Here is a 56,317-nt window from a genome sequence, read left to right as displayed (position 1 = left end):
ACCAGTGCTCACACAGCGAACGGGAGGAGAGGTGGCATGAGGAAGACAAGCAGGCGATTGAAACGCTGCTTGGACTAATGAGGGAGCAAACGGAGACGGTCCGGCGCCTTGTGGATGTTCTGCAGGACCGCAGCCAGGAGGACAGAGCCCCCCTGCAGTGTATCTGCAACCGACCTCCCCCGCCACAAAGTCCCATACCTCCCGTCACCCAAAGTAACCAGAAGGAGTGGCGCCAGGGGCCGTGAAAACTGTCACTGCACCACAGCAGAGTGCTCAAGTACCCAAAAGCTCTCATACCCTAATTTTTGAGAATTCCTTCCCTTCCTGACTCACCCAAGCCCCAATCCCAGTTTCATCCCCTGACTGTCTGGTTAATTATTAAAAATACTTTGCTGTTAATTACTGTTTCCGTCATGCTTTTTTACACAACACTGTGTTTGAAGGGGTGGGTGGGTGGGTGGGGAAGGGGGTAGGGTATTGCATAGGACAGTCACCTTTAGCAGGGTACAGAGACGGGGGCAGGATCAGCAGCAGGTCACACACACAGTGCAGTCAGTAGGCACCCTGATCGGTATGGCAGGTGGTTTGCAGGTTCTGTGTGGGTGTGGGGGTACGTGACTTTGTAGCGGGGGAGGGGGGTAACAGTTCTCATGCAACGGTCCCTGTCCTGGACCACAGAGCCATGCAGCAGAGGAATCTGTATCCATCTTCCCCCGCCACAAGGCCACATAGCCCCCGCACACAGAGTCCCAAAAAGGAGGGATGGCAGGCTCCGTTGAAACAACCAGTCCGGCACTGCAGACCGCTCTGGGAGCAGGAGCCTGTCATTCCTGGAGTTTAGAGGCAGTCTTTACATCACCGCACACCCTACCCAGCACAGTCTGCGTCCCAGTTTCAACCCTTTAACGCAAAGTCATCAATAAAGAAACCTTTGTAAAGTCACAGTGGAACATGTGTTTTATTTTTAAACGTGTGTTGGAAGTGGGGGAAGCGGGGTGGACGGGGTATGTAACTGCAGATGCTAGTCAACAGTAACTTGGTAAAGAAACAGGGGCAGGTTCAGCTTCTCTGTAAAGAAACTGAACAGTCACAGGTCACGCTGCTCGCTGCTCGCTGGTACTTGAAGAGTTCCTTGTCACTGTGCAAGGCGCCTGCACAGAGCTTCACGAGCCAGGGCATTAGCGGGTAGGCTGGGTCCCCAAGGATCACTATAGGCATCTGCACATCCCCAAGAGTTATTTTGTGGTCCGGGAAGAAACTACCTTCCTGCAGGCGTCTCAACAGACCAGAGTTCCTGAAAACACGCGCGTCATGAACCTTGTCCGGCCACCCGCCGTTGATGTTGGTAAAACGTCCCCCATGGTCCACCAGTGCTCGCAGCACCATTGAAAAGTAGCCCGATTTCTCAGCAGCTGACTGTGGAAGAGGTGGACGATAAGGTGCGAGGAGTTGACCTTGGCCATAACTGCAGCGGGCTCCGTGCTCGCAGTGCTGTGGCGCCCACACTGTCACTGAGCAGAAAAGTGCACGAACAGATTGCCCGCAGGCGCTTTCAGGGAGGGAGGGAGGGCGTGACTGATGGTTCAATGATGACAGTTACCCAAAACCACTCTCGACACATTTTCCCCCCAGCATGCACTGGGGGGAAATCCCAGAATTCCAATGGGAGTGCGGGAACTGTGGGATAGCTTCCCACAGTGCACCGCTTTCAAAGTCGACGCTTGCCCCGTTACTGTGGACTCACACAGTCGAATTAGTGTATTTAGTGTGGATACACAAATTCGACTTCATAAGGTCGATTCCACAAATTCGACTTAAGTTGATTCGAAATAGTCTTGTAGTGTAGACATACCCTGAGATTCCCCCTCCCATGGCCCAGAGCCAATTCTCCACCCAGAGTTCCTGACTCAGCTTCCTCAGAGAGGTAACTGGTCCTAACCTTTTTCTGCCTATCTGTTACTATCTACTGCTTTAACAGTGGCTGTTAACCTCAAGAAATGCTTTTGGTTCAAATAAACGTTTGACCCGACCCAAGTGTGTTGGCCACAATGTGCTATAGAAAACACAACAGTTCTCCCCGTACCTCATGTGGAGAAGATCTGTGAAGCTGGGTCTTCCACGCTACAAAAGAGAGCCCTAATCATTGGATTATGGGATGGTCTGGTGTAGGACTCTCTCTCAGTCTTTTGCCTCAGGCTTTAATGAGGCTAATGAAGGGCTTAGGAATAGTGGCAGAGTGACTGATGGGAATGAAGGTGCGGGGTTGGAAATTACAGTATCCGAGGTAGAAGCCAAACTTGAACAGCTGAACGGTAGTAAATCCGGCGGCCCGGATAATCTTCATCCTAGAATATTAAAGGAATTGGCGAGTGAAATTACAAGCCCGTTAGCGATAATTTTTAACAAATCTCTAAACTCGGGGGTTGTACCGTTTGACTGGAGATTAGCTAATATAGTTCCTATTTTCAAGCAGGGGAAAAAAAGTGACCCGGGTAACTACAGGCCTGTTAGTTTAACATCTGTAGTATGTAAAGTCATGGAAATAATATTAAAGGAGAGAGTAGTTACGGACCTTGAGGTCAATGGCAATTGGGACAAATTACAACATGGTTTTACGAAAGGTAGATCGTGCCAAACCAACCTGATCTCCTTCTTGAGAAAGTAACAGATTTTTTAGACAAGGGAAATGCGGTGGATCTAATATATCTTGATTTCAGTAAGGCGTTTGATACAGTACCACATGAAGAATTGCTGGTTAAATTGGAAAAGATGGGGATCAAAATTAAAATCCAGAGGTGGATAAGGAACTGGTTAAAGGGGAGACTGCAGCGGGTCATATTGAAAGGTGATCTGTCGGGTTGGAGGGAGGTTACCAGTGGAGATCCTCAAGGTTCGGTTTTGAGATCAAGTTCCCCAGGAGAAAGAAGTGCAGCAATGCCTATGTTCACCTGGTTTGAGGATCCGGCTGGGACTCAGACTTGAGAGAGGCAACCAGGCACCTCAAGGGAGGCAGCAGTGTGCATGCCTAGAGGCAGAAACGTAAGCACTTAGGGGACTTTTGCAGCAAAACTTTAGGCATTGAGTGAATTAAGGCACTTACAGAGTTAGGCAACAGCTAAGTGAGGCCTTTGAGGATCTCAGTGCTGCCTAAATTTTGAATGTAGGTGTCTAAAGTACTAGTGTTGTTTTAATTAAGATGGAATACGTGGGCCCAAAAAGTCAAAGGTGTTACCATAACCATGTCACTGTCCAATATCAAACAATGTTAAAGAAAGTTCAGGGTTTGATACACACAGGCCTCAGCCTGCTTAATCCCATGGCAAACACACCATTAAAATCCTTTTAACCTTTTATTAAAGATAAAGAAAAGAAGAAAGCACAGTTAAAGCATTTGAAATGTAAGGTATTAAATAAGGTTTTCATTTTAACAGCGTCCCTCGCTCCCTGTCCCTTTAGCTGAAGAGAGTTTTAGAAGGGAAAAAAAACCAACCACCCTCATCTGTCAGTCTCTTTGATGGCATCAAAGACAGTAATAACTGTCCTTTGGAGGGAAAGTGAAGAAATTAGTTGAGATGGGCTGGAGCTGTTATTGTTAAAGTCCTTCCAATCACATTTCATTTGAAGCAGTAGTTGGGACTTAACCTGTTTATAACATTTATTTAGTGAACTTTCCATAGTTAATTCCCAAGCAGGCAAAAATGATGGGCCCAATTGTCACAGCAGTAGTTAGGCACCTAAATGCTTTTCTGGATCTGGGTCTTAGTGCTAAAGAATCTGCCCAGAGCAAATGGAATAGATATAATTAGAAGTGAGCATCTCCTGTTGCCCAGACCAGTGCATAACCCACTGGACCATGCCGCATACCAAAGAAGTGTAAGGAACACAATAATTATAAGGTAGGAGGCACATGAAATGAATTAAATGGCACATTAAAGGTCTCTGCCATCACAAGTGAGTCTATGACATATGGGCAAAGGCTAAAACATTCTGAAATGTACAGTAGTTGGGTTCACAGATGGTAACCTAGTTAAAATTTCTTGGAAAGTGTCATGATTTTTTATCTTTCCATGTACATCTCAAAAAGTGGCTCTGGGATTCTCCAGTGAGTGGATCCCCTGGGGTACCTGTGATCATTAAAACTAATCAGCCTCACCCAGTTGAGGCAGACCTACTTCACAGAGAACGGCAAATAGATTGTGAGACCAGAAGAACTAGAGTCAACATATGAAAGTACAATTTGCTTAGACGTGACAATACCCGCTGGACAAGTCAAAAGACCCTGATGTTGCAGGTGCTGTTTGAGGGCTTCTCACGGCTTGACATGAAGGGAAAAATCAGAATGATTACTACTTTTCAGTCTTTGAAGAAGTTCAGAATAAACTACTTTAGTATTTAATCCAAAAGAGCAGGGACTAGAATTTAAAAGATTACCCTACAAGAATTTGTTTTAAAATAGTTGGTGATGACTGAGGCACAAGACTCAATCTGTGTGTAGCCGGCTTGGCCTTATGGTATCTTCCTAACATCACAGACATAGACTAACGTGAGTAGCTGTTCTGCCCCCCTTTCTGTTTATCTATTTCCTTTTCTTGTTTTTCTTTTCCCTCTTCTCTTTCTGTTTTTAAATATCTTTTAACTCCATTTTGATAACTTTTTTTCTTATATTTTCATTTTCCCTTTCTCCTTGCTCTCCTTTTTTTTCTTTCACTCCTTTTTTTTCTTCTTTTTTCTTTCCTTCCTTTTTTTTTGGTTCCTACATTTTTCTCCTTTCTTTTTTATTCTCTTTCTTCAGTTCTCTCCTTTCATTTTCACCGTCTCCTTTCCTTTATTGCTTTTCTCTGTTCCTTTATTTTAATTTTACTTCTCCTTTCTTTTAGACTCATAGACTTAAGGTCAGAAGGGATCATTATGGTCATCTAGTCTGACCTCCTGCACAAGGGAGGCCACAGAATCTCAGCCACCCACTCCTGTTATTACTTTTTTTTTCTTTCCTTATTTTTAAGGCTAGTCCAAATATTTCTATCAAAACTGTTTTTGACAAAAAATAAATGGGTTTTCAAATAAACTAAAGCTTTTGTGGTAAGTGTCTGCATTCTGTGGACAATTTTTGACTTTTCATTAAGAAAATAAAAACCAGAAATTTTGAAGAGTTTTCAGCTGAAAACTTTTCTTTTTTCTTCCCCTCTCGCCCCCACACCTAAAAAAAGTAAAAAATTTGCTTAGGGAAACAATTCCACCCAGCTCTGCTCTTCTTTATTTTGGGGGCTTTTCTCTCCTCCACTTTTCTTTCCTCTTCTGTTTGCCTTTTGTTTTCTCTTCTCGTTTTCTTCACTTCCCTGCTCACATTGACTTGTTGTTATTTCCATCCCACCCATTGCCCACAGGGTAATTTTTTATTTGATGTATTGTTCTTTTGTCTTCTTCACTTTTCTTATTTCACCCTTGCTTTCCTCATCTAGAGTTTATAATTTTTTCCTCCGTATCTCTCTTCCTTTTCCTTTTATGTTCTCTTCTGATCTTTTCTTTCCTCTTCTCTACTCTTCTGTTTTTCTACTTTTCTTTCCTCCTGTTCATCTGACACATTATTCCCTATTCCCTCCATTCTCCCTCTACCCCTCACAGATAGATCCAATGTAGCCATGCGGAACCAAACCACCGTGACCGAATTCATCCTCATTGGCTTCCTCTACCCCCGCCATCTGGAATGCCTCATTGCTGTTGGCTTCCTGGCCTCTTATTTGCTGATCTTGTCTGGCAATATCATGATCATCACCATCATCCTCTTAGACCATCACCTCCACAGCCCCATGCACTTCTTCCTCTGGAACCTCTCCTGTCTGGAGATCCTTATTACATCTTCTTTCCTACCCAAGGTGATTGCCAGCTTTCTGACGGGTGACAGGTCCATCTCCTACCTGGCTTGTATCACTCAGTGCTATTTCTACTTCCTTCTGGGCTGCAGTGAGTTTGTCCTGCTGGCCGTTATGTCCTATGACCGCTATGTGGCCATCTGCAACCCACTGCACTACAGCATGGTCATGAATGCTCAGTTCTGCTTCCAGCTTGTGGTGGGGTCATGGGCAACGGGGTTCCTGGCCACCATCATCCCCACCATCCTGGTCATCACCCTGCCCTTCTGCAATGCCAACCAGATTGACCACTTCTTCTGCGACGGCTTGGCCTTGGTCAAGCTGTCCTGTGTGGACACGAGCTTTGTGGAGCTGCTGAGTTTCATGACCTCCTCCGCCATTCTGCTGGGCTCCTTGATCCTGACAGTGGTGTCCTACACTTATATTGTTGCCACCATCTTCAAAATAACATCCCACTCAGGACGCAACAAGGCTTTCTCCACCTGCTCCTCCCACTTCATCATCATCACCATGGGCTATGGCAGCTGCATCTTCATGTATGTCCGGCCTTCGGGCAGCGACATCTCACTCAACAAGCTGGTGGCCCTGCTCAGCACAGTGGTGACCCCTCTCATGAGCCCCTTCATCTTCAGCATGAGGAACCAGCAGATGAAAGATTCCCTGAGGGCAGCCTTGAAGAGAAGCATGAACTTCTCAAGGAAGCATATTAACTTCTGAATTGGTTTTGTGAGGGGAAAAGAAAGGGAAATTAAGCACGAATAATAGTTATAGTACTCTTCTAAGTTATAGTACTGACCTAAGAAGTGGTAGTTCCCTGTTCAAATCCCTTTTCTCCTAAGGCAGAGGGGGAAATTGAAGCTGGATCTTTCACCTCCTAGTTGAGAACCCAAATGGCTGAGCTAAGGCCTGGTCTACACTAGGAGTTTATGTCGAATTTAGCAGCATTAATTCGACTTAACCGTGCACCCGTCCACACCAGGAAGCTAATTAGTTCGACCTAGAGGGCTCTTTAGTTCGAATTCTGTACTCCTCCCCGACGAGGGGAAGTAGCGCTAAATTCGACATGGCTATGTCGAATTAGGCTATGTGTGGACGGAAATCGACCTTAGTAGCTCTGGAAGCTATCCCATAGTGCACCACTCTGTTGACGCTCTGGACAGCAGTCCGAGCTTGGATGTTCTGACCAGCCACACAGGAAATGCCCAGGGAAAATTTGACATGCTCCGGCGCCTTGTGGATGTTCTGCAGGACCGCAGGCAGGAGGACAGAGCCCCCCCTGCACTGTATCTGCAACCGCCCTCCCCCGCCACAAAGTCCCAAACCCTCCTCACCCAAAGTAACAAGAAGGAGGGGCGACAGGGGCCGTGAAAACTGTCACTGCACCCCTGCAGAGTGCACAAATACAAGAAGGCTCTCATTCCCTAAATGTTGAGAAGTCCTTCCCTTCCTGGCTCACCGAAGCCCCAATCCCAGTTTCATCCCCTAACTGTGTAGTTGATTATTAAAAATAGTTTGCTGTTAATTACTATTTCTGTCAAGTTTTTCTACAGAAGACTGTCTGTGAAGGGGGGAGAAGGGGGTTGTTAATTGCATAGGACAGTCACCTTTACCAGGGTACAGACACGGGGGCAGGATCAACAGCAGGTCACACAAACAGTGCAGTCAGTAGGCACCCTGGTCGTTCTGGGAGGTGTTTTCCATGTTCTGTGTGTGTGTGGGGGGGAGGTACGTGACTTTGTGGCATGGGAGGGCGGTTACAGAACTTATGCAGTGGTCCTTGTCCCGGACCACAGAGCCACACAGCAGGGGAATCTGTAACCATCTTCCCCCGCCACAAGGTCACGTAGCCCCCGCACACAGAGTCCCGAAAAGGAGGGATGGCAGGTTCCATTGAAACAACCAGTCCGGCACTGCAGACTGCTCTAGGAGCTGGAGCCTATCGTTCCTCGAGTGTAGAAGCGGTGTTTAACATCACTGCACACCCTACCAACCACAGTCTGTGTCCCTGTTTCAACCCTTTAACGCGACTTCATTAATAAAGAAAACATTGTTAATTAACAATGTTCCATTAACTTTATTTTTAAACGTGTGTTGGAAGGGGGGAAACGTGGTGAACGGGGTATGTAACCGTGGAAGAAAGTCAACAGTAGCTGAAGCAGGGGCAGGTTCAGCTTCTCTGTAAAGAAACTGAACAGTCACAGGTTACCCTGCTCCCTGAGGAACCTAGCTTTCAAAGCCTCCAGGATGAACAGCGCTTCCCGCTGGGCCCTTCTAATTGCACGGCTATCTGGCTGAGCGTAATCAGCAGCCAGGCGATTTGCCTCAACCTCCCATCCCACCATAAAGGTCTCCCCCTTGCTCTCACAGAGATTGTGGAGCACACAGCAAGCTGCAATAACAATGGGGATAATGGTTTCGCTGAGATCCGAGTGAGTCAGTAAGCTCCTCCATCTCCCCTTGAGACGTCTGAAAGCACGTTGAATGATGACAGTTACCAAAGACCACCCTCGACACATTTTTCCCCCCAGCATGCATTGTGGGGAAATCCCAGAATTCAAATGGGCAGCGGGGACTGCAGAAAATGTGGGGTAGCTTTCTTGAGAGGAGCAAAAAAGCTAATGTAGTGCCTATCTTTAAAAAAGGGAAGAAGGAAGATCCAGGGAACTACAGGCCAGTCAGTCTCACCTCGGTCCCTGGAAAAATCATGGAACAGGTCCTCAAGGAATCAATTCTGAACCACTTAAAGGAGGGGAAAGTGATCAGGAACAGTCAGCATGGATTCACCAAGGGCACGTCATGCCTGACTAACCTAATTGCCTTCTATGATGAGATAACCGGCTCTGTGGATGAGGGGAAAGCAGTGGATGTGCTATTTCTGGACTTTAGCAAAGCTTTTGATACAGTCTCCCACAGTATTCTTGCCAGCAAGTTAAAGAAGTCTGGGCTGGATTTATGGACGGTAAGGTAGATAGAAAACTGGCTAGATGGTCGGGCTCAACGGGTAGTGATCAATGGTTCCATGTCTAGTTGGCAGCCGGTATCAAGTGGAGTGCCCCAAGGGTCGGTGCTGGGGCCGGTTTTGTTCAATATCTTCATTAACGATCTGGAGGATGGTGTGGACTGCACCCTTAGCAAGTTTGCAGATGACACTAAACTGGGAGGAGTGGTTGATACACTGGAGGGTAGGGATAGGATACAGAGGGACCTAGACAAATTAGAGGATTGGGCCAAAAGAAATATGATGAGGTTCAACAAGGACAAGTGCAGAGTCCTGCATTTAGGACTGAAGAATCCCATGCACTACTATAGACTAGGGACCGAATGGCTGGGCAGCAGTTCTGCAGAAAGGGACCTAGGGGTTACAGTGGATGAAAAGCTGAATATGAGTCAACAGTGTGCCCTTGTTGCCAAGAAGGCTAATGGCATTTTGGGTTGTATAAGTAGGGGCATTTCCAGCAGATTGAGGGATTTGATCATTTCCCTCTATTCAGCATTTGTGAGGCCTCATTTGGAGTACTGTGTCCAGTTTTGGGCCCCATACTACAAGAAGGATGTGGATAAATTGGAGAGAGTCCAGCGGAGGGCAACAAAAATGATTAGGGGGCTGGAGCACATGACTTATGAGGAGAGGCTGAGGGAACTGAGATTGTTTAGCTTGCAGAAGAGAAGATTGAAGGGGGATTTGATAGCTGCTTTCAACTACCTGAAAGGGGGTTCCAAAGAGGATGGATCTAGACTGTTCTCAGTGGTAGAAGATGACAGAACAAGGAGTAATGGTCTCAAGTTGCAGAGGGGGAGGTTTAGGTTGGACATTAGGAAAAACTTTTTCACTAGTAGGGTGGTGAAGCACTGGAATGGGTTACCTAGGGAGGTGGTGGAATCTCCTTCCTTGGAGGTTTTTACGGTCAGGCTTGACAAAGCCCTGGCTGGGATGATTTAGTTGGGTTTGGTCCTGCTTTGAGCAGGGGGTTGGACTAGATGACCTCCTGAGGTCCCTTCCAACCCTGAGATTCTATGATTTCTGTGATTTCTATGGTGAAATGGACTGTGTATCATTATCTCTCTCAAGCTTACTCATCAAAATATGCAACAAAGAGTCCTGTGGCACCTTATAGACTAACAGAAATACTGGAGCATAAGCTTTCATGGGTGAAAACTCACTTTGTTAGATGCATGTGAGTATTCACCCATGAAAGCTTATGATCCAATAGGTCTGTTAATCTATAAAATGCCACAGAACTCTTTGTCGCTTTTTACAGATCCAGACTAACATGGCTACCTCTCTGATACTTGTTATTGAAATAAATGACTCCTCTATTTACCTATTGACTCTATCTATTCAGGTGGTGATTTTCAAAATAGATTGGGGATGCAAAACTTGTCAACACTTGACTGATTAGAGGTCAGGATTCTGACCTAGATACCTTCTCGGTTTAGTCTGGGGTTTGAGGGCCCCACTGACCACAAGGCCCCACCCAATTGGCTCACGCTCCCATGGGACCTGCATGGAGCCCTAGATTGAGACCGACAGACAGATGGGAGTGTGGGCAGGATGCAGAAGGTGTCATGGGCGCTGGAGATAAAACCAAACACTCATAACGCATGCCCTGGGAAGCGTGGTTTCAGGAGATATTGACAATTGTGATTTCTGGATTTCAGTGCTGATTGGTTAAGGGGAGAGGAGGAACTATCACCAAAAGTTCCTGCCTGTGCCCCAGAGCAGATGCTCATTGGGTGCAGGACCTACATCATGCCCCCCTTAGCACTGCCCCGAACAAGTCTCTTAGCACTGTCCCTTGACCAACCAGCACTGAGGGGCGAGTACCAATTTTGACATCTGGAGTGTAAAAAGTTTGACGGGATGGGTGTGAAGAAATTTGTCAAGGTGTGCAAGATTTGTATTCCATAACTACATTGACAGCCCACTTGGAATTTCACAAAATTCTAATTGAGGAAGCTCTCAAATGCTATTCAAAGTCAATAGGAGTTGGATGATTGTGAGTCTTCGCCTTCATGTTTTAATGGAATCATGTCCCAGAATAAGAATCCCTTTCCTTAGTCCTTCCCAGTCTGTTGAAAACTGAGACTTTCTTCAGGGGAATGAAACCAGTCACAGACTCTGTCCACCAGTCTATGGTCATTTGGTCATTTTTATAGACCTTGATGATATGGCTAAAATATTAAAGGCTGAGACTGTCAGTCACCCAACTCCCCTTGGTTTTGAATTGCATTTTGGAGCCTAAATCCACTAGGATCCTTTGAAAATCCAAGTCTACAACCATGTAGGGAGTGATATACATGCTCAGATGATCCAAACAGGACAGGGGATCTATTGATCTGCCCATAATAAGGGTATAATTGAAAATTTGGTCCCTTCTCTGAAGAGCTGTCAATTAAAGAAGACAGTTGGCCTCCACAGGAAGGAGGAGAGAGATTATGAAATACATACATACTCAGAATCAACTCCCTGATGTTCCCTGTTCTCTAAAAATCTTGACTCCCATCTGCCCCCAAGCCACCCACCCAACACACTTTAATTGTTACACTCACTCCTCTCCCAGAGCTAGGAATTGAACTCAGAAAAGCTGATGCTCAGCTACCTGCTATAAACAGTCAATCTTCTTCTAACAGACTTCTTTCAGGCCATTGGAGAAGTGTCCTTACCGTGTTATTCACAAATATATTTATAAAATCAGAAGTTTTTTTATTCATATACCACCTCTTCTTAATAATCATGATTGGCGAAAATCACAGGCAAGAAAAGATTGTCTCTAAAGCCTGAGACTGTTGCCATCAGTGTCATAACTTTGTCAATTGCAAAGATCTGATGTCTCAGAGGAAGGTGAAGAAAACCCTTATAAAACAAGGCATTAATTCAACTCTGCAGAGGAGGACAGAGTTCCTCCAGTGACTCATCAAACAGCTCAGGCTAAGGCTGAAGTACTGACAGTTCCAGCACACTGTCCCACTAACCTGCTTCAGCCCTGCCTTGGGGAGCCTGCAGCCAGGTGTCCCAGGCTAGTTCAATGTCCATGATACTTCCATGTCAAATACACTCAAGACCTGTGCACCACTCAAAGACTTTGCAGGTTTAGGCCAGGATTTTCAAACGAGCATAAGGGAGATGATTTTCCAGTTCACACTGAAAGTTACCCCCAATGGGAATGGCTTGGGAATGACACTGGAGTGAATTTCGCCACTAGCCCTTGGCTGCTGAGATGAATTTACCAAGAAGTTTGCAAATTATTTCCAAGGCTGTTGGTGAATACATTTTAGACATGGAGACTTGTCTGCTGAGAGCTGGTCTGAGAATCACTGCATACATTTCACATGAGACAAGCAGCCATCATGTGGTAACAAATTGGAGTCATGTCTGCCAGGGGATAGATCTGAACTGGAGATTTAGAAATTAATGGTGGGAAGAGCTGACATCCCTGGAGGATGCTGTCCTTGGCTTTCTGTAGATCTATCACAGCAAGGAAACGGCACTGTGAATTTCCCTACACACACTCTTGACCAGAGTGCCTCAACTCTGTCTTTAAGAAGTCACTGTAGGGATGCGAGGGGAGTTAATAACTACCCATGGTCCAGTGAGTTCTCAGCTCCATCCTGAGAGTGCCAACAATGGGGAGCAATGTGTTCCCAGTTGGATGTTGAGATCATGATGAAGTGAACACCATGTCTCTTAAAAGACTAGTCAGACCTCACACCAGTTCCACCAAGATCTATGCTGTTGAGATCACTGGCAATTAGTGCTAAAAGCTTTTGGCCTACCTATCAGTTATATTTGTTCTTGACATTTGTAGATACAATTTATACATTCTTATTACATGTTCTTCAGGAGCCTGTTCCTGAGAAGCTTATATAAATTGTCTAGGCTTTAAGGTCTCAGACCCTTATTGCAACAAACACATCTTAATCATGATGAAGAATATGTCTACAGTAAGTGCTTGGAGAACTGAGAGTAAACTAATATTCTGACCTTGATCAACAAGTACAGTTGACATTGCAATTTGGATTGGACCATCTCTGTATTTAATGGTAGCTTCTTTATTACTGAGTTGATTGCATTGATCAAAGTGTTTACAAACAGAATACAATTACTAATTCTCCCAGGCACCCATAGTCAGTAGAACCCTGGGGATTTTATCCCAGTAGTCACTGAACAGTACAGAAAGGATTGATGTCTCAGATTCACTAGCAGAGAAACTTCTCTGTCAAGATAAGTCAGTTTCAGAAATGATGGAACTGCTTAGAAGTGGGAAGGTTTGACTGCTCAGAGTAAGGTATTTGTGGGACAGTCTGAGGCATTTTCCTTCTTTACTATTATGACCCCAAGTTCATTTTCTGGAGTCATCAACACCTAAATTATCTCCCGAATTGAAGGAAAAATAGAAAACCTCTCTCTCTCTCCTTCTCTGTCATCTAATCACTCAATCTAATTTACTCTTATGTATCTAATCTACAGAATTGTTCTTAATTTCTTTCTCTCTGTCTTATCAAAGGTATTCTGCATAATGTCTTTCTATCAAGATAAGTAATAGTAATGAATGATTCATCTATCTGCCTATCGACGCTATCTATTTGCAATGTCATTTTCAATGACACCTAAAATATATTCATCTACAGGATTCTCTCATCTCACCCAGATTTCAGAGTCCCACAGACACAATGGAGAATCTTATCTGTCAAGAAGAACAGAAATTGGTCCAGCTGTGTTCCAGTAACGTCAGAGGTAAATCTAACCACATTAGCTGGCAGTGAAGTGTAAGATTAGACGAGACCAGCCATGTGTCTGGGCTGTTTGTTGTTGGTTTGTCTAGTGCTTTTTCTCTCAACACTTATTCTCATTAATGGGATGGCACTGTGTGAGGTAGGGAAATGGGAACAAATGTGGGGGTGCTCTTTAATAATCATTCATAGGGCTGCATGTCGGTCACAATGGGAAAGAAGTCACAGACACTGTGATTTTCCCATTTGTTCATGACTTTTTGTGTGTGTCCATGACTCACCCTGCAGTGGAGGCTCCTGCACTGCCTGTCCTGCAGGGCTGTGCCCAGCCCCCCACTCCAGGCATTGTGACCAAGTGCACGGGGTCGCAGCGCTGCTCAGGTGTGGCCCAACTGCCCCTCTGGATTGGACACAGCAGCTACCAATGTCCATTCCTGAGGTGAGTGTGGGATAGGGTGTCAGAATCGCCAACCAGAGATGAGTAAGATCCAAGGGATAGAACACCTGAGCTGTGTGAACATAGAGAGATGAGAAAGGGGAGGGGGTGAAGCTGATTGTGTAACTGTGATTCTATCTAATCTGTATTTCTATCTATTATGAGATACCATGCAAACCCCTGAGAGGGATCTAAATACCTATGTGGTCTCAACAGGACCGAGCTATGGAAGAAAACCTAACAGCAGTGACAGGGTTTATCTTTCTGGGCTTCTCAGGCCTCCAGCATCTGCAGCCCCTTCTTTTTGTCCTCATCTTACTCATCTACCTCTTCACACTGATAGGAAATGGCCTCATTATCGCTGTCACGGTTGCTGACCTGGCCCTCCACACCCCCATGTATTTCTTCCTCAGGAACTTGTCAGTCTTGGAGATCTGCTACACTTCAGTGGTCGTCCCTAAGACCTTGACCAACCTCCTGTCAGAGAAGCAGGCTATCTCTTTCCTGGGCTGTGCAGTCCAGATGTACTTCTACCTTTTCTTTGGCAGCACAGAGTGTGGCCTGCTGACTGTTATGTCCTATGACTGGTACGTTGCCATATGCAACCCCATGCGTTACTCACTCATCATGAGCAGAAAGGTCACCCTAAACTTGGCAGCTATGGTGTGGATCGTGGGTAAGTTGGTGGCATGTGAGCAAACGGGAGCCATATTCACGTTACCCTTCCATGGGCCGAATAAAATCAACCACTTCTTCTGCGACGTCCTCCCAGTGCTTAGGCTGGTGAGCACGGACACATCGCTCATCAATGCCATTCTTTCCTTTCTCACTATAGCATTCACAATAGTCCCCTTAATCTTAATTATCACCTCCTATGCAAGCATCATCTGCACCATTCTGAAGATGCACTCAGGCGAGGGGAGACACAAAGCTTTCTCCGCTTGCGCTTCACACCTAATCACGGTCATCTTATTCTACTGCAGCGCCTTTATCACCTACATGAGGCCCAGTTCCAATGTCTCTGTGGACACCGATCGAGCCCTCGCCCTGTTGTATACGGTCATTATTCCAACATTCAACCCAATCATATACAGTCTGAGGAACAAAGAAGTCAAGGAGGCTCTGAGGAAATTCTTGACCAGGAGTAACATTTCTTTGTTCTCGTAAATACAGTTGTTTTTTTCTGATCATTGAGACCCATTGAAGTGTCTCAACTTGGGAGGTGTCACAAAATCGGAAAATGTCTGTACTATTGCTTAACAATACGATGTATAATTTGGTTTCCCTTTTTAGTTTTATATTGGCATCTGACTTGAGGGGGAGATAGCTCAGTGGTCTGAGGAGGAGCTTGCTAAACCCACAGTTGTGAGTTCAATCCTTTAGGGAGGCATTCAGGGATCTTGGGCAAAAATCTGTCTAGGAATTGGTCCTACTTTGAGCAGGGGGGTGGACTAGATGACCTTCTGAGGTCTCTTCTCACTCTGTGATTCTCTGACTGTGTAATGTTAAAGCAAAGGAGGTTGTAAAGTGTGCTGTTAAGGAACCCATGAAGGGTAATTCAGCCTCTGAGGTACCCACTTCAGAGGGTTAAGACAACAATGGACTGGGTCATCAACTGAGGGAAGAACCAACCTGGCTGGCACCATCCATGTTAGGATGTTTTACTCTTCCTAAGGCTAGGGCTGAGATCAAAAGACCCTGAAGGATTAAAAAGGAAGTGGTTGGCTCTGCTGGAACCTAACAAAAAGACCCAGAGCCAACAGGGTGAAGAAAGACAGACAGACAGAGTGAGAGGCAGGAACTGCTGTGGTCAAGCTGTAACTTGGTGCCCAGAGAGAACAGGAGACACCAAGGGTAGGTCATGTCTACCAAGGGGCTGGAGGGGAATGTCAAACATAAGGAAGACAATGGGTCCTGTAGGTCTTTTTGTTATTTTAAAAATCTGCTTCTCTAAGCACTGTGCACGTTTTGGACAAATACTCCTGTTTCTGTGTCACTGCAAATTATTCCTGACCACAGGGTCCCAACGGGGAACTTTGGCAGAGTCCAAGAACATCTGGACCTGAAAGGTAATGGGGTTGGCACCCATGAAGGGGGAAACTGGCAACCCCATTGGAGTGTGGCTGGATTTCTGGATCCCACCCCAGAGAGAAGTAGAGGCATGAGCTGGAAGGGGTTCATTCCTGGGGCTGGAGAAGGGTCTTAGAAAGGGGCAGCTTACTCAGGAGAAATCCAGAAGGGCAGGTCACATTTAAAGGTTGGTCTGTATTTTATTACATCCATGTTTTAGGAAAGATGTGAACAAATTGGAGAGAGTCTGGAGCAGTGCCACCCAGAGGTTTCAGGGGGCCTGGGACAAAGCAATTTTAGGGGCCCCTTGCATAAAAAAAGTTGCAATACTATAGAATACTATATTCTCGTGTCGGCCCCTGTGGGGCCTGGGGCCTGGGGCAAATTGCCCCACTTGCCCCCCGAGCAGCCCTGGTATGGAGGAGAGCAACAAAAATGGTCAAAGGGTTCAAAAACCTGAGAGGAAGAAAGGTTAAAGAAACTGGGCCTGTTTAGTCTTAAAAAAAGAAGGCTGAGGTGGGACCTGACAACAGTCTTCAAGTATGTTAAGGGCTGATATAAAGAGGGCGTTGATAAATTGTTCTCCATGTCCATTGAAGATAAAACAAGAAGCAATGGGCTTAATCTGTAGCAGGGGAGATGTAGGTTATAGATTAGGAAAATCTTTCTAACTAGAAGGGCAGTTAAATTCTGTGTCTTAGCACAGGGGACTGGACTTGATGACCTCTTGAGGTCCCTCTCACCCCTACATTTCTATGAATGTCTGACAACTACAACTGCCTAAATGACTTCTAATCTCCTACCAATAGAATAAAAAAATAAACAAAAATAAAAACACCTGGGAAATTCACTCACAAAGAATTTGTGAACGCAGAGTTAGGTTTGTACAGGGCTGATGACATAGCATTCCTATGTGCTTTAGCAATTTTGAGATTGTTACCTTCATTAAGACATTTGTTTTCCATTGTAACCTCCTTGTTGGTTTAGAGCATCCAGATGCTAGTGAAAAAGTGGCCCATCCTGACAGCATCAGTCTTTCTGAGCACTGCTGCCCCTGCTAGAGTGCAGGATGCCTTGGAAATCAGTCACAGGGAGAGATCCATCACTGGCCATCAACACGTACTGATTCTTCTATCCTGGAACAATGGGTTTTCTGCCGGCAGGACCGCAGAGTTTGATTGACTCTCTACACAACAGCAAACAGGGGTAGGATTTGGAGCTGGGAAATTCCCTCAGCAAAAGCACCTGGAAACAGGATGTGGCTGTGAGACTCAGCATCACCTAAGGATGCTGACCAGAACCAGGGGTGATGAAATCAGACTGAGAGGGGTGCCATGAGGATGTTGTTCTCCTAAGTTTTGTACCTCTGGCGTTGTGTTGTAAAGTGTTTGCGTCTCTTGCTTTCCTGCTGCATTGTCCCTGAAGGATTTGTCTGGGCTCCCACTGCCAGGTGAGGGGGAATGGGTATAAGTAACTGGTGGATGGGAGAAATAAGTCAGTTGTTTTGTGGTCTAAGTCAGGTGGACTACAGACTCCCACTGCCCAAGAAGGGTGTCATACAGGGGGTCCTCACCTGGCAATATGCCTAAAAGAGACCCAGAGCTAGGGACAGTGACCAGTCACTATCTAGACCAAGAGGGGTTAGAATCACATGGGAACTATAGTTTGGGTCTGAGTACAACAGACTGATGCCTGACAAGGGCGAGGGCAGGGCCAGGTTGTAAGAGCACCCATTGAAATAAATGAGTCAGTTCACATTTCCGAGCTATTGTTTACTCAGACATTGCCATAGGGGTTTCACTCAGGTCATAGTTGCTAGGTTTTCTTTGTAACCACACCCTCTAAAGACTTAGGGCTAGATTCACAAGAGGGATTTAGGTGCCTTACTGCCTAACTTAGATTCCTAAGGCCAACATTTAGACACTATTAACAGTAATGAAACCCCTGCTACCTTGCCCTATAGTTGCCTAGTGTCCTCAGGTAACTAAGTTTCCACCAGTAAAGTCCCAGAGGTGCCTACATTTTTGCCAGTGGGCTTGTGGGAAGCCATCAAATTACTGATACCATTGAGCAGCTCAGCTCATGCCATACTGGCATGCCATACTGGCATACTGACTCATGCCAACTCCCCAGTGGCATTTACAAACTTGTTGCTCCCTCAGGTATCTCACTTGTGGGGGTCTAATCTGGTAGGTGTGCTCAGACGTGTCTCCCAATCTCCTCTGTTGAAGCTTTTCTACTCTGTGTATGTACTGAAATCTTCATTGGAGCAGGGAGTGGAATGTGGGTATCCCAGGAGAATGTTCTAGAAATTAGTGTGTAGAGTCCTAGAAGGTATAGAGAGAGTGGGAATAACTCTATACCCTAGTGACTAATGCATTCTCTGGAGACCAAGGTTTCACTCCCTGCTCCAATGAAGATTTGCACATGTCAATACTACAGCCACACAGCTACAGTGTTGCAGCTGTGTCACTTACTTTGTCGGTGGAATGAGTTTATCCATTGATGTAGTGAATCCACCTCTCTGAGAAACAGTAGCTAGGCCAACAGAAGAATTCGTCCTTTTACAAACTGCCCCCCCTGCTCAAGACCTCATGGCCCTGCCACACCCTGCCCCTGAAAAAGGCAGTGGAGAGGATCCTCCAAGCTATCTAGAAGGGCTATGTGGGACACAGCCAATCAGGGCCCAGCAGGCTTGTAAAAGAAGAGCTGCAGGGCCAGAATGAGTCCATTCATTGCTGGAACTGGTGGAGTGTGGCTGGTGTGTGGCTGGCCAAGGGAGTGAGAAGGAGCTCTAGGCTGGTAGCTGGGACACTATTCAGACAAGGTCCTGAGGTAGGGGTGAAGAAGGCGCGGGGCTGAAGGGAAGTGGCCCAAGGAATTAAAGCAGCGATATGACATAGATAAAGGGACACAGTGAATGGTTGCTATCAACAGGGTCCCTGGGCTGGAGTTTGTGCTTCTGGGCTTCTCACTGTCACAGCCCATGGAGCTCCTGGTTTTCATGCTGCTACTGGCCATCTTTGCCTTGACACTAATGGGGAACATGGCCATCATCACCGTTGTGTATGTGGATCTCCGCCTCCACACCCCCATGTACTTCTTCCTCTGCAACCTCTCCCTCTTGGAGATACTTTTTGTCCTCTCCATCACTCCAAAGATGCTGGAGAACCTGCTCTCCCAGGCCAAAGCCATCTCCTTCTGGGGCTGCATCACCCAGTGTTACTTCTACTTCTTCCTGGGCACTGTGGATTTCATACTCCTCGCCATCATGTCCTTTGACCGCTACGTAGCCATCTGCCACCCTCTCCACTACCCTTGTAATCATGAGTGGGCATGTTTGTGGCTTCCTGGTCATGGGTTGTTGGTTGGTTGGGTTTCTTTCCACCCTTTACCCACTTATTTTGCTGTGCCAGCTTCCTTTCTGTGGCCCCAATGTGATAAACCATTTCTTCTGTAACTATGCCCCACTAGTGAGACTATCCTGCGTCGACACACATTTCCTCCTCATGATCGAGTATGTCTTCTCCTCGGTGGTTCTGCTCACATCCTTGTCTTTTACTGCAGTGCCCTATCTTTACATCATCACCACAGTCTTGCACATCCCCTCAGCCACAGGCAGGCGAAAAGCTTTTTCCACCTGCACCTCCCACATCACGGTAGCCTCTATCTACTACGGCAGTGCCATCTTCATGTATGCTAGGCCCATCCAGGGCCGCTCCCTGGACCTCCAGAAGGTGGTGGTTGTGTTCAACTTCATAGTGAGCCCTTTATTGAATCCTTTCATTTACACCTTAAGAAACGAGAAGGTCAAAGAGGCCCTCAAGGAATACTTGACTAGAAAGAGCTCTGTTCTGCAACCAGAGCCTTGATACAGATACTTCTTCATCTCAATAATGAATTGCTGCTTTTATCCATTGAGTGTCATTGTTATTTAGAGGGGTGGAAGCTTGACTTAGGCTCGGGATTCCTGGGTTCTATTCCTGGACCTACTGTGTGACCTTAGCAGAGTCTGTTTCCCCTCCCACCCTTTTTTCATTTAGATTAGGATTTTCCAAACATCTAAGAAATTTAAAAGCTCAAGTCCCAACTCCTCAATCAATCCATTGCTTTTGACATCCCCACTCCTAGACTATAAGCTCTCCAGGGCAAGAATTGTCTCCCGTTACCATCTGTTTATACAGTGCCTAGCACAATGGGGTCCCAATCTCTGTTTACAGGCATTCATGTAGCATAAATAAAAAGAGTTCCTGGGAATTTCAAAGGGGTCTAAGGGAGTTATACACCCACCTTACATTAAATTGCCATGAGATTTGATGGTGAGGGGCCATTGATTTCAATGGGTGCAAGGCATTTAGATGCTTTTGAAAATCCCACTGCCTAAATACCTTTGAAAATATGGCCCTTGGTGCCCAACTCTCAATGATTTCAATGGAAGATAGGCAACTAGGCACTTTTCAAAATCCCACTAAGTGTCCATCTGCATGTTTAAGTGCCTAAATACCATTAAAAATCTGGCCCAACTCTTTTATGCTCCATTGCAAATCCCAAATACTCAGTGTCTCAGTATTAATAGTCAGAATGAGCTCTTTATCATAGATTCATAGATACTAAAAGGACAATTGTAATACTCTTCTCTGACCACCTGTATAACACAGGTCACAGCACTTCCCGACAATAATTCCTAAACCAGATCTTTTAGAAAAACATTCAATCTTGATTAAAAATGGTCAGTGATGGAGAATCCACCACGACCCTTGGTAAATTGTTCCAATGGTTAATTACTCTCCCCGTTAAGAATTTATATCTTATTTCCAGTCTGAGTTTGTCTAGCTTCAACTTCCAGCCATTTGATCATGGTATACCTTCCTCCCGTAGATTGAAGAGCCCATTATTAAATATTTGTTTCCCATGTAGCTACTTATAGACTGTGATCAAGTCATCTCTTAACCTTCTTTTTGTTAAACTAAATAGATTCAACTCCTTGAGTCTATCACTATAAGGCTTTTTTTCTAGTAGTTTTTAATCATTCTTGTGACTCTTCCCTGAATCCTCTCCAACTTAGCAGCACCCGTCTTGAATTCTGGGCACCAGAACTGGACACGGTATTCCAACTGCAGTCGCATCAGCACCAAATACAGAGGTAAAATAGTATCAGAGGGGTAGCTGTGTTAGTCTGGAACTGCAAAAGCAGCAAAGAATCCTGTGACACCTTATAGACTAACAGACGTTTTGCAGCATGAGCTTTCGTGGGTGAATACCCACTTCGTCGGATGCAAGAAACTCCATTCTCTGGCCAGCTCTAGTAAAGATCTATTGGCCTGTACAATACCCTATGTGAAAATGAGGATGCATTTTCAAAGGAACCTAAGGGAGTTAGTTACATAGATCCAAATGATATTCAAAGGGAGTTGCTGGTGGATTTTCAAAAAAGCCTAGCAGGTTTTAGCCTGTGCTTTAACACATTCTACAGCCTCATACCAATATTCGAATTGTTCCTTCAATTGAAAAAGAATGTTGCTAAATTGGAGAGGGTTCAGAGAAGAGCCATGAGAATGATTAAAGGATGAGAAAAACATGCCTTATAGCAGAGGTGGGCAAACTACGGCCCACGGGCCACATCCGGCCCGTGGGACCATCCTGCCTGGCCCTTGAGCTCCCGACCAGTGAGCCTAGCCCCTGCCCCCCCACCCACACTGTTCCCCCTCCCCTGCAGCCACGCTGCCGCTTGGGCAGCATTCTGGGTGACGGGATTGCATGCTCCTGCCGAGCAGCATGGCAGCGTGTCTGGCTCCGGACAGGTGGCTCAGCTGCCAGACATGCTGCTTTGAGTGTCATGGTAAGGGAGCTGGGTCTGGGGGATTGGATAAGTGGTGGGAATTCCAGGGGGCAGTCAAGGGAACAGGGAGAAGGGTGCAGTTGGATGGAGTGGAGGTTCTGGCGGGTGGTCAGGTGATGGGGGATTGGATAAGTGTGGGAGTCACGGGGGGCCTGCCAGGGGGAGGAGGTGTGGATAGGGGTCAGAGCAGTCAGGGGACTGGAAGCGAGGGGGTTGGATTGGGGGTGGGGTTCTGGGGTGGTTAGGGGCGAGAGGTCCCAGGAGAGGGCAGTTAAGGGACAAGGAGCGGGGTGGGTTGGATGGATGGGGTTTCTGAGGGGGGCTGTGAGGGGGTGGGAATTGGGAGGGGTTACATAGGGGGCAGAGGGCAGGCTGTTTGGGAAGGCACAGCCTTCTCTACCTGGTCTTCCATATAGTTTTGCAACTCCAATGTGGCCCTCGGGCGAAAAAGTTTTCCCACCCCTGCCTTATAGTGATAGACTCAAAGAGCTTTATCTATTTAAATTAACCAAGAGATCGTTAAGGGGTGACTTGATTACAATGTATAAGTACCTACATGGTACATGTAGCAGAGAAAGGTCTTTAATGATTCAATGGCTAGAAGTTGAAGCTAGACAAATTCAGACTGAAAATAAGGCTTAAATTTTTAACAGCAAAAGTAATTAACCATTAGAACAATTTACCAAGGGTCATAGTGGATTCTCCATGACAGACAATTTTTAAATCAAGACTGGGTGTTTTTCCAAAAGATCAGCTCTAGGAATTATATTGGGGAAGTTCTCTCACTTGTGTTATACAGGAGGTCAGACTAGATGATTACAATGGTCCCTTCTGGCCTTGGAATCTGTGAAAAAGAACCCAGGACATTTTGGAAACTATGAATGAATCTCATAAGTCACATTTTTAAAATGTTTAGACACCTAGCACAATTTTTGAAAAACAACTAGGTACCTAAAGCCCATTGAAATCAATGGGAGTTGGACACTTAGTTGCCTTTGAAAATCCAACCAGGACACTAAGTAGCTTTTAGTGTATCCCAACTCTTGAAATCATCTCTCGTGAACGACTTCAGCAGAGCTACATCAAGGATTAATTTGGACCTTTTAAACAATCCTTAATTCAAACTAAAATTAAAAGAAAAAAGTTTCAGGTGAGAGAAAGTTATAGAAAGGTCAAATAAAAAGGATCATCAAAAGCATATTTTGTAGGAAACTTTAGTTTAGTCAATGCCCCTTAATGGTGACCTACAGCCCCCTATCCCAGCTCTGCCATTGTCCCTGCATACCAACCCAGAGTCCACTACAGTCCCAGTTCTGGGCTTTCCCCACACGTTTGCCAAAGCCCTTCAGTCCCAACACATAATAGAGTTAATTACATTCACTAATCATTTTTAATCACTTTGTGATCCTGAAATAGAAGATATAAAAATGTAAAAAGAAGTTTCTGAATAAAGAAAATCCAATAATAATAACAATAACATTCCATTTTATTCTGCTCTTTGACTATTTCTCTACATTTAGTCCTCTGAGAATCTGTGTGAGACATATTCATCTTTAGGGATCTTAGGTGTTTTTACCTGCAAGCACTGACTTGATCACACAAGCTCAATATCCATTAGTTCCTGGCAATAGAAGCAGAGGTTTTGTGTAAGAGAAACACTAATGCTGAGTAGGTCTCTCCCTCTGTTTCTATCCTGGCTCTCTCTCTCTCTTTCCTCGCCTATCTATCTATCTATCTATCTATCTATCTATCTATCTATCTATCTATCTATCTATCACAAGGTAACCATCAAAAATATCCAACACTACCCTGCTAATATTGCAAAGTATATGTCTGTAGGAACATAGGAATTGCCAGCCTGGATGAGGCCATAGTTCCGCATAGCCCAGTTTCCTGTCTCTAGCAGTGGAGAGCATCAGCTGCTTCAGAAGAAAGTGCAAGAAACCCTGAACTTGGAGATTATGGACTAATCTTCCATAGTGTATGTATCTCCCTTACGTCCTTCAGGTAGGGGTTATTTCATACCTAGATAGATAGATAGATAGATAGATAGATAGATAGATAGATAGATAGATAGATAGATAGATAGATAGATAGATAGTGATCATGGTGTAATGAGCATCCCTATTATTTAGAGGGCTGTGTATAGTTACACTTGGTTATCATAACGACCACAATATATTAATGGTTCTTTCACATGCTCTCCCCCTCCCCCCAAACTCTCCATTTCTTCTTGATCTTAAGGATTCCTGTCTTGTGCTTAGTTGCCGCAGCCCTTTGGTGACAGACCACACTGGCACAGGACATCTCTGTCCATGCCTTTGACTGACTCCTGGAGAGGGGGCTGAATGTGCAGAAACTCCCTACACTTCAGCACGTCTTCTAGGAGGTTGATGATTTCTCATCTCATTGGTGCTGCCTGCATGTATATACCTGTATAATAGTCACCTTCTTAAAAGTGAATCTTGGACAACTGTTAAAACCAATACCTTCTCTGACTAGATCCTGTCCATCCTAACAACCTCCAATCTTTTTTTCAAGTCTTTGGTTTTGGTCTGCCTCCGAGTGTTCTAGTTCATTCATTCTGATATCAAGGTGAGTCTACATCAACATTTCCACAAAGGGATGTTATCTGGAGGAAATGCAACAGTCTTGGCTCTCTAGGCATTGTGGTAACTGAATTCTGATTTGCATGTTCACTCTTCTTTGGTTTAGGTTTTAAGATTATGCCTTCAGTCTAACTTGATGCAGTTTAAGCAGTAGCCTTCCAGATCGATGCTGCATTACCCCTAAGCATAACTCCCTCTTTCTCATCTTCTCGCTCTTATCTATAGTTGACAGGCTTCATTCATTTTCTTTCTTTGTAGTACTCTGAAACATGTGGATGACAGTCTGCCTAGGTAAAATATTAGCCTATTTAATTTTTGACAGTACTGAATTTGAATTCATTTTCTTCCCAGTCTAGTTGAAACAGCAGATCTGACACGCTGATGGGCAACCACAGCACCAAGGTCAATGAGTTCATCCTGTTGGGTTTTTCTGTGATCTGGGAGCTGGAGATCATCTTCTTCATGGTGCTGCTGTAGATTACTAAATCTACATAGTGACAATCACTGAGAATGTGGCCATCATCACACACGCCTGGGCTGTCCACCACTTCCATAGTCCCATGTACTATTTCCTCTCCAACCTCTCCTTCCTTGACATCATGGTTGCAACATCTATTGCTCCAAAGATGATGAGGGACTTCCTTTCACAGCAAAAGACCATCTCAGTCTCTGGCTGCATTGCCCAGTGCTACTTCTAATTCTTTTTCGGCACCACTGAATTTATCCTCTTGGCCGTCATGTCAGTGGACTGCTACGTGGCCATCTGCACCCCGCTGCGCTACTCCACCATCACGAGCCCACGGATATCTGTTCAGCTGGTTGTGGTGTCTTGGGTTGCAGGCTTCTTTTCTGTCCTCTCCCGCATCATCATCATCATCTCTCAGTTGCCCTTCTGTGGCCCTCACATCATTGATCACTTCTTCTGTGACACTGAGCCATTGATCAAGCTCTCCTGGGCCGACACCAGCCTGCTAGAGCTTATAGAGTTTTCCCTCTCCTCCGTGGTACTGCTGAGCTTGCTGATGCTCACTGTGGTATCCTACCTATACATCATTGCCACTATCTTCCGCATCCCCTCCACCACAGGTAGGAAAAAGACCTCCACCTGTGCATCCCATATCACAGTGGCCTCCATCTTCTACGTCAGTGCCATCTTCATGTATGTGGTGCCCAACAAAGGGTTCTCCTTCGGCCTCAAGAAGGTGGTGACTCTACAGACTGCCTTTGTCACCCACTTGTTGAACCCTTTCATCTACACCCCGAGGAACCAGATGGTCAAAGAGGTGCCGAGGGACACTGTGTCCTATTTTCTGAGTGGTGAGAAGAACTTCAGGATGAATTGTAATTAGAATTGTGGCAGGACATTTGCGGGAGCTGGGAGAACACTACAGAATTAACCCTGACCCATAACACTAATCATAGCCAGTCTCCAACACAGTGGAAGGAAACTCGGGATTAATTGTGAATACAATTTCAGGCATAAAATTGGTGGGAATTCAGGCTAGACTAAGGAACTGACTCTAACTCTAACTCTAAAATCAAATCCTAACACATAACTCTAACCCTTACCCTAACCCTATAATACCTAATCAATAACCCTTATCTTGACCTCTACTCTTTACCTTTACCTTTTTCCTAACTCTGATCTTAACTGCTCATTTTAGCCCTAACCCTAGTCCTTTATCCTAATTAATAACCCTTACCTTGATAACTCTTTCTTAACTTTTACCCGTAATTTAACCCTTTCACTCTAACTCTTAACTCCTAATTCTAACTCTAATATCAATCCTATACTGTCATCTAAATCCTACCCCATCTCAAATGTTTAAATCAAACTATAACCTTAACACTAAACCATAAATCTGATATTAACCATAACCCTCACCCTAACTGTGACCCTAAGCTCATTTCTTGAATAGCATGAAGAATCTCAGGGTCAGTTGTAAATATTGTTTCAGACAGAGCATTCATTGGACTCTGACCAAGATTATGGAACTAACCTGTCCTTTAAATCTAATTCTAACCCTTAGTGCTAGCCCTAACTCTGATCCTAACATTAATAATGGGTTATTGATTAATCAATAACCCATGTGAAGTCAACTGGCAACAGTGAAAATAATAGCACTTTGTCTACCTCTTGCCAGCAGATAAGGAAGAGAAAGAGAATATTGTCAAACACTTTGTTGCAGATTAGACTTGTCATTTTCTCCATTTAACTAACTAACTTTCTTTCTTTCTTTTTCTTGACCCACTGCATTTCTCAGTGTGTATTAATTACAAGCATAGGTCCAGGTCCCAAACTAGTGTAAATTGACCTCACTCCACTAATTTAATGGTACTCCAGTAAATTATACCTGTTAAGAATCTGGCCTCTATGATGATTTTAAATTAAAAAAAGACACAACATAATATATAAAACATATGGTATTGCAGAACTATATTAACAGGTCAGTATCACACCAGATGTTAGCCTATTTCACCCCCACTTTATCATCAGATTAACTGTAGTTTTCCTAATAAAATTTGTGGTGTTCACATTTCTGTAAATGATTCTGATTAAACCACAAATACTTTGTGATGAATGGAACAGATCAGGAGGGCAGTCTCTCAGCTCCTGTACATTGGAGCAGCTCTGTTGACTTCACTGGTGGTCTGCCAATGTATCCCAACTGGCCTCACATTTCCAATTACTTAGTACTTCACATTATGCTACCAACACAATATCCATTTCTTTGTGATTGCTGGAAGGTTTTGTTCATCTCTCAGTTACAGCACAGAGATGTTTGAATGGAGGGAGTATGTATTTGATATTTTAATAATAATACTTAGGAGCAATACTGGTTCTATATGAATATATAAACACTTCCATCAACCTAGATCGAGGTTCCCTTGATCTAGACACTTTACAAACACATAGTGAGAGATACTTCCTGCCCTACAGAACTTAAATTTACGTAAGCAAGAGACACACCTATGGGAAGAAGGGAGTATAATCTTCCCTATTTTGCAAATGGGCTGCTAAAACTCAGTGAGATTAAAGCTGGAAGTTTCAGAGGGACTTCAGTGCCCAAATCCTATTGAAAATCAATGGGATTTTGGCACAGAATATATCCTATGGAACCATAGCCAACAGAGACAGAATAGCTGCTTAGAAGTTGGGATATCTGGGATCTATTTCTGGGTGTCATAGGAGAGTGAGGTATATTGGGTTAGAGCATGGGAATAGGTAGATAGATATGGAAAGAGAGGGATGTGCTGAATATGTTGTTTTTCACAAAAGTCCTGAAGCCAATTAATGATCACCTGTGCTTGTTAGGATAACAACCCCACTATATAAGGATAACAAGACCATCACAAATAAAACTTTTTGATGAAAATATCCATTTTTTTAAATCAAAAATTGCCTTTTGATGACAGTTTTCATGGAGAATTTCATGCACTTTTTCAGATTTTTGTTACTGAAAGTCTTATCAAACTGGTTATTTACATTCTTGTTTACCAAAAAATGACAACATTTTTTATATTTTTTTTAATCTACAACTATTTGCACAAATGAAAAATGGGCTAATTTCAAACACAGAAATAAAAACAACATTAGCATTTCTTATTTTTTTCAAAAACCAGTGCTCATTTTTCATCATCTCTAATAAACATTTCAACAACGTCAACATTTTTTGGGGGAAAAACCCATTTTTGAGGAAAGGCGGTGTATTTTATTAAATGTAATAAAGTTTATAGAATGAAATTTTAGAATCTACAAAATTGATTTAATAAACGGTTTCCATAAGAAATTATTTAATTGATCTTTAGAAGGATTTGAAAGTATCAGACTTAATTGTTTACCATTATAGCTGGACAAAAATGTTTTTTTCCTTTTTTCCAAAAAAAAAAAAAAGATTTTTTTATAGAAACTCAAATGTTGCAAAAATCCTGAAAAAAAAGTCCAAAAGGTTATTTTTTTTTGCCCAAAACACTTTGAAAATGATCAATGAAATTATGTTTTAACCAGTCCTATTTACTGTAGTTTCACTCCACAATACCAGAGTCTGGACCTTCATTTATTTATTTCTATCTACTATATATGCAAAATTATTTACATACAAATGTGATGCCCAACTCCTACATCACATACTCCATCACATTTTATATAACAACAGGAGGAAAAATCCCTGAATGATCTCAGAGTTTTTAGGTGGCCTCTTCTTCCACTGTACATTGTTTAAATACATTTTCCTAATAAATATTATTGTATTGTATTTTGAGTATCCCAAATGAGAACACAGCCTCCACTGTGCTGAGCAATAACAAGACAAACAAATGTTTTGAGAAAACTTTATTATTATCATCCACGTTTTACAGATGGGAAATTGAGGCACAGAGAAGTTAACCGACTTAACCTAAGGTCATACAGGGCGTGTGCAGCAAAGTGTAAAATTGAACCTAGCTCTCCTTAGTTCTGGTGCAGTGCCTTAGCCTCAAGACCAAGTTTGATTTATACAGTCTAAGGCCAGAATGTACCCACTTGGATCATGTCATCTGATGGGCATAACAGGCCGCTGCTTTCTATTCTCCTTCAAATGCTGTTTGGCCATGTCATAATTATCAGTGTAAGAAAATGTTATTTTCAAATCAGTTCAACTACTTCAAATTTCATTTTCCCACTTGGTTCAAAAGGAAAATCACATATTTCAACATTCAGATGCGACACATGGAAAGCATGAAGCCTTCTGTCTTTGTGATAGACACTTTTTTTGATGTCAGCGGTCTTGGATCAGTTCCTTGTCAGCAGAGGGAGGTGAAAAGGGTTCTATAGCATAGATATTTTTAAGACGGTTTGGTTTTCAATGGGAGACTAAGGGAGATACATGTCCAAATCCCACTGGCTGTTCTGGGACTTGAGCACCCATTTCACTTAAGTGCTTTTGAAAATTCCCCTCAAGGGGCTAGATTTTTATGTGTACTTAGGTGCCTACAGAATGATAGAGGCACCTAATAATATTTTTCAAAAGTGCCTAGTCACCTAACTCTCAAAAGTTTTAATGGGAGTTAGGCACCTGTGTTCTTTCACAAATCCCACAAGACATCTTGCTGCCCATTTAGGTGCTTAAACACCTCTAAAATTCTGTCCCTTGTCCCTGCCTGCAGGTATATGGGATTTTGGGGAGCACTTACCTCACAGGTGGGATGCCAATTAATTTCTTTATTAAAGGAAAAAGGAAGTGGTGGGAATTTAACAATGAAATACAATGGGATGGGGTATAGGGTGTTTACAATAGACAGTGATGGTGGGGGGGTTCTTATTGAACAGTGTAGGGAGTTCTAACAGTGGGGTACAGTAAGTGGGGTTTGGCACAATGGGATACAGTACAGTTAATAAGCAACTCAACTTTATATAGGAACAACTCTAGATATAGTGTGGAATGTAAAACATACCAAAAGGAGATGCAAGACAAACTGGTAGCTTCTATATAGAATGGTCAACAATCTTAGATAGAATGTATTAAGTGGTTAGTGGCCTTATACACAATGTAACACAATAGTATCAATGCAAATACAAAGTATATCAGAAAGGTGGAGGCAACCAATGGGGTGTTATAATTACAAGTAAAATGTGAATCACAGTGTAATAATACAATATGGGTGATAAGTGAAATTATGCAATGTAGAAAATTACTGACTTAATTTGTGAGGCTGTGATAGCAAGAGTGTACCCAAAGGCTGGGTCAAGAAACAGGAATGGGGGGGTGAATGATTAGTGGCAACTGATGAGAGGTGCAGCTGCAAGCAGCGAGAGACTCTGAAGCCCTGCAGGGTAAGGACAACGGAGCAATGTTGTGGAGGGGGGGAAGCAGCAAGGGGTTTTGGAAGTTCGGAGTGTGATGCAGACGCGGTGGAAAAAGCAGCAAGGGGTTTGGGAAGTTTGGAGGGTGATGCAGACGCGGGGGAAAAAGCAGCAAAGGGTTTGAGAAGTTCAGAGGGTGATGCAGGCGCGGGAGAAAAAGCAGCAAGGGGTTTGAGAAGTTCAGAGGGTGATGCAGACGTGGGGGAAAAAGCAGCAAGGGGTTTGGGAAGTTCAGAGGGTGATGCAGACGCGGGGGAAAAAGCAGCAAGGGGTTTGAGAAGTTCAGAGGGTGATGGAGACGTGGGGGAAAAAGCAGCAAGGGGTTTGGGAAGTTCAGAGGGTGATGAAGATGCAGGGGAAAAGCAGCAAGGGGTTTGGGAAGTTCAGAGGGTGATGCAGGAACGGGGGAAAAAGCAGCAAAGGGTTTGAGAAGTTCAGAGGGTGATGCAGACGCGGGGGAAAAAGCAGCAAGGGGTTTACAACTGGGAGACACGGAGAAGTACACAGAAGGGGGGATTGGAGCAGGGGAAAAACAGACATGGGTAAGTTCAGGGAGAGATCGGGACAGCGGGAAGATGAATTCAAGCAGCAAAAACCTTATCTATCCTCTAACTTAATCAAACTTATATACAATGACAAGCAGCTTATACAAAGTAACAAAACAGGTACAGAATACAACCAGGCAATGGCTTTTTAAATCTATCTTAACCAACGACTAGGCAAGACAACAAATATCACAATTCTAAGCAAAACTATAACAAGCAACTATATGGAGCAACAAAACAACGAACTATAGCAAGGCAGATGAGACTTACAAGCTTTACAATCTTAACAAACTATGACTTATTAAACTAAAAAAAACCCAAAACCTATGGTGCACCTTATGCTATGGGGAAGTTACAGAGGGCAGAGTGGTATGTGCCCAGGATACAGCTCCTAAGGCAGCCCCCAAGGAAACCAAGGGATGGTGGCTGCCGCAGTGGATACAGCTGAAAGCAGTGAGCCCGAGGCAAAGCCCACAGGAGCAGAGCTTAGCAGCGGCACAGACTTATTTTTTAGAGTTTAAGAGAGGTTTTAAGACACAGACCAAGGTTTAGCTTGAGTCTGTGTGCTGGGGAGACAGAGCCAGCAGCTAAAACAATAAAATAAAAATATAGAAAGTTTCACAGAGGGATTCTTACCAGTCCCCAAGGCAGCAGCAAAGGCAGAAGCAGCAAGAACATCAGAAGGCTTGGTACAGTCTTGATAATCAGGAGATCTCTCAGGCAGCAATTCATTCTTCGTGGGGGGTTCAAAAACGGGGGTACGCTCAAAAATAAAACGAGAGCGGAGAAAGGACCCTCAGAACCCCTGGCTGATCAGACCAGGCAGCAATGCAGGAACCTTTCTGAGCTCTGATCAGAAAATATCTGGTTATAAAGGCTAACTCAGGCAGCTTCCCGCCAGTAACTCTCCTTCTTACAGGGAGGAGAGAAGGCAGGGAAAAAACTGCAGGTAGGCATGGAACATCTCTGGGCAAGTTCTGAGCCCCCAGGTATGACTCATTTGCTCAGCTATTTTGCCTTTAGGTCTTGTAGCTCTGGACATTGCCTACCCTACACCAAGCCCACTTTTAACAAGGTGATAACAGGACTAACCCTTTGAACAGGGCAGTGGTCCCACTTAGCACACAGCACAAGTGGCCATCCCTTTGAGAAGGGCAATGGCTCTTGTTAAACAACTTAAGGGGCCCTCCCTTTGAGAAGGGCAGTGGCACTGGTAAACAACTTAACAGCCAGGGAGGGGCGGCCACAGGAGGAGAACAAAAACAAAATGGAGTAGGGGGACAGCTGTAAGAAACAAAATGGAATAGGGGGATAGCTGTAACAGACATCCCTTAGCAACTCATTTGACTTTCAACACCCTTGTACTTTAGAATGACCTAGACACTTCTGAAAATTCCACCTGCAGATATGTTTGAAAAATTACTCTACGTCTGTAGTGCTGGAATCACAAGTGGTAAACTCTGTAATCAGGACATGTGCAAAGCTTTTAAAGGATAATGATGATTCACTCTTCGACAGCATTTTCCACGTATAGATTTCAGAGGAAAGTATCGCTATTCCATAATTTTAAATATTTATATGCTAATTAATAATTATGGTTGGGATTTCCAAAGGCACATAGGGGAGTTAGGCACCCAGGGCTAGATGCACAAAAAAACTTCTTATTTACTTCACCATATTTAACTTTTAGGTTCAGAGAAAAATCACTGTGAATCACAAAGCCTGAGTTAGGCATCTAGGTCCCCATGCAATGAATGGGGAGAGATGGGAACTTCAGAAGGGGATCCACAAATACCAACCCCCTAGGCAGCTCATGGACTAAGCAGATGACAAACTGAGGGTGTGTCCCTCTTGGAGAGATTGGTGTCTAAGTCCTGGAGGTGCTTCCCTGTGTTTGAGAGTCTCAGCTGCAAACCTTGTCTCCGCACCAGTCGTCTATACTGTTTTTGCAAGAAGCCAGGGGAATGGGGGAAAAAGGCCTTCCGTCATAACTTTTAGACCAGTGGTTAAAGTTCTCACCTGAGATGTGGAATGCCCCTGGTTCAAACCCCACCTCTGCCCAAGCAGGGGCAGGGATTTCCTACCTCTCAGGTGAGTGCCCTAACTCCTGGACTATAGAATCATAGAAATGTAGGGCTGGAAGGGACATCAAGAGGTCATCAAGTCCAGCCCCTTGCACTCAGGCAGGACCACATAAACTTAGATCATCATTGACAAGTATTGGTCCAACCTGTTCCTAAAAACCTCCAGTGCTGGGAATTCCACAACCTGTCTTGGAAGCCTATTCCAGAACTTAACTACCCTTTGAGTTAGAAATATTTTTCCAAATATCTAATTTGACCGAATCCTTGCTGCAGATTAAGCTCACTGCTTCTTGTCCAATCTTCAGTGGAGTGTGGGATATTCCGACAGATGGCTCCCTTGGTCTCTCACACTGAAGCTGTTCCACTAACTTAGATTATGAAATAATCATTGGGCCAAAGAAAGAGAAAGAGCAAATGTGAGAATCACTCTGTAGCCCAACGATTAGAACACTCACCTGACAAATGGGAGACCTAGGCTTCCCCATACCAATGACTTTTTTAGTTTTTAATCCAAAGTACAACAGCTTCAACAGGAGAGAAAGAAGGAGCCCTGCATCAGACTATCCCATATCCCAGTGGTTAGGGCATTCAGCTGAGATATAGAAGAGCCATGTCTAAATCCCTGCTCCCCCTCAATCAGAGTGGGACTTGAATCAGCGGTCTTCCTCCTCCCAGGCAAGTAACCTAACCCCTGGGCTAAAAGTCATGGGTACATCCTCCTCCTTCTGGCCATTCTGTGCAACACCACCTAAAGGATGGGAGGGATAGCTCAGTGGTTTGAGCATTAGCCTGCTAAACCGAGGGTTATGAGTTCAATCCTTGAGGTAGCCGCTTAGGTATCTGGAACAAAAATTGGTCCTGCTAGTGAAGGCAGGGGGCTGGACTCAATGACCTTGCAAGGTCCCTTCCAGCTTGAGGAGATTGATATATCTCCAATTATTACCTTTAAGGGACCCAATCCAGTAGGCAAGCTCTGAGCACACTTGCTGGATCAGGCCCTGCAGGTGAGTTAAGTCAAGGAATGCCTATCTTTCCCTGGTTTATCAGTTCCCTGTGGACTGATTCTGGGATTTAGGTGCCTAAAGTGAATCTAGCCCCCAAATCCAATTGACAGTTAATAAGTTTTGGGCATCTCACTCCCTTAAACTGCACTGAAAACCCCACCCAAGAGCATTCAGACAATGTAAGTAAGCTTGGCAGAATTTGATTTTTTTTAACTTTGATGGATAATATCAAAGTTTATTTTAAAGCATGTTTTAGATTTTTAGTAATTTTAATTTTCAAAGTTGTGGAAAATTATGGGGGTGTGTCAGTCAATTATTTAATGACAGTAGACAATGAGATTCAAGGTGCTGACGCTTTATAAACCATTAACAACATCATATGTCAAGATATGCACAATGAATAGCCTTAAATCAACAAATCATACCTGTTTCTACTGCTCATTTGCTAGTCCATTTGTAACTGCCCTAATTCAAAAGTCTAAATCACTGGATTTTTATTCTAAAAAGTTCTCAAGCAGCATTTTTCTCACTTTTTTTTTCTGAAAATTTTGATTATCAACAATGGAAATATTTTCTCAGCAGTTGTGTGTATACAGTGAAATCAACATTTACTGATAAAAATCCAATCAAAATCCAAGCCTAAATATAAGATTGAGTAACTGGCTGATGGAGACTGACACCACAAAAGGAATCTTTCCACTGATATGGTATGAAAAATTACTGTGGAGCGTCATGAAATATTCTGGCCTAGAATCCCATACATAAATCATCCCACTTTCTCATGGATGGTGGGATCTTTAGATGAGGTGAATTAATGTAGCACTATTGGAGTCAATGGAGCTACACTCAGTTCATACCACCTTAGCATATGGAGTAGATGATGGAATAGAATGGGGTTCTGGCAAGTACCATAAGTAAAAAAGGGCCACTGGAATTGTAAGGGTTGAATCTTTGAGTAAGAAGAGGAGAGTCCTTTATATGGTCTCAACAAGATCCCACCTGAGATTCTGACCCCTCAGACCCTGCAACACATAGTAAGTCAGTGATGTGAGTACAAGTCTAATAATTTATTATCTGTATTTTAGGAGCACATTGATTTTTCCATCCTAGAGAAGTGAGGAGATATCTAGTTCTAGATCCCCACTAGCTGAGGAGTGTCCCATAAAGTGAATCTCAGACCATAGAATTTCCCTGTTCCTTCTGGAGGAGATTATGACAGGGTAGTGAGGCATCTAGTTCCCATTGACATGGGCACCCAAATCCCTTAGGCCCCTTTGAAAATCCCAGGCTCTACCTAGTGACCAAAGTCAGGCCTCTATCCTTATCCAACACCCTGTTGAATACATCTCTCAGGGCTTGCTTTACTTGCTTATTCCTCAGGGTGTATATGAAGGGGTTGACCAAGGATCTCACCACAGTGTTGAGAATGGCCACTGCTTTGTTGAGGTCTAGACTGTCACTTTGCTTGGGTCTCAAGTGCATGAAAATTCAGCTGCAGTGATATGTGATGAGCAGGTCGAGAAGACTTTTGTCTTCGCCTTGACAGATGGGATGCACAGTATAGTGGAGATGATGTTGATGTAGGAGATAGTGGTTATCATTTAGGTACCTATTAAATTCACAGTCACTGCAGTGAAACCTATAAACTCCAGGAAATGTGTGCTGCACAGCAAAGTTTAATCAGTGATGAACTATCACAAAATAAATTGTTAATGACCTTTGGGCCACAGAAGGGCAAGGGGAACAGTATAATGGGTGGGCTGATAATTAATGTGATGCCCCAACCCAAGACAATAGACCCAACATGGCACATACAGGACTGTTCATAATGGTAGCATAGTGCAACAGTTTGCAAATAGCAATATAGCAATCTAAGGACATCATAGATGGGAGGAAGAACTCTGTGAACCCCAAGATTGAAGAAGAGGAAAGGTGGGTGAAACACCTCACTAATTAGATAGTCTTTCTCTCTGTCAAGAGGTTGGCCAGTGTTTTGGGGCTTATGATGATTTCCAAGATGGAGAAGTTCCTGAGAAAGAAATGCATGGAGGTTTGGAGGTGATGATCCACCAGAGCTATTGAGATGATGACTACATTCCCAGCTATGGTCAAGATGAAGATTCCAAGAAGCACCACAAAAACCTTACCTTTGCCATGTTTCCTGAGATATTTCAGGGCTCCGGAGGAATAAGACAGTCCTGATGATGTGGTCCCCATCCCTGTACCAGCTGGGATAGGCATGGCGCTGCTCCAGGGGGCACTGCAGTTTCATGTCCTCTTCCAGGGCATGGGCACAGAGCACCAGGAAGACCACTAAAGCCATCAGTGACCCCTGTGCTTCCAGGTCCAGGCGGAGCAGGGAGGTTGGCAGCTGCCTCATGCCTGGGGCGTGGCTGCAGCTCCAGCCCCATTCACTGAGGCAAACAGGCTGAGAGGGGCCTTGCAGTTCAGCCAAAGAGCCATCCCAGGGAGGATGTGACAGGGACAGTATCTGGTCCCCAGCACAGGGCCCTCAGCGTGCCACCCTTATAGCATCTCTGTAGCCATTCTCAGCAGGTCAGCACCAGCTGTTCCCTGGGAATAGGGCATTGGCATCCGGAGATGAGCAGAGCTGGCATAATTACAGGGCAGGGGGGAAGAATCTGAATCTTGTCTTTGTGTCTATTTACAGCTGAGAAAAACATGTTTGTGCCTCTTGCCCAAGAGGGGAGTGGCTGCCCATCCCCATCACAGCAACTGGGATCTGCCACCTGGCTGCAGCCCAGAGACAAAGCACATGCACGAGCCTGGCAAAGCAGGAGTCTCTGTGCGCAGACAACCAGCCAGCTGCCAAACTTCCCCCAGTGCCACAAATCATTATATCTGGTTCAGGGCTGGACGGGGGGAGAAGTTCCACTAACCCTGGGCATCCTGCATGCACTGACCTCTGGTAACTGACCTCAGCTCTGACTGTCACAGGCTCTGTTCCAGAGTTCCAATGGGCCACAGGCAGGTCTGGACTGTCACTGGACTGGAGACCAGCAAAGGATCCCCATGGCAGTGGGGTGGGCAGGATCAACCTCAGCTGTTCTGCCTGGCACCACCCCACATACTTTCCCTGTGGAGGGGCCGGTAGCCAGAGCCCACCAGCCCTGCAGCTTAGCTGGCAGCAGGAGGGTTAGAGAGAAGAAGAAAACAGGAAACGTAGCTGGATGTTCGGTGGGGAGGGACAGGGGCTACACACAAACCACATTTCCTCTGTGGCTGGGGACCTTTGCATCAGTTATCTTGAAACGGCACCTAGAAACTCTGCCTTGTGAGAGGGGGTGTGGTCTGGGTAACAACAGGATGAGCCCTATTTCCACATCCCCACCAGATGGAAAGCAGCTCAGTTTGGGGGACTGGTTAAATCCCCAGCTTCTGCGTGGAGTGTGACAAAGAGGAAACCAGTCAGTGCCGAAGTGTGAGTCCTGCTAGTATTACCCACGCCCACTCAGTGTGGGCTATGCCCCCTGTGGAGCCTGACAGGATACTAATTCCCAGAATTCTGTCAGAGCAGTTGGTCCTCCATCCACCAGGGGCTAATATGTTGTTCAATAAAGTCTATCAGGGTCCTCTGGTAAAGAAAGAAAAATTGGAGAAAGAACAAAAATAAAGTTTGATTCTGACCATTGCCCCCAGATGACACATACTAATATTTTACCTTCCCTGCTCCCCGCTCAGATCCCCTTCCCCAGCCAACACTGAACGTCGATCCCCCATTGGGAGTGGTGAGAGAAGGAGGTGCTGTGCTTCTATCCTGTGTGGTCCCTGGGAGTGTTGTCCATTGGAGGTGTCATTTCTACAAGAATGGCGTTGAGATCATCCCCAAGGCCACAGGGTCAGAGCACAGTTGTGTGGTGAATAGCACTGTGGACACTGGTAGTCACCTTTCCAACTGGTCTATGCTCCATATCCCACAAATAACTCCACAGTATGCTGGGGAATATGCCTGCCAGTATGAGGAGGATGTGATCAGGCGGTGGATTCTGTCCCTCAGGAGTGAGGTTGTCAATGTCGAGGTGACAGGTGAGATTCTCTATCACTTTGAATGCTCCTCAAACATACCCAAGACTAACATACTCCCCAAACTTTCCCCTCCCACGGGACAGAAGGGTCCTCATAGCAACCTGTGAGATATAGAGACCTGTACAGAGACATCCATGCACAGAGAGTCAAAGAAGGACTCTAGATAGAATGATGGCAAGAGAAATATTGCTTAAAGATATTCTGCTGAGAGGAGATTTTTGTCTCTCCAGCTGTCCCAAACAAATCCTGTGGTACTTAATACTTCACCAGATGTTCTCCTCTCTACACAGTTCAAATGAGTTTTTGGCTTCGAGAACTTGTGGTGGCTGTGTCTTTCTTCACCATCATCGGCATCATCTTCTTGATCTCCAACTGCTGCTGGCACAGTGAAGGGAACAGGCTTGCCAGTTGGCCTGCTCATTTTGCACCTCCTATTCTCATGTCATGGGAAATTCCCCAAACAAAATATCCCATTTGCAATGAAATTTCTCCTCTTGATTCTCAGCCCAAAGTGGAAGGTCTGAGAATGTGTTCCCTGTACAGATCTCCATCTTATCTCTCATCCCAGTGGACCGTAAAGGATTCACATGTCAGATGCTGTGTACACTGTGTTCAGTATCAACACACTGAACCTCTGAGGTGGGATGTGGTAGACATCTAACAGCTGCTTAGCAACATTAAAGAACAGACAGGAACTTAAAGAGAATCTCACACTCGGGAGAAAGGTAAAAGGTTTCACCAAGCTGGGACCTGGGATGCTCAGTTATTGGTGAAAGTGCCAGGATATCTATAATGGCTACAGTCCCTCAAGGCTTCAGTATTAATCCTCATTAAAATGACATCACCTCCAATAAACCTTGGCCATCACCAGCATCCTCTTATTATCCCCATGTTGTTGCCACAGAGTGTGACTTATGTTGGAGTTTATCTGCCACCGGGTGTTTCCCTGGCTGGGAGAAGTGGGGTGCTGGACAGTGAGATGGAAGCTGGTTTGTGCCAACATGTTGGGAATTCACTTCCCCACATCCCTTCCTGGTCACTTAGGGGTGTTTCTCTGTCTGGGAACAACACAGCTGCCTCTGTTCCAGACCACCTGCCTCCTCCCAGATGCTCTCTGGACACCCTGCATCTCACAAAAGAGGCTGTTGCTCTCAGACACTCAGCTCCTGGGCATGAGGAAATGAGCAGATACAGGTTCTTCAGTCAAAGTGTGGAGCAGACCACTGATGACATCCCCAATCCCCATGAAGATGCCCAGGTGAAACAAAACAGAAGGCAATGCAAAGTCAGAACCATGAACTTGGGAATGGTGGAGAATCAAATTAGGACAAGTTATCCCAGCTGGGAGGAGTAACCCTGTTTCCATAAAATTATGAGTAAGTCCCATTTCTCTTGCTCTTTGGGTGGCCATCCCTGGATATTTCTGCTTATCCAGCAGATGAGACACCCACCCTTTTCTCATCTGAGCAAGGAGGTAACAGCCTGGTTAGTGTCACTCCCTCTGACTCAGGCAATGGATGCATGGGGCTGGGTGGGTATAGGGTTCCAGCACTAAAGAGAAGAATTTCTATTGGATTTGTGGCAGATTGTGTGAAACAACCAGTATTTTTATTCTTACAGAACCTAGAACCTGGGACTAAAATTCATGGACAGTTTCCCATTGCTACTAAATGATTACACTTTTGCCTTTCTCTAAAGTCTCTTTCCATGTGAAGATCTCAAAGCACTTCTTGTACATTGATTAATGAACCACCCACCTCCCACCCTTCTGCCATGGAAAGTTCTCTGAGACCTTCTCATATCTGCAATGGGACCTTTAATCTGGTTGTAGCATCAAGATTATTGTTTTCCCAATTCAGAATGTCTCCTATTCTCTCTGAGATGTGCATTTCACATTAAGATTTCAGAGCCTTTGTTTCCTTAACATCTTTTAAATTCAAATCAAGGTTCATAATTGGTTTCTCATCTATATCTAGATCTATCTAGATAGGGTCTCCCTAGCTATATACCCTTTCTCACAGGAAAAGAACACCATTACTTAACATACGTCTACGCTATGAGCAAGGGGTATGATTCCTCTGCTTTGAATACATACTCATTGAACTAGTGCAAATATATATAGCAGTCTGGTTGCAGTAGCATGGGTAGAGGCAATGGAGGCATGGCTTAGCAGTTCCAAGTATGTACCTCCCCCATTTTCAGGACCCCACCACAACCCCTGCAAGACAAGCCCCTAACATTGCACTGGGGCATTGGGGTCAGCCTTGACTTAGAGGGGACAGTGCCCCCTAATGAGTCCCCCTCTCTCTGCAGCACAGCTATCCTAGTATCTCATAGGGACATTGGGGTCAGCACTGACTGTGTGGGGATAGTCCTCCCGGCTGAGCCCCAGCCGCGGTCCCTCCAACACATTGTCCCCAAGACATATGCTGGGGCACTGTGGTAAGCACTGTCTCCAAGGGGACAGTGTAATCCACATTGCTCTCTCCAGCCCTTGGGTTGTTCTCTGAGGATCCTATATTCAAGAACTAACCCAGATCATTCTTGATTAGAGAGATATCTCATAGGATCACTATGAAGAAAGAGCTGTTTAGTGAGAGTTCACTGTAATTATTTTATTTTGTTTTGTTTTCCAGGTTCTCCAGGATACCCCCCTTGGAAGCCTAGGACTGGAATTCAAATGGAATAAATGTCTCCCGAATAGCTATGCTGATCTTCCCAGTCATGCTGTGACCTTGGTGGGAAGTCATTCCGCCTCTTTGTTTCTGAGCTTGTCCCTGTATAAAATGGAGATGATAATATTTATGGCTCTCCAGGGAATAATAATGTAACCCTTCTGCCCCTCTGAGTTGGCAGCAACAAGGGCCGGGTTCAGTATCCATGGGTTCCGTTTCAATAGCACACTGCAAAACTGGCTCGAGGCCCCATCCAGTGACCTGGGACAATTACATACCACCACCCCAGGGCGCCTCTAGGAGGCAATACTTCCCCTCTTGCAAGCACGGAGTCTGAGTGTAGCAAAATCCTTTTAATAGAGGGAAACAATGTGGCATTATGTTGAGGAAACACCACAAACAGAATTCATAACACAAACCATGAACAAAAGACCTACCTCCAAGTAAGTTTGGCAATGTCCTTTTCCCCTCAGGGTCTTAAGTCCAAATCACCCCAAAGTCCAACAACCCAAAAGTCTCTGTCCCTGGTTAGTGCCTCCCCAGAGTTCAAAAGTTCATCTGCAGAGTTTTACCCACCCCAGCTTGGGCGGAATTTTGGGGGGGCACATGGGGTGTTAAGGGGCTCCTTACATGGGCCAAGGCCAACTGCCCCGCATCTCTGTGGAGGTCTGCTGCAGCCTTCACCACAAACAGCTCTGCTCCACAAGCCGCTCTGCTCCACTCCTCTCCTCTCCTCCAGCAGTCCCCACAAACTGCTTCACTCTGCTCCACTCGCTGTTCCATGGGCCGCTCCAAATGTCCTACTGTGCTTCTCGCTCCACCCATCCTGCAAACTTTTCTGCCAGCAGCTTAGCAATATATCTTCAGGCTCCCCCACTAGTTAACAAGCACTCAGTGATCTCAGCTCATTAGTTTTAGCTCTTCTAGCAATTTCAGCTTGTAGTAGGGGAGTCCCAGTGCTGGTGCACCATTGGCCCAAAGTGAATTCAGCTCAGCAGTTTCTAGCTAGACTCCTAATAGAATCAAAATTAGCTCTGCTATTCAACAGTGTAGAGGAAGAAGAGGGTGCAATTGGTGTGTCACACTCTCAAAAGGGCCCATACCATTGGGTACACACACCTATACCCAACCTCTCTCAATTCACAGGGTTTTGGAACCCATATCCCTTGTCTAGTGAGTGCTACTTAGTTGATGGTGAGACCCTCTGTCATAAAACAGTTTCATAGTCCTTCATTCACATAATCAGGGTAACAACACTTTATTCCTCCTACCCCAATAACCGAGAAATTGGGGATCGCACAGCTGTCAAAGTGACCATTTGGGGCTGCTGTGGGCTCATGCTAGGTGGAGTGGGTGTGCCTATGCAAACAAGATCAGCCCCCTAAGTTCTTTTCCAACATTGCCATAATTCACCACTAGATGTCAGGGTAGAGCTCATCCTGACTTTGCCTACAATAATATTTATAGTGATCCCATGAGACAGATCACTAAACAGGGTCAGGCTGGGTAAGTACTTGGGAAGGAGACCATCAAAGTACAGCTAAAGGGTTGTGAAGTTTAAATAGTGTCTGTAAAGTTCTTTCCGGTCCTGGGATAAAAGTTGCTTTAGCAAGCAAAAAGGATTATCATTCTTATGGAATCTTAACTTTTTTTTATTCTGAAAATTAAGGTTTCTCATGCACAAGCTGCTCCCTTGAGATTTATAGTAGACTCACAAAAAGCTCTAGGATGTCCTGATAATTTTATTCTAGAAAGGGTTTAGGGGCCAAACCACACACTGTATTCCAGTGGAAAATGGGCATCCAAATTCCTTAGACAGCTTTGAAAATCTCACCCCAGGTTTCTATCTTGCTCACAGACCCTCTCAGTTCTGTCTGTCTCACTTGCAGGATGGTCGGAAAGGAAACATCCATTTATTCCAAAGGGGCAGATATGGGACTAGTCCCCCATGTGAGAATTCATCTCCTAGTCCCTGCAGTGTTTGCTTTCATTCCGCATTCTCTCTTGGCACAGAGAGACAGAATAAAATTCAACTTCCTTAGCTGGCAGAAGTTTTAAGTATCAATTTTCAGAACTTCAAAGAAAAAAGTAAATTTTAGATTACAATAAGCCCTAAATCAGGGACTTTCAAAAATGGGCTGAAAGGAATATGGGCTTTCTTAGGTGGGGAGTTATTCTGGAACAGCTATTCCTGATTAACTCCCTGTGTGGATGCTCTTATTCCAGAAGAAGAGTGTTTTATTTTGAATTAGCTTAATCCATTTAGATCCAAAGTTTTCTGACTCCCACTGGAAGTCAAGTGTGGTGTCTAAGACCTGTAAGTCTCTGAAACTCCCAGACTAAACCTTCACCTTCCATCTTCTGCCTGACAAGAGCATCTAACTTCCCACAGGTGTATCCTGTCATAGTGACCTCTTCCTGGCTAAACTTGGCCCTTTAAAATTGCCTGTGCACGACTGGTTGCATGACGGGGAGCTCTGATGTGCTGGTGACAATCTCTGTATCAACCATACCTCTTCCGAGCGTAGTTACATGACTCCCAAAAACAGAGCAAAGATCGTACTTTGCTGCCCAGCACCTTGCTCAGAATTTTGGAAACGTGGACCTTCAGAACCCACTGTCATTGAGTCCAATGAGCTTGGGAGTAGGACCCAAAAGGTGCTAATGGAGCTAATGGAGTAGTTCGCTTACTGCTAGTGACAGAAGGCTTGTGTCATCTGTGTGGACCAGTCACTACAGAAGGTCATGATTCACTTAGCCAGGGTGTTACAGGGAGATAGTTCCTCAGCTGGTGGAAACTGGCAGAGCTCAACTGGAGTCAATGGAGTTACAGCAACTTAAAACCTCTGGGGATCTAGCGTATTGACTTGGATGTATCTCTAGCAATTTACACCAGCTGGGGATCTGGCCCATTGACTTCAGTGGAGCTACACTGATTTACACCAGCTAGGGACCTGCTTGCATTGACTTCAGTATAGCTCCATCAATTTACACTAGCTGGGAACCAGGCCCCCTTGACTCTAGTGGAGCTATACTGCTATATCTCAGTTGGGGATCTGGCCCGTCGGCTCCAGCTATGCCAATTTATATCAGCTGAGGATCTGGCCCTGAGTAATTTTGCTTAGCTGATAAGCAAATGTCTGTTTGTTTTCTGTACAGATGAATTACATGAAGGAACGAATGAAGCAAACAAGACTGAGGTTTGGACTTCATTTTCTAGGGGTTTTCTGACCTCTGGGAGCTGCGGGTTTTATCCTTTGTAGTGTTTTTAGTGACATATGTACTCACATTGATGGGAAACACTACAATGGTGGCTGATCAGGAAATGGGCACCCCAGTGTACTTTTTTCTTATGGAGCTTTTCCTTCCTAGAAGTCTGCTAGACTTCTGTCACCCTGCCCAATATGTTGGTGGATCTCCTCTTGGAGGAGAAAACCATCTCCTCCCCCAGCTGTGCTGCGCAGATATATTTCTTCCTCTTTTTTCCAGACAAGGTGTGTTTCCTGCTGGCTGTGATGACCTATGACCATCACACAATAGGCTTTTATAGATCCAGACTAACACGGCTACCCCTCTGATACTATCACCAACACATAGCCATATGTGTCCCTCTGCACTATTTGGTCCTCATGAGCAGGAGGTCTGTGTTGTGTTCTTGGCTGGCTCATGGATCAGTGGGAACATGGTTTCTCTGGGCCAGACAGCTTTTATATTCAGTCTGCCATTCTGAGCGTCTAATAAAATTAGTCCTTTCTTCTGTGAGAGGCCAGCCATGTTTGAGCTGGTGGGCTCAGATGCCTCCTTTAATGAGGTTCAGATTATCATAGTTGGCACCTTAGTGCTAATGATGCACTTTGTTTTGATACTCATATCTGCATCTTCTCCACCATCCTGATGATGCCTTTAAAACTAAGGGCTGAATGAAAGCCAACAGGTGCACAGAAACCTGGTATTAAATGAGGATATTGATGTAATAGGAGAGAAACTGGGTGGAATGATGACAATCAATAGGACACTGTAATACCAGGGTACAAAATGTATATGAATGACGGAATAGGTTGTGCTGGTGAGGGGGAGTGGCACTATATGTGAAAGAATGCATAGACTCAAATTGGAGACTGAAAAGTGTTTGGTTTTCAATAACCTTCTGTAGTAATAATGTCACTTTATGGTAAATATTTTCTAGTTTTGGGAAAAGATTTCTGATATTGAAAACTTTTCCCCACAAACCTGAAAAAATATACAAACATGTTATCTATTTCCAGGTTTTCATAAATGTAAAAACAAAAACACAAACAACTCACCCCCTGCAAAAGAAAAAAAAATAGAAAGTTGAGTCCAAAATAAATTTTTTCCACACTAAAATCATTTTCAATGACAAGCAATTTTTCTTCAAAAAGCTGTTTTGACAGGAAGCTATTTTGAGCATCTCCACTCATTATGAATTATTCTCCAAGTAGTAACGATTAACCCCATTGGACAGATCACAAACTGAGGAATGGAGAGGTGAAGTGACTGAAAAAAGCCAGAGGAATAGTTGGGATCAGCTCTCAGGACAGCTTGAATTTTAGCTTTGTAATAATGACTAATTAATTAATTATTTGATGGTTGAACCTGATATAAGAGGCCCATTATATTAGGTAAGACACACTTTCCACCCCAAGGAGCTTACAGTAGAAAAGACAGGCAAAGGGTGGGAGGGAAAAGGGAATGACTTTCCCCTATGTAACACAGCAGGTCAGAAGCAGGGCTAGGCATTGATACCAGACGTCTGGAGTACAGTCCTGTATACCCCTAGTGTTTGCCTCACTACCTTCCTCTAGACCCTGCTGCCTCATTGTAATTGTGATTATTTTAGTTTCTGGAAACTCTTCAGGGAAGTAGAGGGCAAGAGAAATGAACTGTTGCCACTAGGCTGTTGAGGGCACCAGGGAGTGAGTCCCACAAGCCCTTAGAAAACTGACATGGATAAATCACCTTCCCGCATCACCTGCGTTTTTGACACACAGCTCATCTGCAGACAGCACAGATCTCAGTGTATTTCCAGCAGCTCAGCCTCAGTGTGAGGGGGGAACAACCTCTCATAGTACAGTGATAGGGGCATTAGATAGAGAGATTGTTTGATACAGGAGTGTGTAGGGGCTAGAGAGAGAGGAGTAGCCAATTGCAGTCTGTAGCTGGAGGAGAAAAGACATCTCGATCTCGGAGGATTCCACACAGACAGGTGCCACACGTTTGCTGTTGCAATGAAATATATTTGGGAGTTACAAAGTGTCACTTTCAGGACGAAATAGTAAGTGACAGATATTTTTTCAGAGTTTCACTCTTAGCTCAATTTGGGCATGGGAAACTGAGCCAGACCAAAGCAGTTACCTTAGGAAAGAGAGGGCAGAATATCCGTGCCACAGTTTCCCCCTGTGGAGAATGGGGGGATTAATCAAATTGATGCACATATTTTTTTTTAGAATGGATTGAGGAGTTTACATTAAAATTGTCCAAAAATTGTGACAAACACTATCAACTTTTTGTTACTTTTCTCTCTGTACATTAGTTTGTTGTTATTGCTGTCTATCTATTTGTACTTCTCACTCTGTATTAGTTTATTTTTCTCTATTTACCTCTTAGGCCTGGTCTACACTAGGACTTTAAATCGAATTTAGCAGCGTTAATTCGAACTAACCGCTCAACCGTCCACACCAGGAAGCCATTTAATTCGAACTAGAGGGCTCTTTAGTTCGAATTTGGTACTCCACCCCGGCAGGTGGAGTAACGCTAAATTCGACATGGCTAGTTCGAATTAGGCTAGGTGTGGATGGAAATCGAACTTAGTAGCTCCAGGAGCTATACCACAGTGCACCACTCTGTTGACGCTCTGGACAGCAGTCCGAGCTTTGATTCTCTGACCAGCCACACAGGAAATGACCCGGGAAAATTTGAATTCCTTTTCCTTTCTGGACAGTTAGAATCTCATTTTGTGGTTGGACATCGGGGCGAGCTCAGCAGCACCGGCAGCAATGCAGAGCTCTCCAGCAGAGGAGTTCATGTAATCTCTGAATAGAAAGAGGGACCCGGCATAGACTGACTGGGAACTCTTCGATCTGATCGGTGTGTGGGGCGAGTAGTCTGTGCTTTCGGGGCTGCGCTCCAACAAACGGAATGCAAAGACCTACGAGAAGGTCTCCAAAGCCATGATACAGACAGAGGATACAGCCGTCATGCAACGCAGTGCCGCGTGAAAATCAAGGACCCCAGACAAGCCTACCAAAAAATCAAAGCGGCCAACGGATGCTACGGAGCCTGCCACCACTGCCCCACCAGTGACCATGGACTCTGATGATGGGACAGTGTCGACGGACAGTTCCTCGACGATGTTCACGGACGGGGAAGATGAGGAAGGGTTTGTGGAGGACGAGGCAGGCGACAGCGCTTACAATACTGCTTTCCCTGACAGCCAGGATCTCTTCATCACCGTCACGGAGATCCCCTACCAGTCCTCCCCGGCCAGGAACCCGGATCCTGAATCAGGGGTAGGAGCAGTCGGTAAGTGCTTTAACCATGTTAACTTTTATTATTAATGGAACAGGAATCTGAAGTGTGTGAAAAGGAGGTCTCTATATATATGGTGATAGAACAGAAATCCTCCTGGGAGAACTCCACGAAGTTCTCCTGCCGTTAATCGATAAGCATCAGCAGGAGGTTCCTGGGGAGAGCTGCCTTATTGGGTGCTCCGTGATAGCACACTTTTCCGCGCGAGGCTTTCATGTGGTATTCAGGGAGCACTGCCTCCCAGAGCACGGCTGCATAGGTCCGTGGTTCGTGCTAGATTTCACGCAGCATGCGCTCTCTATCTCCTTCAGTGCCCGTCCTCACGGTTATCTCGCTCGGAGACTCCTGCATCTAAGTAGGGGAAGAACTGTTACGTTACGCCTGGTCCAAAGTATTTTTAATAAATAAACGGACAGACGGCATAGCACAGACTCAGCACGCAGCTGCGTGACGAGCGTAACGGAAAGCCAAAGAATCAAATGGACGCTCATGGAGGGAGGGGGGAACTAGGACGCAAGGTATCCCACAGTTCCTGCTGTCTCCGAAAGGCATTTGCATTCTTGGCTGATCTCCAAATGCTTCTAGGGTCAAACACAGTGTCCGCGGTGGGTCGGGGCATAGCTCGGTAATTTACGCACCCCCCCCAACCCCCAGAAGTTAAAGGGAAAACAATCCTCTGTTGACTCTTTTACATGTCACCGTATCTGTACTGAATGCTGCAGATAGACGCGCTGCTGCAGCACTCAACAACAACATCCTTCCTCCCACCCCGCCATGGGTGGCTGATGGTACAATAGGACTGCTACCCGTCCTCATCATCAGCCTATTGGCACATGGGGCAGTGCAAAAGGACTGGTAACCATAACAACCGTACCAACTTGCTTGGGACCGGTCGATCAAGGCCGCCTGGTCCTAATTTTTCATGGTAGATGGTGCAGTATGGCTGGTAATCGTCCTCATCATTGCAACAGGGGGCTGAGCTCCATCAGCCCCGACCCTTCATTGTAAAGAAAAGATTCAATTGCCCCTGGACTAGCAGAGGGATGATTGGCTCCCTCCTCCACACCCCTTAATGTCATCTCTGGACTATCATTGCAGCTGGAGGCTTCCTTCCACTCATTTCTCACAAACGACTACCTGTGTCTTATTCATGCATTCTATATTACTTCATCACACAAGTGGGGGGACAATGGTATTGGAACCCAGGAAGGCTGGGGGAAGAACGGGATGAACAGCTGGGGTTGTTTCAGGAGCACACCCTGTGAATAGCATTCAGCTAAAAATTTATGCATGATTGGACAGAGAGCAGCTGTGCTCTCTGGTTCTATGATACAGTGGTTCTCTAGTACAGTTGCCCATATTCTAGGCAGGACTGATTCTATTTTTAGATACCCAAAAAGGAGGGATTGACTTGGGGAGTAATTCCCAAATTTTGCTTTTGCGCCCCTGGCTGATCGGCCAGGGGCACTTATGACAGCACCAAATGGCGCAGTGCGAAAGGACAGGTAACCATGACCATCCTATTACCGTCTTCTTACCAGTTCATGGTATGGTAGACGGTGCAGTATGCCTGGTAACCATCGCTGCTGTCATGCAAAAGCAAAAGCATGGTGCTGTGTAGCGCTGCTGGTCCGCCTCTGTCAGCTGCATCTAGTACACATACGGTGACATACACAAAAGGCAAAATAGGGTCCATTGTTGCCACGCTATGGCGTGTGCCAGGGCATTTCATGGAAAACGTGCTCAAAATGATTGTCTGCTGTTGCTTTCCCGGAGGAAGGAATGACTGGCGACATTTACCCAGAATCCACCGCGCAAATTATTTGTGCAACAGCAGGCACAGGGGTCTCAACCAAAAATTCACAGAGACAGCCTAGACTCAGTTAAGTGTTCGCAAAAAAGTATCTTTGCAAGGAATTCACTAACTGTTTCCCATCTCACAGCTTCCACTGTCTCCAGACCTTCCACAGCATCCCCCTCGCAGAGGCTGGCGAAGATTAGGCGGCGAAAGAAAAAGACAAGGGACACGATTTTCGATGAATGTGTGGGCTGCTACCTAGCCGAGGCGGACCAGCAGAGGCAGTGGAGGGAGAAAGTCTCTCTGTACCAGCGCTCACACAGCGAATGGGAGGAGAGGTGGCATGAGGAACACAAGCAGGCGACTCAAGCAATGCTTGTACTAGTGAGGGAGCAAACGGATACGCTCCGGCGACTTGTGTATGTTCTGCAGGACCACTGCAGGACAGAGCCCCCGGCAGTATCTCTGCAACCGCCCTCCCCCGCCACAAAGTCACATACCCCCCTCACCCTAAATAACCAGGAGGATGCCCGCCCTGGGCCGTGAATACTGTCACTGCACCCCAGCAGAGTGCTCAAGTAACCAAAAGCTCTCATACCCTACGTTTGCATAAGTCCTTCCCTTCCGGACTCAAACAAGTCCCAATCCCAGTCCCATCCCATAACTGTGTACTTAAGTAATAAAAATACTTTGCTGTTAAGTACTGTTTCCGTCATGTTTTTTCACTGAAGACTTTGTTTGAATGGGGTGCGTGGGGAAGTGCGTTGCTAATTGCATAGGACAGGCACCTTTCCCAGGGTACAGACACGGGGGCCGGATCAGCAGCGGGTCACACACACAGTGCAGTCAGTAGGCACCGTGGTCGGTATGGGAGGTGGTTTCCAGGTTCTGTGTGGGCGGTGGGGATGTGACTTTTTAGCGGGGGAGGGCGGTTACAGATCTTATACAGCGGTCCTTGTTGTGGACCGCTGAGTCACGCAGCAGAGGAATCTGTATCCGTCCTCCTCCGCCACAAGGCCACATAGCCCCCCGCACACAGAATCCCAAAAAGGAGGGATGGCAGGCTCCATTGAAACAAGCAGTCCGGCACTGCGGACCGCTGTAGGAGCAGGAGCCTGTCATTCCTTGAGTTTAGAGGCGGTCTTTACATCAGCGCACACCCTACCCACCACAGTCTGCGTTCCAGTTTCAACCCTTTAACGAAAAGTTATGAATAAAGAAACCTCTCCTCAGTAACAGTGTGACATGTATTTTATTTTTACACGTGTCTTGGAAGTGGGGGAAACGGGGAGAACGGGGTATTTAACCGAAGAGGAGAGTCAACAGTCAGTGGGTAAAGAAACAGGGGCAGGTTCAGCTTCTCTGTAAAGAAACTGAACAGTCACAGGTCACGCTGCTCGCTCGTATTTGAAGAGTTCCTTGTCGCTGTCCCAGGCGCCTGTATAGGGCTTCATGAGCAAGTGCATTAGCGGGCAGGCTGGGTCACCGAGGATCACTATAGGCAAATGCACATCCACAACAGTTATTTCGTGGTACGGGAAGAAACTACCTTCCAGCAGGCGTCTGAGCAGCCCACAGTTCCTGAGAACACACGCATCAGGAACCTTGCCCGGCCATCCGACGTTCATGTTGGTAAAACGTCCCCTATGGTCCCCCAGTGCTTGCAGAACCATTGAAAAGTAGCCCAATTTCTCAGCAGCTGAATGTGGAAGAGGTGGACGATAAAGTGCGAGGAGGAGAAAACGGCGAGGATCGCAGTGGGCTCCATGCTTGCAGTGCTGTGGCGTCCACGCTGTCACTGACCAGAAAAGTGCACGAACAGATTGCCTGCAGGCGCTTTCAGGGAGGGAGGGAGTGAGGGCGTGATTGACGGTTCAATGACGACAGTTACCCAAAACCACCCTCGACACATTTTTTCCCCCAGCAGGCATTGGGGGCTCTACCCAGCATTCCAATGGGCAGTGGGGACTGCGGGAACTGTGGGCTAGCTTCCCACAGTGCACCGCTTCCAAAGTCGACGCTGGCCCCGTGAATGTGGACTCAGAAATTCGAATTAGTGTATTTAGTATGGATACAGAAATTCGACTTCATAAGGTCGAATCCACAAATTCGAACTAAGTTGATACGAAATAGTCTTGTAGTGTAGACAAGGCCTTAGTTTGTCTTAGTTCTGTGTCTCTCTCTTACTCTCAGTATCTATGTTTTTCTTACATGTGTCTTGCTGTTAGTTTGTTACATCTCCCCCCCCCCGACTCCCCAGTTTGTATCTAGTTCTCCCACTCTTTCTCTATCTCTGTGTTTATGGTTACTTCTGTCTCTTAGCTTGTTGCAAGGGCAATTGAGTCTAGTGGGTTAGAGTGGTGTGGACTAGGAGCCAGGCCTCCTGGGTTCTATCCCCAGCTCTGGGAAAGGAGTGGCGTCTAGTGGGTAAGAGCAGGGACTGAGAGCCAGGCCTCCTGAGTTTTATGTGCAGCTCTGAGAGGAAATTCAGTCCAGGGTGGAGAGGAGAGGAGCCAGAACTGGGGGTTCTATTTCTGTCTCTAATAAGCAGTATGGGACAGGCACCCCTCATAACTTGAAGCTGAGTGGTTAGGGCACTCGGCTGGCCTGTGACAGATTCAGGTTCAATTCCTCCCTCTGACTGATGATGAGAAAGGGTTTGAATTCCCACTTTACAGGAGAGTGCCTGAGCTGTTTGGCTATGAGTTGCTCTGAAATGAGACTGTCTCTGTCTCTCCTGTTGGGGCTGTTACACTTTGTATCAATAATTAAATAGTCATTGGAGCAGGGACTTGGATTTGTCTCTTCCAGACACCAGGTGAGTGCCCCAACTACCACGCAGGAGAATCACTCTAATGCACGTTCGCTGGCCCAATGACTCTCCATTGTCACTTGCAGCAGTCATTCCTGATGGCAGTGGAGAGTCCCTGGGACAGAGGCTGAGATGCAGTCTGATGTAATGGTTAGAGGAGGGGACAGGGAGTCAAGACACCTCACTTGTGTTCCCAACTCTGGGAGGGAGTTGAGTCCAATGAATAGAGCCAGCACTCCTAGCTTGTATTTAGTGGGTTAGAGCAGTGGGCAAACTGGGAGTCAGGACTCCTGGGTTCTCTTCCAAGCTCTGGAAGGGAGTTTAGTTGAGTGAATAGAGAAACAGGAGAGGAACTGGAATGTCTGTCTCTTGAAATGAGAATGAAACCCCAGCTAGAACAGGGGATGGCGTGTCAGGGGTACTGTCTGTATTCCTGACTAGATATCACTGTGTAATTGTGGCAGGGTTCAGTCACCTCCATGCAAGATGCTGCTTCCATTTAGAGCAGTATAAATGGGAGTAATTCCATGGCATGCAGTGAAATTACCCGACATTTGCAATACTGCCCCTGACACCAGAATCTGGCCAACCAGACCCTCAATTCCCCTCTGTAAACTGAGGATAGTAACATTTATAGACCGCTATCCAGAGTTCGCCCACCTCTGGGTGACAGAGGTATACAAATACCTCAAAAGCAATTGTTCCTATTTCTCCTCTCCATCACCCTGGTGTAAATCAGGAGTAACTCCACTGGAGTCCATTGAGCTGATTCTATTTTCTCTTACCCCAGTATAAATCAGGAGTAACTCCATTGGAGTCAGTGGGGCTTTTTTCCCCATCCTCATTCCCATATTACACCAAACTTCACAAGCTAAAGTTCTGACTCAAGAAAATTAAGGTGGATTTCAGAAAAGGAGAGTTACTTTACTGATCTAATCCTGGCCCTTGCTTTTGTCCCTCCCTCCGCAGACATCCTGAGACATGTCCTGAGAAAGAAATTGTCCAACCGAACCACTGTGAACGAGTTCCTTCTCCTGGGATTCTCTGAAGTTTGGGAGCTGCAGATTTTGCACTTTGTGGTGTTTCTAGTGATTTACCTGGCAGCCCTGATGGAGAATCTTCTTATCTTCATGGCCATAGCCTTCGACCACCACCTTCACACCCCCATGTACTTCTTCCTGATGAATCTGTCACTCCTAGACCTTGGCTCCATCTCTGTCATTGTCCCCAAATCCATGGCCAACTCCGTCATGGACACCAGGTCCATTTCCTATGCTGGATGTGTTGCCCAAGTCTTTTTCCTCGTCTTCTTGGTGGGAGCGGATTTTTCTCTTCTCACCATTATGGCCTACGACCGATATGTTGCCATCTGCCAACCACTGCACTATGAGAGAATGATGAATATCAGAGCTTGTGTCAAAATGGCAGCCGGTGCCTGGATCAGTGGGATTCTCTACTCTGTGCTACACACCGGGAACACATTTGCATTGATCTTCTGTGGAGGCAACATGGTGGATCAGTTCTTCTGTGAGATCCCCCAGCTACTCAAGCTTGCCTGCTCCGACACATATCTTAGTGAAGTTGGGGTTCTTGTCTTTAATGCGTGTTTACTCTTAGGCTGCTTTGTTTTTATCATTTTGTCATATGTTAAAATCTTCAAATCAGTGCTCAGAATCCCCTCTGAGCAGGGCCAGCATAAAGCCCTATCCATCTGCCTTCCTCACCTCACTGTGGTCTCCTTGTTTGTTTGCACTGGGGCCTTTGCATACCTGAAACCCACCTCCAGCTCCCCATCTGCTCTGGATCTTGTGGTGGCAATTCTCTATTCCGTATTGCCACCAATCATGAATCCAGTTATCTACAGCATGAGGAACAAGGAGATGAAAACTGCCCTGAGGAGACTGACAGGGTGTAGGTAATTCATCAAGAATTAATTTTCTGACTTTCTCTATTTAAAGTTTGCTTACCTAGTATCTGTTCATTAATGTCAGTTATTTCCATGACCACACAGCTTGCACACAACCAGATCTGATTTTGACCTCAGTTTCACCAATGCAAATCCAGATTTACTCCGCTGATATCACTGCCACTGGAGTGATTTACACCAGTAGAAAATCTGGGACAGTTGTGGAGTAAATGGGTGTAAATTGTGTGCAAGAGAGGAATCAGACTTTCATTCCGTGCCAAAACAATACCTGTTACACTGCTTGGTCACTTGCACCCGTTCCATGGCCAGTGAAAACAATGATGGGAGTTGTCTTGCTTGTGTGTATAAATCAGGAGTGGTTTCATTGGAACCAAAGGAGTCAGACTGGTGTAAGACTGGAGTAGGTGAGAAGACATTTCGGGTAGATCTTCAACACATCGGTGTAGTTCCATTGACTCTTGTGGCGCTAAAGCAATTTGCAGCATCTGACTTACTGCCTCCAAAGGAGCTGTATATCCATTGCCACTATCTGGGGAGTGGGTCCATTATCATATAAACCACCATTTATGGCCTAACCACAAGAGGGGGACAAGGAGCCAGCCTATGTCAGTCTGGCTCATGTGTACATTCAGGTGTGTGAGAGATGGAGAGACTGGCTAGAAATTACAGGAAGGTTTCTAACCACCAGTGGGGTGAGGTTCTGGAGCAGCCTCCCAATCGGAGTTGTCGGGGGCAAATCACAAAATTTGTTTTAAGAGAGAACTGAGCAGATGTCTGAGTGGGATTGTATGACATGGCTGCTTGTGATGGTGAGGGGCAGAGCTCAGCAACATTGGGGATTACTTGAGGGGCATGTCTTATGTTCCTAAAAGCTCATGCTTCAGGGATTCATCTGGCTACTGTCAGGGGTCAGGAAGGGATTCCTGCCCCTGACCGTGTATTCTAGGAGGGTTTTTTTTAAATCTCTGAAGCATTGGGCAGCCCTGGCTGCAAATGGGACATTGGGCAGGATGTGCCAGGGCTCTGACCTGACACCGAGCCATTCTCTCTTTCTCGGGTTCTTGACTGGCAGGTTCCTGCCGACATGCTCAGGGTCTAACTGATCACCATGTGGTCAAATTGGCAGGGTGTAAAGTGTTCACTTTCCTCGGCAGCGTGTGGTGCTGGTTATTTGCCAGGATTTTCTGGGTGTATCTAAATCATTTCCCTGCCATTAAGGGGGCCTCGGGCCCTGGTGCCCCTCGGTCTCTCCTATTCTCTGCCAATGACACAGAACCATCTAGTCTCCAGTAGAGCCCACGGAGCTGCATTAGTACAACTGTCTGTGATGCCCTGTCCTGCTGGCTGGGGGAGGTGACTTCAGCTCAGATGAAGCCCTTGACCTCTGCAGCTGCACAGTGTCGTTGTGTAAACCCCACCCATGGGCAGTACGTGTTATGAGGCCCCTCTGTGCTCCACCTACAGGATAGGTGGCTGTTCCCGTGACTGTCAGGCAGCCTGGCTCTTCAGTTCAAGCTGTAGAAGCTCGTACTTTGGACCCTAGATGTCTCTGGTTGAGTCCCCCGGGTGCCAGCCTAGATTAGATGGTGACTCTCGCATACGTGGAAATGGCATGAAAACTTCAGGGGACCTTCTTCCTGCACTAATCAGAGGCTGATGTTGCCTACCAAGCAACTGCACAACAGCAGCGGGAGTGAGACCTAAAAGGGGAGGGACTCCCTAGTGAGAGGAGAGGGAGGTTTATTCCTGGATCATCTAAGATCATGCCCATTCCTAGTCCCTCTGCACCCTGGAGACGGAAGATGCATGGCATGGGCAAGGGTGTGTGTGTTGCTCTCAGCTCATGTTGGTAGAGCTGGTCAAAGTAACTTGTCAATGGGAAATGGTTTCCTCAACCTCTTCATGACAGATGCTGCTATCTCTTTAGCTAAGTTAAACAATCTGCCAAAGGCTCAGAAAAATGTTTCCCAGCTCTTCCCTCAACTAGGTTGGCCACTGACGCATTCCCAGAATACTAGATCTGATGGATTGGATCACAGAAACCCCCTTGGGAACTGCCACCTATTTTGCCTGGACTACTTCTGAGCTTGTCTTCCCTGCCAGCTTGGGACTTCAGTGCCCTGCCTGGTTTGAGCCAAACACGCTTGACTGCTACAATCACAGACCGATGTCTGAACCACATCTGCCAAAAGCTGCAGGCTTAACTGAAATCAGCTTAAGAAGTGTTCCTGTCTCCAACACCCACATACCCAACTCTGAATGGGGTCCAAACCCCAAATAAATCCATTTTACCCTGTATAAAGTTTATAAAGGATAAACTCATAAATTGTTCACCCTTTATAACGCTGATAGAGACATATGCACAGCTGTTTGCCCCTTCCCTCAGGTATTAATACATACTCTAGGTTAAGTAATAAGTCTAAAGTGATTTTATTAAAATAAAAAGTAGGATTTAAGTGGTTCCAAGAAATAACAGACAGAA

At 45.4% G+C, this 56,317-nt stretch overlaps 3 protein-coding genes and 1 pseudogene across 3 annotated transcripts; all 4 read left to right on the top strand.

Moving 5' to 3' along the window:
• The first annotated feature begins 5,639 nt into the window (after positions 1 to 5,639).
• LOC123344809 (olfactory receptor 6C74-like) lies at positions 5,640 to 6,587 on the top strand. Its single transcript, XM_044981287.1, has one exon. It carries the CDS (start codon positions 5,640 to 5,642, stop codon positions 6,585 to 6,587), a length of 948 nt encoding a protein of 315 aa, XP_044837222.1.
• A 7,675-nt stretch (positions 6,588 to 14,262) lies between these two features.
• On the top strand, positions 14,263 to 15,204 carry LOC123346768 (olfactory receptor 10A7-like). Its single transcript, XM_044984228.1, has one exon. The coding sequence runs from the start codon at positions 14,263 to 14,265 to the stop codon at positions 15,202 to 15,204; it is 942 nt and encodes a 313-aa protein (XP_044840163.1).
• Positions 15,205 to 19,027: 3,823 nt separating this feature from the next.
• On the top strand, positions 19,028 to 19,979 carry LOC123346767 (annotated as a pseudogene).
• Positions 19,980 to 25,292: 5,313 nt separating this feature from the next.
• LOC123346766 (olfactory receptor 14A16-like) lies at positions 25,293 to 53,827 on the top strand. The gene is made up of 2 exons (XM_044984227.1): positions 25,293 to 25,872; positions 52,998 to 53,827. The coding sequence occupies exons 1-2, from the start codon at positions 25,293 to 25,295 to the stop codon at positions 53,825 to 53,827; spliced, it is 1,410 nt and encodes a 469-aa protein (XP_044840162.1).
• Positions 53,828 to 56,317: the final 2,490 nt, after the last annotated feature.

The sequence above is a fragment of the Mauremys mutica genome, chromosome 12, assembly GCF_020497125.1.
Source record: "Mauremys mutica isolate MM-2020 ecotype Southern chromosome 12, ASM2049712v1, whole genome shotgun sequence".
NCBI lineage: Eukaryota > Metazoa > Chordata > Testudines > Geoemydidae > Mauremys > Mauremys mutica.
Note: the sequence above shows the minus strand (reverse complement) of the source record. Positions and strands in the feature narration are given on the sequence as shown.

Bases quoted from the DNA above. Each gene is read 5' to 3' on its own strand.
- LOC123344809 (XM_044981287.1), top strand. From the start codon at position 5,640: ATGCGGAACCAAACCACCGTGACCGAATTCATCCTCATTGGCTTCCTC.
- LOC123346768 (XM_044984228.1), top strand. From the start codon at position 14,263: ATGGAAGAAAACCTAACAGCAGTGACAGGGTTTATCTTTCTGGGCTTC.
- LOC123346766 (XM_044984227.1), top strand. From the start codon at position 25,293: ATGTCAGTGGACTGCTACGTGGCCATCTGCACCCCGCTGCGCTACTCC. The intron at 25,873-52,997 runs GTGAGAAGAACT...TGGTGTTTCTAG, and splicing joins TGTGTCCTATTTTCTGAGTG to TGATTTACCTGGCAGCCCTG.